Raw genomic sequence first — 72,089 nt, forward strand, 5'->3', positions numbered from 1 at the left:
ATGGGATAGAGAGGGGGTAAAAAGGGAGGGTAGGCATTGCAATATTGATTAAAGAAACAATTACAGCTGTGAGGAGGGTTGATATGTTAGAAGGATCATCATATGGGTTGAATTGAAGAACAAAAAAGGGGTGATCACACTGCTGGGAGTGTACTATAGACCCCCAAACTGTTAGAGGGAGATAGAAGGGCAAATATGTAGGCACATTTCTAAGAAGTGCAAAAACTATAGGGCAGTAATAGTAGGGGATTTCAACTACCCTAATATTAACTGGGATAAAATTAGTGTTGATGGTATAGATGGTGCGGAATTCCTAAAATGCATTCAGGTGAACTTTTTTAACCAATATGTAGCAAGCCCAATGAGGACGGGGGCGTTTCTGGATTTAGTTTTAGGGAATGTCGAAGGGGTATCAATGAGAGAGCATTTTGGTGCTCATGATCGTAAATCAGTTAGATTTAGGGTAGTTATGGAAAAGGACAAAGATAGACCAGGAATAAAAATTCTCAATTGGGGAAATGCCAATTTTGCTAAGCTGAGATGGGAGTTAGCCATAGTGGACTGGAAATGGCTACTTGAAGGCAAATCAGTGTCAGAGCAGTGGGAGGCATTCAAGGAGGAGATCCTGAGATTCAGAGCTAGTATGTTCACTTAAAGAAAAAGTGTGGGACTAACAAATCTATTGCTCCCTGCATGTCAAAGGACATACAGGAAGGATTAAAAAAAAAGGGAGGCTTATGACGAATACCGAGAGCTCAATACTGCAGAATCTGCAGAGGAGTATAGAAAGTGCAATTAAAAAGGAAATTAGAAAAGCAAAGAGACAGCATTAAAATATTTTGGCATGTAAAATCAAGGAAAACCCAAAGATATTTTATAAATACATTGGGCTCAATTTTCCCCAATTATCTACGCCTTATTTTGGCGTGCACCATTTATTTTGGAGTAAATTAAAATCTCCAAGTTTCCCCAAAGTTTCTGTGCTAGCGTAATTCAGTTTCATATGATTTTATTAGGTTATGATTTTTTTGCGTAAATTGATGTCTGCACCAGTTTTTCACTTTTAAGCAAGTTTGTCCAATTTACCTTTTTCCTAGGACAGCGTATGTGACTATTGTGTTCCTAACACTGATGAGACTGCACACAGGGAGGTTAAAGTAACAGTGACCTCAGTCTTTATTAAGACACTCCAGAGTGAGGAACAGGCCTTAGGGGCCGGCTTATATACAGTGCTCCCAAGGGATGCTGGGATCCCTTGGGACGTCAGGGGATGCGCTCCCTGGTGGCGGAATATGGGAGTGCATGCTTTACAGATAAACAACATCACTCCCCCCCCCCCAAAGTCAAAGTGAAAACTATTTACAAGGTGAGGCGGTCGGGAGCCTTTCTTTCCTTGGTGAACTGCCTCAGTACAACTGTCTGTTCTGGTGTGTTGGCTGTGCCCTTGCTGGGCTGGCGTGTTATTGGCCCTGCAAGACTACTGGGTAAGCCTGGCCTTGCTAGACTGTTGGATGTGATGGGTTCAATTTCCTGGTCTGGGGTGGTGTCGTTGATCCTTTGGGTGTGTGTTGTGGGCTCGAAGAAGGTGGTGTCTGCTGTGGGTTGTTCAGGGCAGTCTGTGAACCGCAGCCTCGTTTGGTCCAGGTGTTTTCTGCAAATTTGTCCATTGTCTAGTTTGATTACAAACACCCTACTCCCTTCTTTAGCTATCCCCGTGCCCGCGATCCACTTGGGTCCATGTCCATAGTTTAGCACATACACAGGGTCATTCAGATCAATTTCCCGTGAAATAGTGGCTCGACCATCGTTTACATTTTGTTGCTGCCGCCTGCTCTCTACCTGATCATGCATGTTGGGGTGGACCAGCGAGAGTCTGGTTTCAAGTGTCCTTTTCATGAGTAGCTCAGCCGGGGGCACCCCTGTGAGTGAATGGGGTCTCGTGCGGTAGCTGAGCAGTACTCGGGACAGGTGGGTTTGGAGTGAGCCTTCTGTGACTCGTTTAAGGCTCTGTTTGATGGTTTGTACTGCCCGCTCTGCCTGCCCATTGGAGGCTGGTTTAAACGGGGCCGAGGTGACATGTTTGATCCCATTGCGGGTCATGAATTATTTAAATTCGGCACTGGTAAAACATGGCCCGTTGTCACTGAACAATATGTCAGGCAGGCCGTGGGTGGCAAACATGGCCCTCAGGCTTTCAATGGTGGCGGTGGCGGTGCTTCCCGACATTATTTCACATTCAATCCATTTTGAAAAAGCATCTACCACCACCAGGAACATTTTACCAAGAAACGGGCCGCATAGTCGACATGGATCCTCGACCATGGTCTGGAGGGCCAGGACTACAAACTTAATGGTGCCTCTCTAGGCGCGTTGCTCAACTGAGCACACACGCGGCATTGCCGTACACAGGACTCTAAGTCAGAGTCGATACCGGGCCACCACACGTGGGATCTGGCTATCGCTTTCATCATTACTATACCCGGGTGTGTGCTGTGGAGATCCGAGATGAACGTCTCCCTGCCCTTTTTGGGTAGAACTATGCGGTTACCCCACAACAGGCAGTCTGCCTAAATGGACAGCTCGTCCTTTTGCCACTGGAACGGCTTGATTAGCTCTTGCATTTCAACGGGGCTGCTGGCCCAGCTCGCATGCTGTACACAGTTTTTTACCTCGACAGCAGAGGATCTTGGCTGGTCCAAGTCCTAATCTGGTGGGCCGTGACAGGTGATTTATCATTTTCAAACACTTTCATGACCATCAACAAGTCTGTGGGCTGCGCCACCATCAACAAGTTTGCAAGCTGCACCATTTCCACTTCCGGGGTGGGCAATGGTAGCTGACTGAGAGCATCCGCACAGTTCTCGGTGCCTGGCCTGTGGCGGATGGTATAGTTTTACGCTGATAGCGTGAGTGCCCACCTTTGTATGCGGGCTGAGGCATTAGTATTTATCCCCTTGTTTTCAGCGAACAGGAATGTGAGGGGCTTGTGATCGGTTTCCAACTCAAATTTGAGGCCAAACAGGTACTGATGCATTTTCTTTACCCCAAACACACACGCTAATGCCTCTTTCTCAATTATGCTGTAGGTCTCTCGGCCTTAGACTAGCTCCTGAAGGCATAGGCGACAGGTTGCAACTTCCCCGCAACGTTAGCTTGTTGTAATACACACCCGACTCCGTACAATCATGCATCACATGCTAGCACAAGTCGTTTACATGGGTTATATAATACAAGCAGCTTGTTGGAGCATAAAATGTTTCTGGTTTTCTCAATTCTCACCTTTACGCAATAACACATATAGGGGCTCCAAGAGGATGCTTAATCCCGAGTGAAAGTTACCAAAATAGTTGAGGAGTCCCAGGAACGACTGCAGCTCCATGACATTCTGTGGCCTGGACGCATTCCTGATAGCCTCTGTCTTGGTGTCTGTGGGCCGAATGCCACCCCACGCGATCTTTCTCCAAAAACTCCACTTCTGTTGCCATGAAGACTCATTTCGACCACTTCAGCCGCAGCCTTATGCGATCCAGTTGTTGGAGGACCTCCTCCAGGTTTTGTAGGTGCTCGACGGTGTCCCGACCCGTGACCAATATGTCGTCCTGAAAAACCACCGTGCGTGGTACCGACTTGATTAGGCTCTCCATGTTTTTCTGGAAGATCGCTGCAGCCAACCGAATTCCAAACGGGCATCTGTTGTAGATGAACAGTCCCTTGTGCGTGTTGATGCAAGTGAGGCCCTTTGAAGACTCCTCCAGCTCCTGAGTCATGTAGGCCGAAGTCGAGTTGAGCTTGGTGAACGTCTTGCCTCCTGCCAGCGTCGCAAATAGGTCTGCCTTAGGTAGCGGGTATTGGTCCTGTAGCGAGAAATGATTAATAGTTACTTTATAATCGCCGCAAATCCTGACCGTGCCATCACTTTTGAGTACTGGAACAATTGGGCTGGCCCACTCGCTGAATTCCACTGGGGAGATGATGCCCTCGTGTTGCAGCCTGTCCAGCTCGATTTCCACTCTCTCCCTCATCATGTGAGGTACCGCTCGCGGCTTGTGGTGAATGGGTTGTGCCTCTGGGACCAAGTGGATCCGCACCTTCACCCCAGAAAAGTTTCCAATGCCTGGCTCAAAAAGGGAAGGGAATTTGCTAAGAACCTGGGTACATGAGGCCTCATCGACATGTGAAAGCGCTCGGATGTCATCCCAGTTCCAGCAGATTTTGCCCAGCCAGCTCCTTCCAAGCAGTTTGGGGCCATCGCCCGGGACAATCCAGAGTGGCAGTTCGTGCACCGTGCCCTCGTAGGTGACCTTGACCATGGCGCTGCCCAGGACAGTGATGAGCTCTTTGATGTACGTTCTCAGTTTTGTCTGGATGGGGCTCAGGGCTGGTCTGAGTGCCTTGTTGCACCACAGTCTCTCAAACATCTCTTTACTCATGATGGATTGGCTAGTGCCAGTGTCCAGTTCCATGGCCAAGGGTAAGCCATTCAATTTTACATTTAGCATTATAGGTGGACATTTCGTCTCAAATGTGTGCACCCCGTGTACTTCAGCATCTGCCTCATCTCTCTGAGGCTCGAAATTGCTTTGATCCACCATGGACCGATCTTCCTCTGCCTCGTGGTGGTTTGCAGGTTTTGCAGAGCTTGCAGCTTGTCTGCAAGCTCGTTGGAGATGGCCCATTGTTCCACAGCTCTTGCAAACATACCCTTAGAAGCGGCATGAATAGGCTGAATGGAAGCCTCCACAACTCCAAAAAGGTGTGAATTGCCTTGCATTCATCCTTTGTTGGGGACTCTGAGTCATCTGGGTCACCTGAGGCCTGCTGGCAGTTACAGACTCGTGGTTTCTGCCCTGTATATTTCTGCTCGCAAACACAGTTCCAGTTAATTTATGAACATTGCTAGCACTTGTGTGCTGAGAGATTTGTTTGGTGTTATCACTGGTGGACATAAATGCCTGTGCTATCGCAATGGCCTTACTGAGGGTTGGTGTCTCTACAGTCAAAAGTTTTCGTAGGATGGTCTCGTGGCCAATGCCCAGTACAAAAAAGTCTCTGAGCAGCTGCTCCAGGTAGCCATCAAACTCACATTGTCCTGCATGTCGTGTTAGCTCGGTGACGTAGCTCACCACTTCCTGACCTTCATATCGCTGGCACGTGTAGAACCGATACCTCGCCATCAGCACGCTCTCCCTCGGGTTAAGATGCTCCCGAACCAGTGTACACAGCTCCTCATACGACTTATCTGTGGTTTTCACCAGAGCTAGAAGATTCTTCATGAGGCTGTAGGTTGGTGCCCTGCAGACCGTGAGGAGGATTGCTCTCCTTTTTGCAACGCTTCCTTCTCCGTCCAGCTCATTGGCTACAAAGTACTGGTCTAGCCATTCGACATAGGCTTCCCAGTCCTCGCCCTCTGAGAACTTCTCCAGGATGCCCACAGTTTGCTGCACCTTTGCGTTGGATTCGTATACTCATCGCCAATTATTGTGTTCCTAACACAGATGAGACTGCGCACAGGGAGGTTAAAGTAACAGTGACCTCGGTCTTTATTAAGACACTCGAGTATGGAACAGGCCTTCGGGGCCGGCTTATATACAGTGCTCCCAAGGAATGCTGGGATTCCTTGGGACTTCAGGGGATGCGCTCCCTGGTGGCGGAATATGGGAGTGCATGCTTTACAGATACACAATAGTGATCACTCCCAAAAAACCCTTCTGGGTACTTAAGAAACAGCAGCACACATTAAAAGAATCAGTGCAGAAAGAAGCCACTGTTTTTGGGCGAAGTTTTGGAGGGAGTCCAAGAAGGCAAAGAAAATGTATCATAAATCTTTTTAAAGTCAAAAGGGAGAAAATGGAAGTCGAATGCAATTCTTTAATTTTTGATTTTTTTCAAAGTCCCACGCCACCAACTGAACGTCTCCTCACCAGGCTCGAGGGTCGAAGCAGTGGCCGCCAGAATCACTCCCTCACCCAGACACAGGGGCTCGGAACTCTGTTTCAAAAGAAGCCCAGGGGGGATGGGATGGAGTGGAAGCCGAACTGAATTGCCAGCCATTTATATAAGGGATGAGAACACTTAGGCTATTACAGCAGTTTCAAAAAAAGCTTGGTTGTGGAGCGGTGGGGGCGGGAGTGGGGTGGGTGGGGGGGGTGCAAATCTGCTGACTGATGCTCCGACCCTCAAGCCAAGTGAGGAGTTGTTCAGTCGTGGGATGATACTTTGAAAAACATAAAAAATTAAAGAATTGCATTAGACTTCATTGCCCAAAATGTCTTCATTGAATGCCTAGCTTCCCGTTCTAAGCAAGCCTATTGCGCATGCGCAGACCAGGGTGTGGTCCATACTAGAGCATGCATCTTGGGGAGAGATGAAAGAAGGTGTGAGTGCTTTGTGCTGCTGTTTTGAGCTTCTTGCAAAGCTATAATTAAATTATGGGGGCAATATTGACAGTGCCATACCTCATGCAAGCCTTCTGCATAATGGTGCTGCGGAGGAGAAGAGTGATTAGGCAACACCTGAGGAACTTCAGAGCACATAGGATAATGGGCAGGAGGCCTTACCCACATCAGGTATATCGAGACAGGCATTCATACCTGCACCTGAGTGAGGCAGACTGTGTGAGAAGGATGCGTTTCTGCAAAGAAGTTATATATAAGATCTGTGAGCTAATAAAAGCAGATCTGCAACCTAGAAGTGTCAGGAGGTCTGCTTTTTCTGTTGAAGTGAAGGTTACAGCTGCACTTTCATTTTATGCATCTGGATCATGATGTGTGCATCATTTCTCAACATGCAACACATAACTGCATTCGGCAGGTGACTGATGCACTATATGTCTGGAGGAATGACTATATAAAGTTCCCCATGATCGCTCAGGCAATGCGTGACAGGCTGTGGGCTTCTCCAGGATTGCTGGCTTCCCAAAGTTACAGGGCTGCATTGATTGTTCCCACGTCGCCTTGTGAGCACCTTTCGAGGATTCCGAGATGTACAGAAACAGAAAAGGCTTCCACTCCGTGAATGTGCAGTTTGTCTCTGATGACATGCATCGCATCATGGCAGTTGATGCAAGATAATCTGGGAACACCCATGATGCGTTCATTCTACGCGAGAACACTATATCTACCATGTTTCAAAAGCAGCCAGAAGGGCAGAGCTAGCTGCTGGGGGACAAAGGGTACGGCCTCGCCACCTGGCTCATGACGCCCCACACGTAACCCGGACGGAAGCTGACCGAGAATACAATATGTTGCACATTGCGACGTGCAACGTAATAGAGAGGACCATTGGCATCTTGAAGCAAAGTTTCCGATGCCTGGACCATTCCGAAGGCTATTTGCAATACTCCTCTGAGATTGGCGGTCAGTTCACTGTTGTGTGTGCATGCTACATAACTTAGCCAGCGTGAGGTGAGAGTGGCTGATGTTGAGGAGGAAGATGCAGATGATGATGAGGAGGAGGACGAGGACAAGGACGAGGAAGCCACGCAACTACCTGAACCCGGAGCACAATGGCGGAGGAGGGCGGGCCGTCGTGCCCCTTTAATGATTGCTCGAGCCTTGCGCCAACAGTTCATCCGTGAACGCTTTGCTGCCTGAAGGCTCAGCAGCAACTATTCCACAATGGACCATGTTTACTGTTTGGACTTGTTCTATAGGCCCCAAGTTTCCACATGATTTGCTCCTGATTTTTAGGAGCAACTGGTGTAGAACGGAGTATCTTAGAAATCGGAATTCTCATCATTTAGTTTGCTCCAGTTCTAGTCAGTTAGAACAGTTTCACTTTGGAACAGAATTTTTTTTCAAAAGGGGGCGTATCCGGCCACTTATGCCTGATTTCAAAGTTTCGTGAGTGAAAACTTACTCCAAACTAACTTAGAATGGAGTAAGTGAAGATTTTTGTACGCTGGAAAAAACCTTGTCTACACTTTAGAAAATCAGGCGTAGGTTACAAATCAGGCGTAGGGAATGGTGGGGGGGGTGTTTAAAGGGAAGTTTACAAACATTAAACACTTCAGTTTTACAAATAAAGAGCCATCATCAATAATAAGTGATAAATACATCAATAAATCAACTAATAAATCAATCAAAAAAAATTAATAAGAAATAATTTTTTTTTTTAAATCAATAAATAAAACATTTTCTACTTACCGACTGCAGCACCGGGAGCCCTCCAACAGCGTGCTGGGATGCCCCCTCAGTGTGTCTCTGTCAGTGTCTCTATCTCTCTGTCTGTCTGTGTGTGTCTCATTCTCTGTCTGTCAGTGTCTGTGTTTCTGACAGCGAGGGGAGGGGGAGGAGGGGGGTAGAGGGAGCAGAGGGAGGGAAGGGAGAGAAGGGGGAGGGATGGGGAAGGGGGGAGAAGGGGATAAAGGGGAGAAGGGGGGAAAGGAGATGGGGGGGAGAAGGAGATTGGGTGGGGGGAAGGAGATTGGGTGGGGGGGAAGGAAATTGGGTGGGGGGGAAGGAGATTGGGTGGGGGGGGAAGGAGATTTGGTGGGGGGGAAGGAGATTGGGTGGGGGGGGAAGGAGATTTGGTGGGGGGAGAAGGAGATTGGGTGGGGGGGGAAGGAGATTTGGTGGGGGGAGAAGGAGATTGGGTGGGGGGGAAGGAGATTGGGTGGGGGGGAAAGGAGATTGGGGGGGGAAGGAGATGGGAGGGAAAGAGAAGGGGGAGGGAGGCTGAACTGGCCGGGCCCGAGACTTACAGGTAGGTGGTGTTGGGTCGGGTCTGGGGGGTGGTGGGAGGGAGGTCAGTTCGGTTCAGGTCGGGGGGAGGGAGGGAGGGAGAGGGAGGTCAGGTCGGGGGGAGGGAGGTCAGGTCGGATCCAGTCCGGGGGCGGGGGCGGGGGGTGGGGAGCGGTTGTCGGGTCCGGTCCGGGGGCGGGGGGGGGCGCGGGTGTCGGGTCCGGCCCGGGGGCGGGGGGAACGGGTGTCGGGTCCGGGGCGGGGGGGGGGGGGGGAGCGGGTGTCGGGTCCGGTCCGGAGCGGGGAGGGAGCGGGTGTCGGGTCTGGTCCGGGGGTAGGGAGGAGCGGGTGTCGGGTCTGGTCCGGGGGCAGGGGGGGGGGAAGCGGGTGTCTGGTCCGGTCCGGGGGCGGGGGGGGAGCGGGTCTCGGGTCCTGTCCGGAGGCGGGAAGCGGGAGTCGAGTCGGGTCGGGAGGAAGCAGGAGCTGGCCGTGGGAGGAGCCTTATTCACGCAGCCCCAGTGAGGCCATTTGGCCAGGGCTAGGGGCTGCGTGTTTCAGGCGCCTGGAGCGACTGCACTTGCGCGCCCACTGTAGCGCGCATGTGCAGAGGTCCCGGCACTGTTTTCGCCGCAGGGACCTGGCTCCGCCCCCTACAGCTCCTGCTGCGCTGCGCCGAGGGCCAGAGGACCTGCAGGGAGGTGGAGAATCTGGAGGGTTTTTTTAGGCGCACTTTGTGGCACGAAAAATGGGCGTCCAGGTCGGGACTGCGCCGTTCTAGGCACAGCTCGAAACTTGGGCCCATAATGTTGTGTTGTGTTAATGGAATAAATAATGTAAGTTAGTCTTCTTCAGTTCAAACGTTTGTATTAACAATGGAACTAATAATGGAAATTATTCAGTTATAATTTCAAATATTTTTTTTCAAAAGGTTAACTTAACTTTAATAAAAATATTCTTGTATCAAACTTTAAAGTATTCAATTAAGATCACTTACAAACTTTAACATCACTTACAAAGTTTAAGATCACTTACAAACTTTAACATCACTTACAAAGTTTAAGATCACTTACAAGCTTTTAAACTTGTAAATTTACATCACTTACAAAAAACTTTTATTTTGAGAACAGTTACAACAGTAACAACAATAATAATAACAACAGCAACAACAGCAGCAGCAAAGAAAGGTTGCACCCATCTCTCCTCCATCTTATTCTAAGACTGCCTGCTGCGCTTGGGCTTGTTGACTCCACCCCTGCCCGCAGGCGGTGATGCAGCGTTTCTCAGGTTGGTACCAAGCTTATTCTTTCGAGCATCTCGGGTAATGCACAATTCCCGATGGGGGGCATGTGCAGGTGGTAATGTGGAAGGCCCAGCTTGGGCCTCTTCAGAGGTTGAACTGGGGATTGGAGTGGGAGTGGCAGTTGATTCTGTCAATGGGTACGGGGTCTGGGTGTGTTCCCTTATTGCAGCAGCTAACTCTGACATTCCCTCCCTCATATGTCCCGACAGTGTATCAGCTACCTGCGACATTCCCTCCCTCATGTTCACCGACAGTGTATCAGCTACCAGCTGACATTCCATCCCTAATGTGCCCTGACAGTGTTCACATTTCTCGCAAGAGTATTGTTATTTCTCCCGACAGTCCCGATAATTCATCACCCACCCCACTGATGGTGTCCAGGAGTGATCGCATACGGTCAATGCTCTCCCCACTCATTGCCATCATCTGAACCACATCTATTACATCCTGCACCTCAGGAGAGTGATGTCGAGCTCTCCTTCCCCTCCTCCTCACCCTTGATGTGGCTTGCTGCACCCCACTGGAAGCCGCAGCCTCGGACTGTGTGAAACCATAAAATGTCCCAACACTCGTACTACTCAGGAAAGGGACTGGCAGCTCAATGGGTGGCACCAGCACCTCCTCCTGAGTGAGTACAACAGTGGGGGCTTCATCCTCCCCCTCACCCTCATGCTCTTGGTCTGGAAGGTGGGATTGGAAGATGTTCTCCTCTTCAGGCTCGTCCTCATCTGAATCATCTTCAGCATCGGCTTCAGCCTCATCAGCGTTGGCCTCAAGTTCTGTTAAATATAACAGAACAGACAAATAGTTAGCAGCAGAGGAGGGGGCAGAGTGGCATGAGTAGGCTCACACAGCGCAGGCAGCAGGCTCATTTGAAGGACCACAATGAATGATAGCACATTGCATCAACCGTAGCGTAGCTGACGGAGACATCCCCATGAACCGAAGCATGACTAGCCCGCACAGTAACATTTAGCAAAGCCAGACTGTGGAATTTGCAGGACTTACCCTCTCTCTTGAGTGTGGGCCCAGTTTGTGCAGTGGTGGTTGCTTTTCTCCAGGCAGGACCCAACAAAGCAGCAACCCTGTCTTCCAAGGGTGTCAGTGGGTGCAGATTTGCCGGGCCTCCTTCTGTTCAAGTTCTCTCTCTTTTGTTGTGTGCCACCTTCCTCTGCAAATATCAAAATATAGCTTTTTAGCGAGGGTGTCTTTCTGTTGGGTGGGACATACAGATGGTAACATTTACAATTGCAATTCCAGTGAATAAATGAAAATATTACTTACACTAACTACTTGACCAAGGTCCTGCTATTTCCTTTTGCACTGGCCTCCGGACCTCGGGGTGGTCACCATTGCACAGTAATCTTGTGAAAGTTGGTTCCAGCGTGTTTTCATTTCTTTTGCTGAAACTTTTATTTGACCTCTGCTGGTGTCCAGCTCATGCCATTTGATCTCAATTACAGTAACCAGTGCCTCCACTTCATCCTGTGAGAAATTCTTGGTCCTTGAGCTCCATTGCATATTGCAGCTCCGATTTTAAGTTCTCACACACCACTCAGAATTAAAGTTCTCACACACAACTGGCTCTTTAAAAATGGCCGAATGCAGACCGGGAGGTGTACTGGGCAAGCTTTGTTCTTTTCGCGCATGTGCAGAAGTGGGGGGGGGGTCATTCTTTTTTGGTGCAGACATTAGGCTCCACCCCCTGAAGCTAAAGGACAGGATGCGCGGTGCCAATTTCAAAAATTAGAATGGGGAAACTTTCAACTTTTTTTTTGAGTAGTTGCCGCCAAAAAAATTGGGCATAACTCTTGAAAAAATGGCATTGGGGAAAATTGAGCCCATTAAGAGCAAGATAACTAAAGAAAGAGTAAGACCTATTAGAGAACATAAAGGCAATGTGTGTGTGGAGGTGGAAGACGTGGGTGTGGTTCTAAATGAATACTTTGCGTCTGTTTTCACAAAAGAGAGGGTTGATGCAGACATTGCAATCAAGGAGGAGAAGTGTGAAATATTAGATGAAATAAACATAGTGAGAGTTGATGTATTAAGGGGCTTGGCAGCTTTGAAAGTGGATAAATTCCCAGGCCCAGATGAAATGTATCCCAGGCTGTTAAGAGAGGCAAAAGAGGAAATAGCAGAAGCTCTGACAATCATTTTCCAATCCTCTTTGGCTACAGGTGCAGTGCCAGGGGACTGGAGTACTGTTAATGTTGTACCTTTGTTTAAAAAGGGAGAAAGGGATAGACCGAGTAATTAAAGGCCAGTCAGCCTAATCTTGGTGGTGGAAAATTATTGGAAAAAATTCTGACGGATAGGATAAATCTTAATTTAAAAAAACATGGATTAATCAAGGACAGTCAGCATGGCTTTGTTAAGGGAAGGTCGTGTCTGACTAACTTAATTGAATTCTTTGAGGAGGTAACAAGGAGGGTCGATGAGGGTCGTGCATTTGATGCAGTGTATATGGATTTTAGCAAATATTTGATAATGTCCCACATGGCAGACTGGTCACGAAAGTAAAGGCCCATGGGATCCGGGGCAAAGTGGCAAGTTGGATCCAAAATTGGCTCTGAGGCAGGAAGCAAAGGGTAATGCTTGATGGGCATTTTTGTGACTGAAAGGCTGTTTCCAGTGGGGTTCCGCAGAGCTCAGTATTAGGTCCCTTGCTTTTTGTGGTATATATCAATGATTTAGACTTGAATGTAGGGAGTATGATTAAGAAGTTTGCAGATGAAACTAAAATAGGCTGCATGGTTGATAATGAAGAGGAAAGCTGTAGACTGCAGGAAGATATCAATGAACTGGTCAGATGGGCAGAACAGTGGCAAATGGAATTCAATCTGGAGAAGTGTGAGGTAATGCATTTGGGGAGGGCTAACATAGCAAGAAACCTTGGAGTGAAGCTCCATTGATCCCTGAAGGTAGCAGGCCAGGTAGATAAGGTGTTTAAGAAGGCATACAGAATACTTGCCTTTATTAGCCGAGGCATAGAATATAAGAGCAGGGAGGTTATGCTTGAACTGTATAACACACTAGTAAGGCCACAGCTAGAGTACTGCGTGCAATTCTGGTCTCCGCATTACAGGAAAGGTGAGATTGCACAAGAGAAGGTAAAGAGATTTACTTGAAGAATTGTAGCTATGAGGAAAGGTTGGATAGGCTGGGTTTGTTTTCTTTGGAACAGAGGAGGCTGACAGGAGACCTTATTGAGGTGTATAACATTTTGAGGGGCCTAGACAGAGAGGTCAACAATCAGGGGGTATAGATTTGAAGTAATTGGTAGGAGATTTAGAGGAGATTTTAAGGGAAATTTCTTCGCCCAGAGGGTGGTGGGGGTCTGGAACTCTGCCTGAAAGGGTGGCAAAGGCAGAAACCCGAACCACATTTAAAAAGTGCTTGGATGTGCATTTGAAGTGCTGCAACCTACAGCTGGAAAGTGGGATTAGTGTGAATAGCTCTTGGTTGGCCGGCGCAGACACAATGGGCCAAAATAGCCTGCATCCGTGCTGTAAATTTCTATGGGCCCAAATTCGGTCGAATCCAAGTCCCGCCCAAGTGCCACCCAAAGGACCGCCGATGGCCACCGAGAGACCGGGTGGTACTGTGCCTGTAAGATTAGTCTAAAAGAACAGCTTACACCGTCAATCTGGGCGACAGTGAGCGGGAACTCTCAATCTCTGCGGCAATAGCTCTTGCCGCCCAAGTGCTGCCGAGGATGGAGTCGGGCCCAGGGAGGGTGGAAGACCTGCAAATAAAAATCATAGCAAACAGAAAAAAAACACCAGAACACCTTCAGGGGACCCCATCCAGGTAAGTTGCTGTAAGAAAAATGTTTAAATATGTTCACTAATTTTTGTTCCATTCTTCGTACTTAGCATCGGGGTCAGAACAGCCTCCACGCAGCGGTCCTTCCTCCTACTGGCACCGACTCCCGCCCGTACCAATCTGGCAGCTCGGCGGGTGGGAGGCCACTTATGCTAGTTGGCCACCAGAGGACATCAGCGGATGGTTCCCGGCGATACTCCCCTCCCGACTGCTCCAGCCCAAGTGAAAAGTGGCAAAGAGGGGAATCTAGCAGCAAAACTCGGCAGCAGTTGACGGTAAGGCCACCAATATCGGGGCCTATGATTCTAGGTATGCACAGAGGTACGGCTGGAGTTTAACCAATATTAGACTCAAGCACTGGTAAGGTTCTCACCACCTGTCCAGCTAGAACAACCCTACCCATTAGAAACTTGCCCTGTTGCTGAGTAGGAAGAATCTGAGCATTCTGTGATAGTTGACCACTGCAGGTTCCATTAGTGAGCCAGGTTGACTGATCTATCACCAATGGTGCCTAGAGCACTGTGGGCCTACCTTGATCTGATATGGCATTACTTTGGTAGTGGAGCAGAAATCCTGTTTATGCAATTCCACATCAACTTCTAAAATGTTAATAGGTTTGCCTTTTGCCTTCTTTAGTTCTAGCCATTTCCGAGCTTCCAAGGACCTGCTTAACCATTTGGCAGCATGGAGCCTTTTAAATAGAGAAATTGCACCCATGTTTCACCCTATTCATTAATTTTCCAGGCTCCCCTGCTCTATTTTCTGCCCTTATCTCACCAGCATTATTTAAATTAGCTGAACACACAATTTCGGACTAGGTCAGTCGTTGCCAATTTTGCAGGTACAAGTTGCACTCTGTTGTATTATGCCAGCGGAGTGGGGGGTCAGAAATTTCCAGGCCTCAGGTCTTCCTCTCAGGGCTCTTCCATCCCATTTAAATTTCCTCTATCTCTTCAGATGTTGCAGCAGCTGTAAGAACATAAGAAATAGGAGCAGGAGTAGGCCATACAGCCCCTCGAGCCTGCTCCACCATTTAATACAATCATGGCTGATCCGATCATGGACTCAGCTCCACTTCCCTGCCCGCTCCCCATAATCCCTTATCCCCTTATCATTTAAGAAACTGTCTATTTCTGTCTTAAATTTATTCAATGTCCCAGCTTCCTTAGCTCACGAAGGCAGCGAATTCCACAGATTTACAACCCTCTGAGAGAAGAAATTTCTCCTCATCTCAGTTTTAAATGGGCGACCCCTTATTCTAAGATTATGCCCCCTAGTTCTAGTCTCCCCTATCAGTGGAAACATCCTCACTACATCCGCCTTGTCAAGCCCTTTCATAATCTTATATGTTTCGATAAGATCACCTCCCATTCTTCTGAATTCCCATGAGTAGAGGCTCAACCTACTCAACCTTTCCTCATAAGTCAACCCCTTCATCTCCGTAATCAACCTAGTGAACCTTCTCTGAACTATCTCCAAAGCAAGTATATCCTTTCGTAAATATGGAAACCAAAACTGCACGCAGTATTCCAGGTGTGGCCTCACTAATACCCTGTATAACTGGAGCAAGACTTCCCTGCTTTTATACTCCATCTCCTTTACAATAAAGGCCAAGATTCCATTGGCCTTCCTGATCACTTGCTGTATCTGCATACTATCCTTTGGTGTTTCATGCACAAGTACCCTCAGGTCCTGCCGTACTGCAGCACTTTGCAATCTTTCTCCATTTAATAACTTGCTCTTTGATTTTTTCTGCCAAAGTGCATGACCTCACACTTTCCAACATTATACTTTGTCTACCAAATTTTTGCCCACTCACTTAGCCTATCTATGTCCTTTTGTCGATTTTTGGTGTCCTCTTCACACATTGCTTTTCCTCCCACCTTTTGTCAGCAAATTTGACTACGTTACACTCGGTCCTTTCTTCAAGTCATTAATATAGTTTGTAAATAGTTGGGGTCCCAGCACTAATCCCTGCAGCACCCCACTAGTTACTGATTGCCAACTCCAGAATGAACCATTTATCCCGACTCTCTGTTTTCTGTTAGTTAGCCAATCCTCTATCCATGCTAATATATTACCCCTGACCCCGTGAACTTTTATCTTGTGCAGTAACCTTTTATGTGGCACGTTGTCAAAATGCCTTCTGGAAGTCCAAATACACCACATCCATTGGTTCCCCTTTATCCACTCTGTTCATTACATCCTCAAAGAATTCATGCAAATTTGTCAAACGTGACTTCCCCTTCATAAATCCTGTTGCACAGTCAGAATTTCTCGCATTGGCAGTGGTGGACTCCCCTTTGATGGTGGGGTCCCACTTTTCTGTCCAATGAGCCGCAACCTAGAAAAATGGATTGGGGTTATATTGGGGTCAAAGCAATGGGCAAAAGTTCCTTGGCACCACTATCTTGCCAACAAAAGGGAAATCCAGCCCATGGTCTGCTTTATGTTGTGGCCTTCTTGTTATTGCTCAACTAATTTTATACCTACATGTTAATATTGATCAATTTCCACTCTTTGATCAAGAACTTGACATATAAGAGTTTTGGTATATGTTACAAGTTTAGTTGTATCAGATTAAACATTTCATTTTTCTCAAACGACCAACTCTTAACTCTTCTCCACTCTGAGATTATACGTCCAACAAGGTGCTATAAGCTGAATGATATCATTTTACAAATGCTGCACAAGAGAAGGATTTGGGAGCATTGGTAGTCAGACCATTGAAATCATTGGCGCAGTAAGAGGCTGCAGGGTGAATTGGACAGGTTAGGTGAGTGGGCAAATGCATGACAGATGCAGTATAATGTGGATAAATGTGAGGTTATCCACTTTGGTGGCAAAATCACGAAGGCAGAATATTATCTGAATGGCGGCAGATTAGGAAAAGGGGAGGTGCAATGAGACCTGGGTGTCATGGTACATCAGTCATTGAAAGTTGGCATGCAGGTACAGCAGGTGGTGAAGAAGGCAAATGGCATGTTGGCCTTCATAGCTAGGAGATTTGAATATAGGAGCAGGGAGGTCTTACTGCAGTTATACAGGGCCTTGGTGAGGCCTCACCTGGAATACTGTGTTCAGTTTTGATCTCCTAATCTGAGGAAGGACATTCTTGCTATTGAAGGAGTGCAGCGAAGGTTCACCAGACTGATTCCCGGGATGGCAGGACTGACATATGAGGAGAGACTGGAACGACTGGGCCTGTATTCACTGAAGTTCAGAAGGATGAGAGGGGATCTCATTGAAACATATAGAATTCTGACGAACTGGATAGGTTAGAGGCAGAAAGAATGTTCCTGATGTTGGGGAAGTCCAGAACCTGGGGAGATAGTCTAAGGATAAGGGGTAAACCATTTAGGACTGAGATGAGGAGAAACTTCTTCACTCAGAGAGTTGTTAGCCTGTAGAATTCCCTACCGCAGAGAATTATTGATGCCAGTTCATTTGGATATATTCAAGAGGGAGTTAGATATGGTCCTTACAGCTAAAGGGATCAAGGAGTATGGAGAGAAAGCAGGAAAGGGGTACTGAGGTGAATGATCAGCCATGATCCTATTCAATGGTGGTGCAGGCTTGAAGGGCCGAATGGCCTACTCCTGCACCTATTTTCTATGTTTCTATGTTTCTAAATCAGGCAAATAGGATCTTCGGTTTTGTATGGAATGGAATGGAAATCACAAGGTGTGATACTGAGTCCATAGGTTCATCCCGTCTAGAGGTACTGTTAGCAGTACTGGTCACCGCATTACAAGAAGGACATCACGGTACAGGAAACAATGCAGCAAAGGACAATCTGGCTTACAATTTTTTCAGCCAATATCACCATCAACCGATTAAGTGGTCCACTGGCGGAGCGACGGCTGAAGCTCCGTGGAAATTCCACCCCTGCTGTTTCTCCTGGTTCTTTTGTCAAAATAAAGGCGGGAGATCTAAGAACTGCCGTGGATATTCTACCCCCATGTATCTGGGGGAGGGGCGACGTTTCGGAGGTTTCCAAACACGAGGAGGAAAACTTTGTAATTATTTAAGGAACTTTTTTTGGGGGGGGGGGGCGCGGTGATTGGGGCCAATGGATCGACGCCACGCGAATGAAATAAAATAAAATGTAACAGAATACTCGGCAAGTCTAATGGAACAGCAGCGGAAGTTTGCAAAATCAAAACGTTTCTTCCGATTCTGAAGCGATCTCCCGCCGCATGGGTCACTGCACCACTGAGGTGCGTGCCCTCACCTTCCTGTAACACCTACATGCAGTATTTACAGATACTGTGCACCGGTGCATCACAATAAATCAGAATTGTAATTCAACAACACGTATATCCCGCACGGGCACGATGCGCCGAATGGCTGTATCATTCTATGATTCTATGACCATTGAATGTGCTTCTTTAGAGGGTTGGTTCAAATTCATTCGCATAAAGCCTGCTATGGGACGAATGATAGCGCGATATTGCCGAGTCTAAATTTACCACCTTGTTTCTTATGTGGTGCAAGCGATTGCCGGAGTCAACGAGCTACATAGACTGATTTGATAACTTCCCGAAGCCAGCCTACTATTTTCAGCTGTCCGTGTTCGTAAGGGGAATGAACAAAAAAGTGTAATGCTGCAGAGAGCCATTGAATTTTCCACAGACTGAGTGGTTGACGATCATAGTGAATGTTACTGGTATCGAAGCAAGTTGCCCCTTCGGTTGAGCTGTCTTGTGTTCAGAGACTGCTGAACCTGTCACTCGCTCCCCCTGACACTGCACACAGTCGCAGGGGGAAAGGGAAGACAGGGCGGGGAGGAAAGAAATCAGGAGACAGAACGTAAGAGATTATATAAGGTGTCGCTTAGAACTCGTTACTTGAGAGACTAATCCTCAATTTCAAAGTAATTGCTATATTAATAAACTCGAAGAGTTAGTAAAGAGCACCTTCCAATGCTGGAAGTTTGGTAATGCTGAAAAAACACAGTAGGTCAGTCAGGATCTGAAGGGGAAATTGGGTTGACCATTTAGGTGGGGCCAGCTCTGATAAACGGGTCCATCCTCAAACATCAATCCTTCTCTCTTTGGGCTGCGGTTGTGTATTTTTACCATTCACTGCTTTTGTTGTAGGGAATAGTTTACTCTGGGAGTTAATGCAAGATACGATGATTTAGGAGTGAATTTAGAACAACTGAATCATCCAGACAGGTAAATCGGGAAAGCTGTGAATTGTAATCCCGCCCTTAAAACAAGAGGGACACATTACAAAACACTAGAAAATAGTAAAGTACAAAGAATCCCCGGATATTTGTGAACGCGCAAGTTACCGACAGTGTGTCGGGAAAGTGACACTTTAAGAGTTAAAGCACAATTTTGAAAGGATTGGTTTGCATACTTTTGATAGGATTCAATGGTTGTTCAGATGCTATAATACCACTGCTTTCACTTGCAGATTGACTTCCGAAAATTCTTACTCTATTAATAAGCATGGTTTGTGTGTAAAACTATTAATATTTATCCCCCTGGATTCGTCAATAACGCGGACATTTACCTACAAAGGGAACTCTCACATTATCTGTTCTGACGAAGGGTCATCGACCCGAAACGTTAACTCGGTTTCTCTCCACAGATGCTGCCTAACCCGCTGAGATTTCCAGCATTTTCTGTTTTTAATTTCAGATTCCAGCATCCGCAGTATTTTGCTTTCATCGCACATTATCTGGGCTGACTGGGCCACAAAACATCAGTACAATGCGACTGAAAGAACAATGGCAACTAGGGGAATAGTGCTTGAAAAACAACAACTTAGAAACAAGCAGTGGGGTGAGCAAATAATGAGGAAAGGAAGTGGAGTTCATGAAAAAAACACACACAAGAGAAAGGCGAACAGAGTTTAAAGAGCGAGCAAGGCATTGGGAGATGGGGTAGATGTGAGAAAACTCAGGTGTAAATAAAACAGAAATAAAGCAAAGAATGAAGGGACATTAACAGACCAAGTGATTTTAAAGGTTTGGAAGTCCCACAGGGTGTGATTTATAGTGGCATGGCAGGGCATTCGGCTTTGTTTGGTTTTCGCTGCAGGTGTTGGTAAATTGCAAATCTCTAGCCATAACTTATCGAGGTAAATAAACCGCGAATGACCCAGGATTCGCTAGCAACACAGTCTTTAGAAGGTGGGTGAAGGGGTGGGCTGTGTCACTAGCAATCTGAAAGAGACACACGCTGTTTTTGTACAACAACTCGCCGCTTAATAAGGATCTGTTAACACCATTATACGCAAAGCTGTCAGCGAAAAGGTTGACAGGCGAAGACAGTTGTTTACTATGGATTTAATAAAGGGCATTGAAACAAAAATATACGAAGCACTTGTATGTTTCCATTGAGTCCTTTCACCGCAGTGGAAAATCTCGATCAATTTGCAAAAATTAAAAAAAAATTGTATCTCCTGTGGAAGTATGATGCCAACGTATCCGGTGTTTGGGCGATACAACTCACAATAAATCACTCCAAAATAGAGATGGGTGATAACGTAACCCTTGATTTATACTACACAAAAAATTCACGTAAGCGATCGTCAGCTAGTTTAATTTTGTCAGCTAGCCGCGACTTCGTCATGGTTTCTTATAAATTCCGCTCACAGCTGAAGGGAGGCAGAGATCATCTATTGTAAGTGAAGAGTGGGGGGGAAAGGAAGCTCCTTGTGAATCACTCCGGACGGTGCAGTTTCAGATTAGGAGAGAGAGAAGGAGATTCGTGCGTTATCAGAGTGAGATGGGGGCTGAATTTATTTTATGGAAACACCGTTTGCTTTTTTCTCTGATAGTTTTAAGTATTACAAGTTCTAAGGTCCACTATGGACTCGCAGCTCCTGTTCAAAACCAAGACAATTTGTCCAAGATGTTCCCCAGGGGCAGTCACTGGGCAGTGGGTGAGTATCCGCTTCGTAAGATGTAAATGTCCGCGTGGAAATGTACTCGATTCTAGAAATTAACTCGCCCAGTCAAGAGACAGACAGACATTGAGTTCCCTTATTTGTTGTCTTTTCTTAAACCAGACTGTTTTATATTTCACCAGTCGTTGATTTTAAATCCCTTTCCCCTTGAATGCGGGGCTAGGTAACTGATTATAGGATACCATGTATTTGCTCCTCCCCCCTCTCAGATGTCGCTGGGTCGGACTCGGCACCTACAAAGCTTTGTTGTTGAAAATGTATTTTATTTCAGTACAGGCGGGCGGCGCTTTATTCCGCGTGTGCTCATTTGTTTGTGTGTTGTCTCTAATATGGTACAACTTTGTCCCCCTTTGTATCCTCGTAAGCAATTTTACCGCCTCGTCGATTGTTTGCGGTGCTTTGTAATAAATTTGGAGCCCGATTGACTCACTCGTACAGGAATGTTTAACCGAACGATTCTTATGCACTAATTTTTCAAACAAGCGGAAAGGATTAGGGTGAATATTGAAACTAAGTGATGTCGTTAATGGCAGGTTTAACAGGGCCACAATAAAGGAAACTTGCAAAACGCACCCCAAGGACCTCAGGATTCAGCAGGTCGAACAGTCGTGTGATCTGTCCGGTCTAACCTGTTACACAGCGGGCAATGCTATATTTCACCTCCTTTTCTCACAGCTTGGTCTAATTTGCTATGGAACTGAAGGATTTGTCCTTCCCTTCAGATATAATGATGAAAGCACACAGCAAGAAAAAGAGAGTACAATCCAGAGTAAAATTAAAGCCACAGTTTCCTTTAGATGAACAGCCTCTCGTTACTGTACCCTTCAAATGTCTACACCTCTCTAGAATTCGGCACTTCAGTTGCTGTTAGGATTTTCAACATTCCCTTTTGCCGTTGCTCCCCCCCCCCCCCCACCCCATAGCGCCTTTAATATAGTACAGCATCCCAATGCGCTTTGTCAGACAGTATAATGGTAATTTCAGTGTTTGTGTGAAACGAGAACAAGGGATAGATGAACAAGGGATCTGACGAAAGGTCATCGACCGAAACGTTACCTCTGCTTTCTCTCCACAGATGCTGCCTGACCTGATGAGATTTCCTGCATTTTCTGTTTTTATTCCAGATTCCAGCATCCGCAGTATTTTACTTTTGTCAGTGACCAGAAAACGCATACTAAGTTATTGTATAATTAATTGAAAAGTAGCATACCTTTACCCAAGTAACGTAGGATTTGCTCGTGAGACAACTGAATCCAACCACCGCCCGCATGTCAACACACTCAGCAATAATATTTTAATTAATTATCCGTGTAAAAGTATATAAAAAGCGTTACTTTTTCAATTTCCTGTATTCATGCCAAATTTCCCAACCTTAAATTGCTGTCAACAGAATAGTTCGGACTCTTATAAACGTGCAGTTGATACAATTCTGCTTTATTGGTCACATGAATTACCCATGATATTTTGCACATTATCACATCTGATTTTTACGTAACGCTAAAGAACGCAGCAGTTGCATCCCACTGCTAGTTTGTTTAGTGATCATCTTGCGCCACCTTTTGTTAATGTTTGTAATAACAGATCAATCTGTGAATTACAATGAGAGGGTTACAGGTTCCGTCAACAGCGCCTTTGGGGTCGGGTGCAGTTGTATTAGAAATAAATACTTAAATTTATATAGCGCCTTTCACGACGATCGGACGTCTCAAAGCGCTTTACAGCCAATTAATACTTTTGAAGAGTGGTCACTGTTGTAATGTGGGAAACGCACAGCCAATTTGCACAAAGTAACTCCCAGAAACAGCAAGTGATAATGACCAAATAATCTGTTTTTGTTATGTTGGTTGAGGGATTAATATTCGACTGACTATTTGTACTGTGCTTTCGCCCCTGATCCTCCCGCCCCGTCGAGTCCCCGCCCCCGGGAAAAGGGATGGAGTATAAAAGCAGGGAAGTCTTGCTACAGCTATACAGGATATTGGTGAGGCCACATCTGGAATACTGTGTGCAAATTTGGTTTCCATATTTTCAAAAGGATAAGTTTGCTTTGGAGGCAGTTCAGAGAAGGTTCACTAGGTTGAGTCCGGGGATGAGAGGGTTGACTTATGAGGAAAGGTTGAGTAGGTTGGGCCTCTGTTCATTGTAATTCAGAAGAATGAGAGATGATCTTATCGAAACGTATAAGATTATGAGGGGGCTTGACAAGGTGGATGCAGAGAGGATGTTTCCACTTATAAGGGAGACTAGAACTAGAGTGCATGATCTTAGAATAAGGGGCCGCCCATTTAAAAGTGAGATGAGGAGAAATTTCTTCTCTCAGAGGGTTGTAAATCTGTGGAATTCGCTCCCTCAGAGAGCTGTGGAAGCTGGGACATTGAATAAATTTAAGACAGAAATAGACAGTTTCTTAAACAATAAGGGGATAAGGGGTTATGGGGAGTGGGCAAGGAAGTGGACCTGAGTCCATGATCGGATCAGCCATGATCTTATTAAATGGCGGAGTATGCTCGAGGTGCTATATTGTCTACTCCTGCTCCTATTTCTGATGTTCTTATGTTCTTATGATCCTCCCAACCGGTCGAGTCTCCGCCCCCGATCCTCCCGCAAGAACCGGAAGTGCGGCCCCGAACCTGAATCATTCCAACCAAGTTGCCCGCTGAGCCCCTCACCGAGCAGCCCCGAGCCTGGACATAATACCCCTGTTTCTGGAGATAATTCACATGTGTCTGGAGATAATTCCCCTGTGTCTGGAGATAATTCCCCTGTGTCTGGAGATAATTCCCCAGTTTCTGGAGATAATTCCCCTGTTTCTGGAGCTCTTATTTCCCTGGTGATTTAGTGGCCCTGTCCTGAGCGGCCCCGAGCTCCCCGCTGGGCCACCGAGCCCTGAGCCGGGGGAATGCAGCGAGCAGAGAGAGCGGGCGGGTGACCGGGTGCAGGGGGGGAGAGAGAGAGAGCTTGGTTGGGGGAGTGAAAAGCGAGAGCCTGTTTTTTTTTGGGCGGGGGGGGGGGAAGAGAGAGCCTGTTTGGGGAGCAGGAGAGAGAGAACCTGTTTGGGGGAGGGGAGAGGGAGCCTGTTTTGGGGTGGGGTAGAGAGAGAGTGCCTGTTTGTGGGGAGGGTATGGAGGGCCTGTTTTAGGGGGGGTGGGGAGAGAGAGCCTGTTTGGGGGGGGGAGAGAGAGAGAGAACCTGTTTGGGGGGGGAGTGAGCCAGTTTGCGGGGGGAGAGAGAGCCTGTTGGTGGGGGGGAGAGAGGGAACCTGTTTGGTGGAGGGGAGAAAGAGCCTGTTTGGGGGGGGAGGCAGTGGAGGGGGGTGGAGAGAGAGAGCCTGGTTGGGAGGGGAGGGGCAAGAGAGAGACGGGGTGGGGGGAGCGGAGGGGGGGAGAGGGAACTCAGGGAAGAAAAATCACGTTCTTCCAACCCCCTTTACACCCACACCCGATATCGTGGAGTGGATGAAATCCAGAAGTCACAATACTGACACTTCATACCCCAAAACCCTGTTATTCAATCCACACACAATGCCCCATCTATGGCAGCGGGGGGGGGGGGGGGAGGGGGGGAGTAAGGCCATGCACGCGCTTGGGTAAGGGACTTAGGCTGGGGGAGGGATGTACTTGCATTGGGGGTAATGGACTTCAGCTAGGGGAGGCAGCACTTGCGCTGGGGGTCAAGGGACTTTGGCCGGGGGAGGGATGCACTTGCGCTGGGGTAAGAGACTTCAGCTGGCACTTGGTGGCTTCTGGGGAGATCTATCCTCTGTAGCTTCTGGAAGTCAAAGTGGATTGAGTTACAATTTGCAAAGTCATTGAGAACGTGGGCTGGGCGGTTCCAGTTACACATTCCAGAGAAACCTTAGGATGTGGCTTATCCTTCAAGGGGACCAATCAGAGAGAAGGGGTGGCCATTTTTATAGTACAAATAATAATGTCTATAAATATTGGCCAGGGCACCAGGGATAACTCCCCTGCTCTTCTTCGAAATAGTGCCATGGGATCTTCTACATCTCATCCAAAAGACGGCAACTCCGACAGTGCAGCACTCCCTCAGCATTGCATTGGAGTGTCAACCTAGGTTTATGTGCTCAAGTCCTTTTATTAGGTGCAGCCTCGACCGCAGAAGAGCACCTCCACTGAGCTTATTTTCCTATTTCTCAAAAAAGCTAGTCTGTAGGTTTTCTCAGTGAAATTGTGAATTGTGCCTAATTAGGAGTATTTCTGTGTTATTGCCCATGTCCTAGGATGACTGGATTAAGGCAGCACAAATTTACTGTGCATAAAATTTGGCTTTCCTATACTTTTTGGTGCAGTTCTTAATATTGTATTATTTATACCCTCAACTAATATCACCAAAACAGATTAGTTGGACATTTATCTCTCTGCTATATACAATATGGCTGCCATGTTTATCTACATAACAGCAGTGATTACATTTCAAAAGTAATTCATTGGCTGTGAAATGCTTTGGGAGTACCTGAAGATGTGAAAGGCGCTTTATAAATGCAAGTTCTTTATACAATCCAATTGAGCAGAGGGGGAACCCATTCCAGCCCTCCACAGACACTTTGAACAAAGAGGTGGCAGTACTGTCAACCAATGAACACTTTGTTCCACTGGTACCTCTTCCATATGTTATCTTGATTGATTGATGGAAACTTTACAATGGTATTCAGCACTTGTATTTGGACTGCATTTGTTTGACTCCAACCATGTGGTAGAACTGCTGGACTAATGCCATTCTGTTCCAGATCAAAATAGATACAGCACTGTGTGAGTGCTTGTCAGTACTGAACTTTTGTAATGGCTTTGGAACTCCAAGATAGGCATCAAGGATCACAAAAATTGGTAGTGCAAGTTCACACCTCACTGTAAAGGGCTACCTAACAACTGATCCGCCGCATACATCAACCTTTAATGGGAAACCTAATATTGAGGGTTTCCAGCTGGCTGCTTGTAACTAGAAAAAATGGTAATCTTTCCTCACAGGTAGAAGAATGAGTGAAATATGAATCAGGAATTCTGTGAATTATAAATAAAAAGAGAAAATGCTGGATATCTGCAGCAGGCCATTCTGATGAAGGGTTACACTGATAAAGGGGGAGAAATTCGGCTGCTCAGAGCCCCCTGTTAGCTCCGGAAGGAGAGCTAATGGGGCGATAAGGGGTTCGTGACCGGGCACGGCAAATGCAGCGAAACCCACGAACTTCAGTGTCGGTTTAGCGCTGGCACTAACACTTACCGCCTCGGCATTTAGCGCCTCGCAGATCATGACAATATTAAGTGGGTAGCACCCTGTTACTGCCCCGGATGTGAAATTGCCTCCCGCTCCCTGCTGTATCACTGGGCATGAACAACGGCAGGAAGAGGAGGCATTGTCAACTCGACTGGCTGCTTGGGGATCGCTAATGAAAGAGAATGGTTTTCAGGTAGTCCAACATTTATTATTTGTACTAGTCTGGTGCCTACTCAAAGTTTTTGATGTTTCTTTGCTGCAAACACTTTGTTGCGCAGTCGCGCAGGTCGCCTTGCAATGCAGAACTGCCGACAGGTAGGTTGTGCAACATCATTGGCCCTTCCCTTTAAGTGAGGAAAGCAGCCTCTGATGCCGTGAGCAATGCACTGCAAATTGTTCAGCGTCTGCCGCTACCGCTCCCCTTTTGGACGTTAGCGCCCTAAGAGAAGTGGTTAGCGCTTGATTTAGTGCTCCACTTCCGTCTTGGAGTGCTGAAGCTGAATTTCCCGGAAGGAGAGAAGCATTAGCGCCTTGCGCTACTTTTTCTGCTTTTCAAAAGTTAGCGCCCCAACATTTCCTTTAATGCCGATTGACCCGCTATGCATTCAAAGGCACAAGAATTGAGTTATTTAATGTGTTACATATTGGAGATGTGTTTTACATTGTTCATCTTCAATAAGTTGCCTTTTGGGTGTTTGGGATACTTTCGGTAGCTTTTTCTTAGTGGATCTTTGCTAGGAATTGTGTAATTAAGATCCTAAAATTGTAAAACTGTTGCATTCTGTCCTGCATTTGTATATGATGGAGTGATATATGGTTAGGATTTTAAAAAAATTCTTCCCCCCTTCTTGAACTGCTGCAGGCCATGTGGTGAAGCTACTCCAAAAGTGCTGTAAGGAAGGGAGTTCTTGGATTTTGACCCAGTGATGAGGAAGGAATGGTGATATATTTCCTAGTCAGGATGGTGTGTGACTTGGAGGGGAACTTGGAGGTGGTGGCATTCCCATGCGCCTGTTGTCCTTGTCCTTCTAGGTGGTAGAGGTCACGTGTTTGGGAGGTGTTGTCGACGAAGCCTTGGCAAGTTGCTGCAGTGCATCTTGTTGATGGGACACACTGCAATCACGGTGAAAGTTTATGGTGGTGGGTGAGTTGCCAATCAAGCAGGCTGCTTTGTCCTGGATGGTATCGAAATTCTTGAGTATTGTTGGAGCTGCACTCATCCAGGCGAGTGCTTCATCACACTCCTGACTTGTGCCTTGTAGATGGTGGAAAGGCTTTGGGGAGACAGGAGGTGAGACACTCGTTGCAGAATACCCAGTCTCTGACCTGTTCCTGTTCCTCAGCATTTAGGAAGGATAGACAGAAAGGAAAAGGAGGCAGGGTGGCATTGCTGGTTAAAGAGGAATTTAATGCAATAGTAAGGAGGGACATTAGCCTGGATGATGTGGAATTGGTATGGGTGGAGCTGTGGAATTCCAAAGGACAGAAAACGCTAGTGGGAGTTGTGTACAGACCACCAAACAGTAGTAGTGAGGTTGGGGACAGCATCAAACAAGAAATAAGGTATGTGTGCAATAAAGATACAGCAGTTATCATGGGCGACTTTAATCTACATATTGATTGGGCTAACCAAACTGGTAGCAATGTGGTGGAGGAGGATTTCCTGGAGTGTATTAGGGATGGATTTCTCAACCACTATGTTGAACCAACTAGAGAGCTGGCCATCCTAGACTGGGTGATGTGTAATGAGAAGGTACTAATTAGCAATCTTGTTGTGTGAAGCCCCTTGGGGAAGAGTGACCATAATATGGTAGAATTCTTTATTAAGATGGAGAGTGACACAGTTAATTCATAAACTAGGATCCTGAACTTAAGGAAAGGTAACTTCGACGGTATGAGGCGTGAATTAGCTAGAATAGACTGGCAAAGGATACTTAAAGGGTTGACGGTGGATAAGCAATGGCAAACATTTAAAGATCACATGGATGAACTTCAGCAATTGTACATCCCTGTCTGGAGTAAAAATAAAATGGGGAAGATGGCTCAACCATGGCTAACAAGGGAAATTAAGCATAGTGCTAAAGCCAAGGAAGAGGCATATAATTTGGCTAGAAAAAGCAACAAACCTGAGTTCTGGGAGAAATTCAGAATTCAACAGAGGAAGACTAAGGGTTGAATTAAGAGGGGGGAAATAGAGTACGAGAGGAAGCTTGCAGTGAACAGAAAAACTGACTGCAAAAGCTTCGATAAATATGTGAAGTGAAAAAGATTAGTGAAGACAAACGTAGGTCTCTTGCAGTCAGGATCAGGTGAATTTATAATGGGGAACAAAGAAATGGCAGGCCAATTGAACAAATACTTTGGTTTTGTCTTCACGAAGTACGAGGGGACAGTAGGTCGAGTGAGAAGGAGGAACTGAAGGATATCCTTATTAGGCGGGAAATTGTATTAGGGAAATTGATGGGATTAAAGGCCGATAAATCCCCGGGGCCTGATAGTCTGAATCCCAGAGTACGTAAGGAAGTGGCCCTAGAAATAGTGGATGCATTGGTGATCATTTTCCAACAGTCTATCGACTCTGGATCGGTTCCTATGGACTGGAGGGTAGCTAACGTAAAACCACTTTTTTAAAAAGGAGGGAGAGAGAAAACGGGTAATTATGGACCAGTTAGCCTGACATCAGTAATGGGGAAAATGTTGGAATCAATCATTAAGGATGAAATAGCAGCACATTTGGAAAGCAGTGATAGGATCGGACCAAGTCAGCATGGATTTATGAAAGGGAAATCATGCTTGACGAATCTTCTGGAATTTTTTGAGGATGTAACTAGCAGAGTGGACAAGGGAGAACCAGTGGATGTGGTGTATTTGGACTTTCAAAAGGCTTTTGACAAGGTCCTGCACAAGAGATTGGTTTGCAAAATCAAAGCGCATGGTATTGGGGGGTAATGTATTGACGTGGATAGAGAACTGGTTGGCAGACAGGAAGCAGAGAGTCGGGATAAACGGGTCCTTTTCAGAATGGCAGACAGTGACTAGTGGAGTGCCGCAGGGCTCAGTGCTGGGACTCCAGCTCTTTACAATATACATGAAAGATTTAGATGAATGAATTGAGTGTAATATCTCCAAGTTTGCGGATGACACTAAACTGGGTGGCAGTGTGAGCTGTGAGGAGGACGCTAAGAGGCTGCAGGGTGACTTGGACAGGTTAGGTGAGTGGGCAAATACATGGCAGATGCAGTATAATGTGGATAAATGTGAGATTATCCATTTTGGGGGCAAAAACATGAAGGTAGAATTTTATCTGGATGGCGGCAGATTAGGAAAAGGGGAGGTGCAACGAGACCTGGATGTCATGGTTCATCAGTCATTGAAAGTGGCCATGCAGGTACAGCAGGTGGTGAAGAAGGCAAATGTATGTTGGCATTCATAGCTAGGGGATTTGAGTATAGGAGCAGGGAGGTCTTACTGCAGTTGTACAGGGCCTTAGTGAGGCCTCACCTGGAATATCGTGTACCGTTTTGGTCTCCTAATCTGAGGAAAGGCGTTTTTGTTATTGAGTGAGTGCAGCGAAGGTTCACCAGACTGATTCCAGGGATGGCTGGACTGACATATGAGGAGAGACTGGATCAACTGGGCCTTTATTCACTGGAGTTTAGAAGGATGAGAGGGGATCTCATAGAAACGTATAAGATTCTGATGGGACTGGACAGGTTAGATGCGGGAAGAATGTTCCCGATGTTGGGGAAGTCCAGAACCAGGGGACATAGTCTTAGGATAAGGGGTAGGCCATTTAGGACTGATACGAGGAGAAACTTCTTCATTCAGAGAGTTGTTAACCTATGGAATTCCCTGCGGCAAAGAGTTGTTGATGCCAGTTTGTTGGATATTATGAACATAAGAATTAGGAACAGGAGTAGGCCATCTAGCCCCTTGAGCCTGCTCCACCATTCAACAAGATCATGGCTGATCTGGCCGTGGACTCAGCTCCACGTACCCGCCCGCTCCCCATAACCTTTAATTCCCTTATTGGTTAAAAATCTATCTATCTGTGATTTGAATACATTCAATGAGCCAACCTCAACTGCTTCCTTGGGCAGAGAATTCCACAGATTCACAACCCTCTGGGAGAAGAAATTCCTTCTCAACTCAGTTTTAAATTGGCTCCCCCGTATTTTGAGGCTGTGCCCCCTAGTTCTAGTCTCCCCTACCAGTGGAAACAACCTCTCTGCCTCTATAGAAACATAGAAACATAGAAAATAGGTGCAGGAGTAGGCCATTCGGCCCTTCTAGCCTGCACCGCCATTCAATGAGTTCATGGCTGAACATTCAACTTCAGTACCCCATTCCTGCTTTCTCGCCATACCCCTTGATCCCCCTAGCAGTAAGGATCTCATCTAACTCCTTTTTGAATATATTTAGTGAATTGGCCTCAACAACTTTCTGTGGTAGAGAATTCCACAGGTTCACCACTCTCTGGGTGAAGAAGTTCCTCCGCATCTCGGTCCTAAATGGCTTACCCCTTATCCTTAGACTGTGACCCCTGGTTCTGGACTTCCCCAACATTGGGAACATTCTTCCTGCATCTAACCTGTCTAACCCCGTCAGAATTTTATATGTTTCTATGAGGTCCCCTCTCATTCTTCTGAACTCCAGTGAATACAAGCCCAGTTGATCCAGTCTTTCTTGATAGGTCAGTCCCGCCATCCCGGGAATCAGTCTGGTGAACCTTCGCTGCACTCCCTCAATAGCAAGAATGTCCTTCCTCAGGTTAGGAGACCAAAACTGTACACAATACTCCAGGTGTGGCCTCACCAATGCCCTGTACAACTGTAGCAACACCTCCCTGCCCCTGTACTCAAATCCCCTTGCTATGAAGGCCAACATGCCATTTGCTTTCTTAACCGCCTGCTGCACCTGCATGCCAACCTTCAATGACTGATGTACCATGACACCCAGGTCTCTTTGCACCTCCCCTTTTCCTAATCTGTCACCATTCAGATAATAGTCTGTCTCTCTGTTTTTACCACCAAAGTGGATAACCTCACATTTATCCACATTATACTTCATCTGCCATGCATTTGCCCACTCACCTAACCTATCCAAGTCGCTCTGCAGCCTCACAGCATCCTCCTCGCAGCTCACACTGCCACCCAACTTAGTGTCATCCGCAAATTTGGAGATACTATATTTAATCCCCTCATCTAAATCATTAATGTACAGTGTAAACAGCTGGGGCCCCAGCACAGAACCTTGCGGTACCCCACTAGTCACTGCCTGCCATTCTGAAAAGTACCCATTTACTCCTACTCTTTGCTTCCTGTCTGACAACCAGTTCTCAATCCATGTCAGTACACTACCCCCAATCCCATGTGCTCTAACTTTGCACATCAATCTCTTGTGTGGGACCTTGTCGAACGCCTTCTGAAAGTCCAAATATACCACATCAACTGGTTCTCCCTTATCCACTCTACTGGAAACATCCTCAAAAAATTCCAGAAGATTTGTCAAGCATGATTTCCCTTTCACAAATCCATGCTGACTTGGACCTATCATGTCACCTCTTTCCAAATGCACTGCTATGACATCCTTAATAATTGATTCCATCATTTTACCCACTACCGATGTCAGGCTGACCGGTCTATAATTCCCTGTTTTCTCTCTCCCTCCTTTTTTAAAAAGTGGGGTTACATTGGCTACCCTCCACTCCATAGGAACTGATCCAGAGTCAATGGAATGTTGGAAAATGACTGTCAACGCATCCACTATTTCCAAGGCCACCTCCTTAAGTACTCTGGGATGCAGTCCATCAGGCCCTGGGGATTTATCGGCCTTCAATCCCATCAATTTCCCCAACACAATTTCCCGGCTAATAAGGATTTCCCTCAGTTCCTCCTCACTAGACCCCCCGCCCCCTTTTATAACCGGAAGGTTGTTCGTGTCCTCCTTCGTGAATACCGAACCAAAGTACTTGTTCAATTGGTCCGCCATTTCTTTGTTCCCCGTTATGACTTCCCCTGATTCTGACTGCAGGGGACCTACATTTGTCTTTACTAACCTTTTTCTCTTTACATATCTATAGAAACTTTTGCAATCCGTCTTAATGTTCCCTGCAAGCTTCTTCTCATACTCCATTTTCCCTGCCCTAATCAAACCCTTTGTCCTCCTCTGCTGAGTTCTAAATTTCTCCCAGTCCCCAGGTTCGCTGCTATCTTGTCTATCCCTTTCATTATTTTAAATGTTTCTATAAGATCACCCCTCATCCTTCTGAACTCCAACAAGTAAAGACCAGTCTACTCAATCTATCATCATAAGGTAACCCCCTCATCTCCGGAATCAGCCTAGTGAATCGTCTCTGTACCCCCTCCAAAGCTAGTATATCCTTCCTTAAGTAAGGTGACCAAAACTGCACGCAGTACTCCAGGTTCGGCATCACCAATACCCTGTACAGTTGCAGCATGACCTCCCTGCTTTTATACTCCATCCCTCTCGCAATGAAGGCCAACATTCCATTCACCTTCCTGATTACCTGCTGCACCTGCAAACTAACTTTTTGGGATTCATGCACAAGGACCCCCAGGTCCCTCTGCACCGCAGCATGTTGTAATTTCTCCCCATTCAAATAATATTCCCTTTTACTGTTTTTTTTCCCCAAGGTGGATGACCTCACATTTTCCGACATTGTATTCCATCTGCCAAACCTTAGCCCATTCGCTTAACCTATCTAAATCTCTTTGCAGCCTCTCTGTGTCCTCTACACAACCCGCTTTCCCACTAATCTTTGTGGCATCTGCAAATTTTGTTACACTACACTCTGTCCCCTCTTCCAGGTCATCTATGTATATTGTAAACAGTTGTGGTCCCAGCACCGATCCCTGTGGCACACCACTAACCACCGATTTCCAACCCGAAAAGGACCCATTTATCCCGACTCTCTGCTTTCTGTTAGCCAGCCAATTCTCGATCCATGCTAATACATTTCCTCTGACTCCGCGTACCTTTATCTTCTGCAGTAACCTTTTGTGTGGCACCTTATCGAATGCCTTTTGGAAATCTAAATACACCACATCCATCGGTACACCTCTATCCACCATGCTCGTTATATCCTCAAAGAATTCCAGTAAATTAGTTAAACATGATTTCCCCTTCATGAATCCATGTTGCGTCTGCTTGATTGCACTATTCCTATCTAGATGTCCCGCTATTTCTTCCTTAATGATAGCTTCAAGCATTTTCCCCACTACAGATGTTAAACTAACCGGCCTATAGTTACCTGCCTTTTGTCTGCCCCCTTTTTTAAACAGAGGCGTTATATTAGCTGCTTTCCAATCCGATGGTACCTCCTCAGAGTCCAGAGAATTTTGGTAGATTATAATGAATGCATCTGCTATAACTTTCGCCATCTCTTTTAATACCCTGGGATGCATTTCATCAGGACCAGGGGACTTGTCTACCTTGAGTCCCATTACCTTGTCCAGCACTACCCCCCTAGTGATAGTTATTATCTCAAGGTCCTCCCTTCCCACCTTCCTGTGACTAGCAATTTTTGGCTTGGTTTTTGTGTCTTCCACTGTGAAGACCGAAGCAAAATAATTGTTTAAGCTCTCAGCCATTTCCACATTTCCCATTATTAAATCCCCCTTCTCATCTTCTAAGGGACCAACATTTACTTTAGTCACTCTTTTCCATTTTATATATCGGTAAAAGCTTTTACTAAATATATTCAAGAGGGAGTTAGATATGGCCCTTATGGCTAAGGGGATCAAGGAGTATGGAGAGAAAGCAGGAAAGGGGTACTGAGGGAATGATCAGCCATGATCTTATTGAATGGCAGTGCAGGCTCGAAGGGCTGAATGGCGTACTCCTGCATCTATTTTCTATGTTTCTAGCCACTTTATTTATATGGCTGTTCCAGTTACGTTTCTGGTCAATAGTGACCCCCAGAATGTTGATGGTGGGGTTTTGGTATCCTCTTGGTGGGGCAGGAAAATGGCTGCAAGAGGCCTCAATAGTTGTGATCAACTGAAAAGGCTACCCACCATAAGAAACCTGGCTGCCAGAAATGTATTTTTTGGCACTAAACATGGCTTGAATGAAGATAATTGGAAATTCATTGTGTAATATATTCCCATTATTTGCATCTAATTTTAGTATGCCATCCATATTAGTGCAGACATATTCTATGTCCCCTATCGCTTCTGGTGAAAGATCCTGGAAAGGGTTGCAGAGAACCAGTGAAGCCAGAGTAACTCTAGTAAATTCCTGCCTATAATGCTGATATGTTGCTGTAATTTTAGTGTAAATCTCCTTGTTTTTTTATAGGTCATTTGATGGGGAAAAAAAGCATTGATGATGCCCTTTATGGCTACGCCAACAGTAACAATATGGTATATCCAGTTCTATCTGAAAATGCTAAGCAGCCAGAAGATAACCTGCAATGGGCTGAGATGGCCAAGAATTTCTTAAGTTTGTGGGAAGGAACGACATCCAGAAAGGTTCAGCAAACAAGGGAAGACTTTCCAGTATTTAACAAGAAGCCATGGCAGACAACTGACGACAACTTTAAAGAGGCAAGTGTTCAAAACCCAATTAAAAAAAACCCCAGACATCTCTCCTGATGGATTCGTTGCCAAAGAGAATGGCCCAGAATTTGCAGTCAGCGGCAAGGTGACACCGCTTGCTGCTGACCTTGAAAAAAGCTGCCTACAAAGATCTAGTGATCTCTGTGGTGTAAATGTCAGCTCTCCCAACCTTAGTTTAAATATGGTGCCAAATCAAGCGAATCTCCAGCATCCAGCAACAGTGATGTCAGCAAACAGGCTAAGAAGCCAATCATATCGAGGAATTCTCATAAACAACAAACCAAGAAGTAAAATGCACAGAATATAATTTATTTTTATAAATTTTACAGAGAGCGAAAGAAAGATTGGGACATGCACATAGGATTAAGATAGAAGCTGAAATATAAATAAACTTTAAAAAGAAAAATTATGTTAAAAGCCACATAATTCTTATCATATTAATGGAAAAATTTGACATTCCACAAATATAAAATGAGTTTTGCAGGGCCAGAATGGTTGTTCAGTAGTCAAGACGCTGTTAAAAACCTAGTTACCACCCTTTCCATGAGGCTTAACTTTTTCAGGTGATGGCGAGGTTTAACAGCAATACAGTATTCCAGCGTAATGAGGATGTTTTTGCCAGGAACTGTGATTTGAATTGATTGCGGCTCTGGGTGTTCCACCACGCAACCTGCAGAGAAGCCCGCAACTTCTAGATGTCTGCATTTATCTGCACGTGCGCTGATTCTAGAAGTTGCTGTCACTTTCAGAGGCGTGACGATGGCGACGCTGACAGTTTCATCGTCATTACCACCACAAAATCTGGGCCCTTGCGTGACTGATTCATAAAGACAAGAATGTCCCAAGTTCAATCCCTGGTAGTGGTGAGTTGGGCGATCGCAGCTGTCGATAGTAGGACACAAGAATTGCATTCAGCATTCCTGAACTAGGGTAGGAAAAATCATCCAGGGGTTCTGTTCCTGATTACTGTGCAATGACTCCTGCTGGAAAGGCTATGTCAGGTGAAGAGAGGGCCTGCATGGCTATGATGTTCCTTATGTGGGAATAGCAGACCAACAAGCAATATATCGGGTCAGACATGAAGAATAGCTATTTTGGTTAAGTAGTCAAGAGTGAGCAGTGCCTATAGAAATATATGCTTCCATCAGGAAGGAAGTAGAGAAAACTGAAAGAAGAAAAACATAAATTTGACTTGGATATTGTCAAATATAATTTCAAATATAATGTGCTCTATAGCAATGGCACTTTCAGATTTATAACTATTGTGTTTAACAACAGCACCATTTATATAGTTCTTTTCATGTAAAAAGTCTCAAGATGCTTCACCAAGCCACCAAGCCATGTAAGCAGGTATTAGGACAGGGAAAGAGGTAGGTTTTAAGCAGTATCTTAAAGAAGGAGAGAGAGGAAGAGAGGCGGAAAGATTTAGGGGGGTATTCCAGAGCTTAGGGCCCAGGCAGCTGAAGACATGGCCGCCAATGGTGCAGCGATTAAAATCGGGGATGCACAAGAGGCCAGAATTGGACTCATGCAGAGATCTTGAAGGGTTATAGGGCTACAGGAGGTTAGAGATATGGAGTGGCAAGGACATATCAGATAACAACAACAACTTGTATTTATATAGTGCCTTTAACTTAGTAAAATGTCCCAAGGTGCTTCAAAGGAATATTAAGAGACAAAGCAAAAATTGACACTGAGCCAGATAAGGAGAAATTAGGGCAGGTGACCAAAGCTTGCTCAAAAAGGTATATTTTAAGGAGCGTCTTAAAGGAGGAAAGAGAAGTATAGAGGGGAGAGGTTTAGGCAGGGAATTCCAGAGCTTGGGGCCTAGGCAACAGAAGGCACGGCGACCAATGGTTGAGCGACTATAATCAGGGATGCTCAGAAGGGCAGAATTTGAGGAGCACAGTTTTCTCGGGGGAGTTGTGGGGATGAAAGAGATTACAGAGATAGGGAGGTGTGAGGCCATGTAGGGATTTGAAAAGAAGGATGAGAATTTTGAAATTGAGACATTGCTTAACGAGGAGCCAATATGCGTCAGTGACCACAGGGGTGATGGGTGAGTGGGACTTGGTGCGAGTGAGGACACGGGCAGCCAAATTTTGGATGAACTCAAGTTTACATAGGGTAGTATGTGGGAGGCCAGCCAGGAGTGCATTGGAACAGTCAAGTCTAGAGGCCACAAAGGCATGGATGAGGGTTTCAGCAGCAGATTAACGGAGACGGATGATGTTAGGGAGGTGGAAATAGGCGGTCTTAGTTATGCTACAGTTAAGTGATTGGAAGCTCATTTCAGTGTCAAATATGACACCAAGGTTGCGAATAGTGTGGTTTAGCCTCAGACAGATTTTGGGGAGATGGATGGAGTCAGTGGCTAGGGAACGGAGTTTGTGGCGGGGACCAAAAACAATGGCTTCGGTCTTCCCAATATTTAATTGGAGAAAATCTCTGCTCATCCAGAACTGGATGTCGGACAAGTAGTCTAACAATTTAGAGACCGTGAAGGGTTCAAGAGAAGTGGTGGTGAGGTAGAGCTGGATGTCATCAGCGTACATGTGGAAACTAATGTTGTGTTTTCAGATGATGTCGCCAAGGTGCAACATGTAGATAAAAATAGAGGGGGCCAAGGATAGATCCTTGGGGGATACCAGAAGGTAACGATGCGGAAGCAGGAAGGTAAGCTGTTGCAGGTAATTCTCTGGCTATGATTAGATAGGTAAGAATGGAATCTGGCTTTAGACATGAGTGGCTGCATTTGTTGGTAACTGTCTCTACTCGGAACTCCTACACGGCAAGCGAGCCCCAGGTGGGCAGAGGAAACATTTCAAGGACACCCTCAAAGCCTCCTTGATAAAGTGCAACATCCACATCGACATCTGGGAATACCTGGCCAAAAACTGCCCTAAGTGGAGGAGAAGCATCTCGTCGCTGAGAGCATGCAGAAAACAAGCGCAGGCAGCGGAAGGAGCCTGCGGCAAACCAGGCCCTCCCCCACCCCCACAACCACCCTTTCCTTCAACCACTGTCGGTCCCACCTGTGACAGAGACTGTAATTCCTCTATTGGACTGTACAATCACCTGAGAACTCACTTTGAGAGTGAAAGCAAGTCTTCCTCGATTTCTTAGGACTGCCTATGATGAACGATGATGTATCTGTTGACACACTGGCAATTATTTATCTGTTGACAAACTGGCCAGTATTTATATGGAATAGTCATAAATTGACATTATATTCTATAGCATCCACGGTCTTTTTCAGATGGTGTAGCTTCTGACAATTTCTGAGATGTTAGATTTCTGTTACTCACTCTTAAGGGAGTAGACATTGAATATGGCTGTACCTATCTCTGATCTCTGTCAGGGATTGGTACCATCCTATCCTCTGTCATCAAACTACAGTACGCGGACGACGCTTGCATCTGCGTACATTCAGAGGCTGAACTCCAAGCCATCATCAACATCTTCACCGAGGCGTACGAAAGCATGGGCCTTACACTAAACATCCGTAAGACAAAGATCCTCCACCAACCTGACCCCACCACACAACACTGCCCCCCCGGTCATCAAAATCCATGGGGCGGCCTTGGACAACACGGACCACTTTTTATACCTCGGGAGCCTACTATCAGCAAGGGCAGACATCGCCGACGAGGTCCAACACCGCCTCCAATGTGCCAGCGCAGCCTTTGGTCGCCTGAGGAAGAGAGTGTTCAAAGACCAGGCCCTCAAATCTGGCACCAAGCTTATGGTCTACAGGGCTGTAGTGCTACCCGCACTCCCGTATGGCTCAGAGATGTGGACCATATACAGTAGACACCTCAAATCGCTGGAGAAATACCACCAAGATCCTGAAAATCCCCTAGGAGGATAGACACACCAACATCAGTGTTCTCGATCAGGCCAACATCCCCAGCATCGAAGCACTGACCACACTCGACCAGCTCCATTGGGCAGGTCACATTGTCCGCATGCCCGACACAAGACACCCAAAGCAATTGCTCTACTCGGAACTCCTACTCAGCAAGTATTCCCTAGGTGGGCAGAGGAAACGTTTCAAGGACACCCTCAAAGCCTCCTTGATAAAGTGCAACATTCCCATCGACATCTAGAAATCCCTGGCCAAAGACTGCCCTAAGTGGAAGAAGAGCATCCAGGAGGGTGCTGAGCACCTCGAGTCTCGTCGCCAAGAGTATGCAGAAAACAAGCACAGGCAGCGGAAGGAGCGAGCGGCAAACCAGTCTCCCCACCCGCCCTTTCCTTCAACGACTGACTGTCCCACCTGTGACAGAGACTGTAATTCCCTTATTGGAGTACAGTCACCAGAGAACTCACTTTGAGAGTGGAAATAAGTCTTCCTCGATTTGGAGGGACTGCCTATGACCTATCCCTGAGTATGATTTATTTCAGTTGGACAGTAACACAGATAGTGTTTATTCCAAGCATGGGATGGTAAAGTTTCACAAACAAAATTTAAATTGAACACCGTTTTGGGGCAGATGTATCACTCAAGGACAAAAGATGACCCTTGACAACAGTTTACTGTCCACCATCCTTTGATGATCCAGCTGCTTGTTACATCACATTGCAAATGGTCAAGGGGGTGAACTTCCAGAGCTTCCACAGAGGCTTTCCTGCAACTTTGGCAGAAGAGCTGGGGTTTCTGTGGCTCTTTTGGTAAAGTTACAGCAGAGGAGCAGGAGAACCTCCATGGAAATTCACTCCCCAAACGTGTGTTGTTCTTATAATCAACAACTTCACTGCTACGACTGGTGTTCCATATCCAAGTCAAAGTGATTTAGACCTTGATCAGCCCAAACATATCTAATGGCGTGCAACATCCAAATTAGGCTGTTATTAATTGGAAATGATCTACACCCTGGTTTAGTCAAAGATCTGTTGCAGCATTGCCTAAAAAGTGGGATTGCATTGATACATGGAGAAAGTCAGGCAAAAGGACAGGGAAGCATAACAAAAGACCAAGTTCCAGTATGAAAAGATTCTGCCATTATCTCTCTCAAGATAGAGATCTGTTATCAGCTTAGATATCCATAATTATAAAGATTGTTGGAAGATAGTTAAATCTGACAGCCTAACTTCAGAACAATGTTAAGTTCAGAATAGCTCCATGAGACTGTGTTGTAAGCTCAAACCATTGTGACCTTAGTCTCTTTAATATAACTCCAAAGTGAGGCAGCAGCATGGTAGGCTGCCTTTTATTCCTGCTTGCTCCAGGGTATACAGGTGACCCATAGGTCTCCCACAGGTCTGCTCACCAGTGGCAAGTCTGACACATAGGTTAGGTTCACATACATAACATCACTTCCCCCCAAAGTCTTAAGTACAAGTTGTTTACAGGTTGAGGTGATCTGGTGCTCCGCGTTCCCGGGTCGATTGCCTGAGTTGAAGTCCTGGCATGGGTGAGTTGTCAGTAACATATCCTTACTATACAGTATAAATGCACATGAGGCCCATACTTGAGAGAAGGTCACTCTGTGACCAGTAACCTTTATTAGCCAGCACTGAAGTGATGAAGGGGGTGGAGCTTCCCCTTTTATACCTGAAAGTCCAGGTTAGGAGTGTCTCCCACAAGTTCACTATTTAGTGGTCAATGTTCTCACAGTGTACAACTTATACGTGGGTTACAATGACAGTTGAATACATGACATCACCTCCGCCCCAAAGTCTTATTGGGATCACAGGTTAATTCTTTCTGGTAGTTTATGCTCGCTTGTAGAGCGCCTGAGTTGGGGCTCCGGTTGTTGGGCGCTGGCCTGAGTGTCTGCTGTTTGCGGTGCCTCAGGCCTGTCCGGACTGCCTACAGTGACTGGGCTCTCCTCCGCTTGGTTCCTGTGTTCGGTCACCTGTGGAGGAGTGAACTCTACATCGTGTTCTTCCTCTGCTTCTGCTATGGGGTTGCTGAACCTCCTTTTTGTTTGATCCACGTGTTTGCAGCAGATTTGTCCATTGGTAAGTTTAACTACCAAAACCCTATTCCCCTCTTTGGCAATCACAGTGCCTGCAAGCCATTTAGGCCCTGCAGCGTAGTTGAGGACAAAGACAGGGTCATTGACATCAATACATCGCGCCCTCGCATTCCCGTCATGGTAGTCACATTGTGACTGGCACCTGCTCTCAACAATTTCTTTCATGTTGGGGTGTATAAGGGATAACCGGGTTTTGAGCATCCTTTTCATTAGTAGCTCTGCGGGTGGAACCCCTGTGAGCGAGTGTGGTCGGGATCTATTGGCCAACAGGAGGCGTGATAAGCGGCTTTGTAGGGAACCCCCTTGGATTCTGAGCATCCCCTGTTTGATTATCTGCACTGCTCGTTCCGCCTGGCCATTTGAGGCCGGCTTGAACGGTGCCATTCTGACATGGTTGATACCATTTCCTGCCATGAAGTCCTGGAATTCAATGCTTGTAAAGCACGGGCCATTGTCGCTGATCAAGACGTCCGGTAGACCATGGGTGGCAAACATTGCCCGTAGACTTTCTACCGTGGCAGAGGATGTGCTTGAATTGAGAATGTCACACTCGATCCATTTGGAGTAGGCGTCTACTACAACCAAAAATATTTTTCCCATGAAAGGACCTGCGTAGTCCACATGGATGCGTGACCATGGCTTGGCGGGCCAGGACCAGGGGCTAAGGGGGGCTTCCCTGGGCGCATTGCCCAGCTGGGCACACGTGTTGCACCTGCGAACACAAAGTTCCAGGTCTGCGTCTATCCCTGGCCACCAAACGTCTGACTTGGCAATTGCCTTCATCATGACGATGCCCGGGTGCTCATTGTGGAGTTCTCTGATGAACATCTCTTTGTCCATCTGGGGCATGACTACTCGGTTTCCCCATAGTAGGCAATCGGCCTGAATCGAGAGTTCATCCTTGCGCCTATGAAATGGTTTGAATTCCTCAGGGCATGCCCCGTACGTGCCTGCCCAGTCCACATTCAGGACACATTTCTTGACTAAAGACAGTAGCGGGTCTCTATTTGTCCAGACTTTGATCTGACGGGCTGTCACGGGTGAGCCTTCGCTTTCGAAACCATCAACAGCCATGACCATCTCAGCATCATGCTCGGTTGCCCCCTCGGTGGTGGATAGTGGGAGCCTGCTGAGTGCATCGGTGCAGTTTTCAGTGCCCGGGTTGTGCCAAATTGTGTAGTCATAGGCGGCTAAAGTGAGTGCCCACCTCTGTATGTGGGCCGATGCAGTTGCATTTCTGGCCTTGTTGTCAGCCAAAAGGGACGTTAGGGGTTTGTGATCTGTCTCCAGCTCAAATTTCCTGCCAAACAGGTACTGGTGCATTTTTTTATAGCATATACACATGCAAGCGCATCCTTTTCTACCATCCTGTAACCCCGTTCTGCGTAGGACAGACTTCTGGAGGCATAAGACTTCCGGCTGTAACTGACTCTTGGCATTAATATGCTGCAACACACACACGACTCCATATGACGACGCATTGCACATTAAAACAAGTTTCTTACATGGGTCATATAGCGTTAACAGATTGTTGGAGCAGAACAAATTGCGTGCTCTATTAAAAGCCCTTTCCTGGCTGTCCCCCCAGACCCATTCACAACCTTTGCATAGGAGCACATGTAGCAGCTCTAACAGCGTGCTCAATTTGGGAAGAAAGTTACCAAAATAGTTCAGGAGCCCCAGGAACGAACGCAACTCCGTTGTGTTACGGGGTCTGGGTGCTCTCTGGATCGCTTCTCTTTTGGACGCCATAGGTCTGATCCCGTCTGCTGCTACCCTCATCCCCAGGAATTTTACTTCTGGAGCTAGGAAGACGCACTTCGCCTTTTTCAGTTGCAGACCTACCCGGTCCAGTCTGCGTAGCACCTCCTCCAGGTTGCGGAGGTGTTCTTCAGTATCACAACCCGTGATGAGGGTGTCATCTTGAAAAACCACTGTCCTTGGAATCGACTTGAGGAGGCTTTCCATATTTCGTTGAAAGATCGCGGCGGCCGAGCGAATTTCAAACGGACATCTGCTGTACTCAAACAACCCCTTGTGTGTCGTGATGGTGGTCAGCTTCTTCGACTCACTCGCCAGCTCCTGGGTCATGAAAGCTGAGGTCAGGTCCAATTTTGAAAAAAGTTTGCCACCGGATAGCGTCGCAAAGAGGTCCTCCGCTCTCGGTAGCGGGTACTGGTCTTGGAGTGACACCCGATTGATGGTGGCCTTGTAATCACCACCTGACTGACACATCCGCCTTGAGCTCTGGCACAATCGGGCTCACCCAGTTACTGAATTCGACTGGCGAGATGATGCCTTCCCTCAGCAGGCGGTCCAATTCGCCTTCTATCTTTTCCCGCATCACGTACGGCACCGCTCTGGCCTTGTGGTGTACTGGCCTGGCGTCCGGGTTTATGTGAATCACTACCTTGGTCCCCATGAAAGTGCCAATGCCGGGTTGAAATAGTGCATTAAATTTGTCCAGGACCTGTGAGCATGATATTCGCTCCACAGAAGAAATTGCATTGACATCGCCCCATTTCCAGTTCATGACAGCAAGCCAACTCCTCCCCAGCATTGCGGGACCGTCCCCCGAGACAATCCAGAGTGGCAACCTGTTCTCCGAATCTTTGTGGGTCACAACTACCGTGGTGCTGCCTAGCACCGGAATGATCTCCTTTGTATATGTCCGTAGCTGTGCGTCAATTGGCAATAATTTTGGCCTCCTGGCCTTGGACGCCCACAACTTGTCGAACTGTTTGATACTCATCAGGGACTGGCTGGCCCCTGTGTCTAGCTCCATTGATACTGGGATGCCATTGAGGAGCACTTTCATCATTATCGGTGGTATCCTGGTGTATGAACTGTATATGTGCTCCACATGAACTCGCTGAACTTCAGCTTCCAGCGATTTCCCCCAATGTCCATTTGGCCTCATAGGTCTTACACCGTCCCCGTCCTCCTCGTACATCAACCTGGCTGCAGGCTTCCTGCACATACGCGCCAAGTGACCGCTGACGTTGCAGTTTCTGCAGGTATATTGCTGATACCTGCAAGCTCTGGCTGTGTGTTTGCCTCCACACCTCCAACATGAGCTGTTGTTGGAAACAAAAGGTCCATTCCCAGTCGATCGTCTCTGACTATCTCTGTAACTGTCCTTGAGCACACCATTAATAGGTGTTGATGGTCCCATTACTGGCCGCATTGTCCCTTGCGATGGCATGAATCGCCGTTCAGCTAGCTATTGTCTCTGTTGAATTTCCCCTTTGGGTTCGACTACATGCTCGGGCATGTCCAATTGCCCCTGTCTGCCTGGAGAACTGTGTGCCGCATTAACAATGTTGACTCCCGGTCCATTTGCTGCATTTAAACCAAGATTTTTGTCAAACATCATTCTGGTCTCTTCCTCCCCTGAGATAAATGTCTGGGCCATCAAAGCCGCCGTATCCAGTGTCATGTCTTTGGTCTCAATCAGTTTCCTGAAAACCCCAGCGTGCCCGATGCCCTCAATAAAAAAGTCTCGCAGCATCTCCGCTCTGCATGCATCTGGGAACTTACATAGGCTCGCCAGTCGCCGGAGATCTGCCACGAAGTCTGGAACGCCTTGCCCTTCTCGCCGCCGGTGCGTGTAAAACCGGTGTCTCACCATGTGCATGCTGCTCGCCGGTTTAAAGTGTTCCCCAATCAACTTACTGAGCTCTTCAAAAGTCTTGTCCGCTGGCTTCTCTGCCGCTAGAAGGTCCTTCATCAGGGAGTACGTCCTGGATCCACAAACCGTCAGGAGATGAGCCCTGCGTTTGTCGGCCGAATCCTGTCCCAGCCATTCCTTAGTGACGAAACTTTGCTGTAGTCTCTCAATAAAATCGCCCCAATCATCACCAGCACAATACCTCTCGTCTGTGCTGCTAGTGGCCATGCTCGCCAGTTTCAATCCCAGTTTCTCTTCGCCAATAATATGTCCTTGCTATACAGTACAAATGCACACGAGGCCCATGCTTGAGAGAAGGTCACTCTGTGATCAGTAACCTTTATTAGCCAGCACTGAAGTGATGAAGGTGGGTGGAGCTTTCCCTTTTATACCTGGAAGTCCAGGTTAGGAGTGTCTCGCACTAGTTCACCACCTAGTGGTCAATGTTCTCACGGTGTACAACTTAGGTCAGTTTATACGTGGGTTACAATGACAGTTGAATACATGACAGTCAGATCATTGCTGCACAGCAGCGTGGCTGTTCTGATCGGACTGTCGGACATGGTGGGTTCATCCTCGTGGTTGACAGCGAGGTCAATTGCTGGTTGGGTGTGTGTTGGTGGATCATAGAGGGTAGGGTCTTCTTCAAACTGTTCTTTGTCTTGGTTGTCCGTGATTCGCAGTTTGATCTGATCCAGGTGCTTTTTGCATGTTTTCCCATTCAACAATTTCACAACAAACACTCTATTCCCCTCCTTCGCTAAGACAGTGCCAGCAATCCATTTGGGACCGTGACCGTAATTTAGAACAAACATCGGATCGTTAACTTCAATATCACGCGATGCCACTACGTGATCATGGTACACGTTATGCCTGTGCCGCCAATTTTCTACGTGATCATTGAGATCAGGGTGGACTAAGGAGAGCCTGGTTTTGAGTGCTTTCTTCATTAACAATTCTGCAGGGGGAACCCCGGTGAGTGAGTGGCGGCACGTCCAGTAGCTGAGCAGGACCCTGGATAACTAGGTCTGCAAGGAGCCGTCCGTTACATGTTTCAAGCTTTACTTGATGGTTTGGACTGCCCCTTCCGCTTGGCCTTTGGATGGGGGCTTAAATGGAGCAGACCTGACATGTTTAATGCCATTGCAGGTCATGAACTCGTTGAATTCCGAGCTGGTGAAGCATGGTCCATTGTCACTGACAAGGACGTCGGGCAAACCATGGGTGACGAACATGGCCCAGAGGCTTTCAATGGTGGCAGTGGACGTACATGATGATATTATCATACATTCAATCCATTTTGAGTAAGCGTCCACTGCTACTAGAAACACCTTCACTAGAAAAGGGCCAGCAAAATCTACGTGGACCCTGGACCACGGTTTGGAGGGCCATGACTACAGGCTCAGGGGGGCCTCCCTGGGTGCGTTGCTCAACTGTGATTGGTGTACACATGACTCCAATTCGGAGTCAATGCCGGGCCACCAGACGTGCGACCTGGCGATAGCCTTCATCATGACTATGCCTGGGTGGGTACTGTGTAGGTCGCATATAAACGTCTCCCTGCCTCTTTTGGGCAAGATCACACAATTCCCCCATAGAAGACAATCTGATTGGATGGTCAATTCATCCTTGCGTCGGTGAAATGGCTTGATTTCATCTTGCATTTCCCCGGGAACCGCCGACCAGCTCCCATTGAGGATGCAGCTTTTTACTAGTGATAGCACAGGGTCTTGGCTGGTCCAGGTCCTGATCTGTCAAGCCTTGATGGGTGACCCCTCGCTCTTGAAAGCATCTGTTACCAGAAGCAAGTCTGTGGTTTGTGCCATATCCACCCCGATGGTGGGCAATGGCAGCCGACTGAGAGCATCAGCACAGTTCTCAGTGCCTGGTCTGTGGCGGATTACATAGTCATAAGCAGACAATATTAGTGCCTATCTCTGTATGCGGGGGAAGCATTAGTGTTGATACCTTTGCTTTCTGAGAGCAGTGAGGTAAGCGGTTTGTGGTCAGTTTCAAGCTCGAACCGGAGGCCAAATAGACATTGGTGCATTTTCTTAACCCCGTATACACAAGCCAACGCTTCTTTCTCAACCATACTGTAGGCTCTTTCAGCCTTGGATAAACTCCTGGATGTATATGCAACCAATTGCAGTTTCCCTGACAGATTTACTTGCTGTAACACACAAACGACCCTGTACGACGATGCATCACAAGCTAGTACTAAACGTTTACTTGGGTCATACAATACAAGTAACTTGTGAGAGCATAGCAGATTTATGGCCTTATTAAAGGCTGTCTCTTGAGATTTACCCCAAACACAGTCGTCACCCTTGCGTAGCAATAGATGTAAGGGCTCCAGCAGCGTGCTCAACCCTGGTAGAAAGTTACCAAAATAGTTGAGGAGTCCAAGGAACGAAGGCAGCTCTGTCACATTCTGTGGTCTGGGTGCGTTCTTGATGGCCTCCATCTTGGAGTCCATGGGTCTGATGCCGTCTGCTGCTATCTTCCTCTCCAGAAATTTGACCTCTGGCGCCAGGAAAACACACTTAGAGTGTTTCAGCCTGAGTCCCACTCTGTCCAGTCGCTTTAGAACCTCTTCCAAGTTGTGCAAGTGTTCGGTGGTATTACGACCAGTGATCAATATGTTGTCTTGGAACACCACGGTGCATGGAACCGATTTCAGCAGACTCTCCATGTTCCTCTGGAAGATGGCCGCAGCCGAGTGAATCCCAAAGGGGCATCTGTGATACACGAACAGCCCTTTGTGCGTGCTGATACACATCAACTTCTTTGACGGTTCAGCCAGCTCCTGTGTCATGTAAGTAGAGGTTAGGTCTAGCTTGATGAATGACTTTCCCCCTGCTAGCATTGCGAATAAGTCCTCCGCTTTGGGTAGTAGGTACTGGTCCTGTAACGAGACTCGGTTGTTCGTCACTTTGTAGTCCCTGCAGATTCTGACCGTCCCATTGCTCTTTAGCACTGGCACGATTTGACTGGCCCACTCATTGAACTTGACTGGCGATATGATTCCCTCTCGTTGAAGTCTGTCCAGCTCGATTTCGACTTTCTTTTGCATCATATATGGGACTGCCTAGGCCTTGTAATGAACAGGCCGTGCCCCAGGAACAAGATGGATCTGCACTTTGGTGCCTGTGAAGTTGCCGATGCCTGGCTCAAATAACGCTGGGAATTTGTTGAGCACCTGGACGCACGGGGTGTCATCCACCGAAGACAGTGCTTTGATGTCATCCCAGTTTCACCGGATCTTGCCTAGCCAGCTCCTGCCGAACAGTGTTGGGCCATCGTCTGGTATAATCCATAGTGGTAAGTCATGCACCATTCCGTCATACGATACTTTCACTGCCGCACTGCCGATAACAGGTATGAGTTCTTTGGTGTAAGTGCGCAGCGTAGTGTGAATCGGGCTCAGTTTTGGCCTCTGTGCCTTGTTACTCCACAGTTTCACAAATGCTTTCTGGCTCATAATCGATTGACTTGCCCCCGTGTTAAATTCCATGGAGACTGGAATGCCATTAAGTTTAACTTTTAACATTATCAGAAGGCTTTTGGTAGTGAAGGTGTGTACCCCATAGAAACATAGAAAATAGGTGCAGGAGTAGGCCATTCGGCCCTTCGAGCCTGCACCGCCATTCAATAAGATCATGGCTGATCATTCCCTCAGTACCCCTTTCCTGCTTTCTCTTCATATTCCTTGATCCCCTTAGCCATAAGGGCCATATCTAACTCCCTCTTGAATATATCCATGGCATCAACAACTCTCTGCGGTAGGGAATTCCACAGGTTAACAACTCTCTGAGTGAAGAAGTTTCTCCTCATCTCAGTCCTAAATGGCTTACCCCTTATCCTAAGACTATGTCCCCCTGGTTTTGGACGTCCCCAACATCGGGAACATTCTTCCCGCATCTAACCTGTCCAATCCCGTCAGAATCTTATAAGTTTCTATGAGATCCCCTCTCATCCTTCTAAACTCTAGTGAATAAAGGCCCAGTTGATCAGTCTCTCCTCATATGACAGTACAGACATCCCTGGAATTAGTCTGGTGAACCTTCGCTGCACTCCCTCAATAGCAAGAATGTCCATCCTCAGATTAGGAGACCAAAACTGAACACAATATTCCAGGTGAGGCCTCACTAAGGGCCTGTACAACTGCAGTAAGACCTCCCTGCTCCTATACTTAAATCCCCGAGCTATGAAGGCCAACATACCATTTGCCTTCTTCACCGGCTGTTGTACCTGCATGCCAACTTTCAATGACTGATGAACCATGACACCCAGGTCACCCCTTTTCCTAATCTGCCACCATTCAGATAATATTCTGCCTCTGTGTTTTTGCCACCAAAATGGATAACCTCACATTTATCCACATTATACTGCCATGCATTTGCCCACTCACCTAACCTGTCCAAGTCACCATGCAGCCTCTTAGCGTCCCCCTCACAGCTCACACCGCCGCCCAGTTTAGTGTCATCTGCAAACTTGGAGATATTACACTCAATTCCTTCATCCAAATCGTTAATGTATATTGTAAAGAGCTGGAGTCCCAGCACTGAGCCCTGCGGCACTCCACTAGTCACTGCCTGCCATTCTGAAAAGGACCCATTTATCCCGACTCTCTGCTTCCTGTCTGCCAACCAGTTCTCTATCCACGTCAGTACATTACCTCCAAAACCATGCGCTTTGACTTTGCACAACAATCGCTTGTGTGGGACCTTGTCAAAAGCCTTTTGAAAGTCCAAATACACCACATCCACTGGTTCTCCCTTGTCCACTCTGCTAGTTACATCCTCAAAAAATTCCAGAAGATTCGTCAAGCATGATTTCCCTTTCATAAATCCATGCTGACTTGGTCCGATCCTGTCACTGCTTTCCAAATGCGCTGCTATTTCATCCTTAATGATTGATTCCAACATTTTCCCCATTACTGATGTCAGGCTAACTGGTCTATAATTACCCGTTTTCTCTCTCCCTTCTTTTTAAAAAAGTGGTTTTACGTTAGCTACCCTCCAGTCCATAGGAACCGATCCAGAGTCGATAGACTGTTGGAAAATGATCACCAATGCATCCACTATTTCTAGGGCCACTTCCTTAAGTACTCTGGGATGCAGACTATCAGGCCCCGGGGATTTATGAGCCTTCAATCCCATCAATTACTCTAACACAATTTCCCGCCTATTAAGGATATCCCTCCGTTCCTCCTTCTCACTAGACCCACTGTCCCCTAGTATATTCGGAAGGTTATTCATGTCTTCCTTCGTGAAGACAGAACCGAAGTATTTGTTCAACTTGTCTTCCATTTCTTTGTTCCCCATTATAAATTCACCTGAATCCAACTGCAAGGGACCTACGTTTGTCTTCGCTAATCTTTTTCTCTTCACATATTTATAGAAGTTTTTGCAGTCAGTTTTTATGTTCCCTGCAAGCATCCTTTCGTACTCTATTTTCCCCCTTTTAATTAAATCCTCAGGCCTCCTCTGTTGAACTCTAAAGTTCTCCCAGTCCCCAGGTTTGTACTTTTTCTAGCCAATTTATATGCCTTTTCCTTGGTTTTAACACTATCCTTAATTTCTCTTGTTAGCCACAGTTGAGCCACCTTCCCCGTTTTATTTTTACTCCAGACATGAATGTACAATTGCTGAAGTTCATCCATGTGATCTTTAAATGTTTGCCATTGCTTATCCATCGTCAACCCTTTAAGTATCCTTTGCCAGTCTATTCTAGCTAATTCGCGCCACATACTGTCGAAGTTACCTTTCCTTAGGTTGAGGACCCTATTTTCCGAATTAACTGTGTCACTCTCCATCTTAATAAAGAATTCTACCATATTATGGTCACTCTTCCCCAAGGGGCCTCGCACAACAAGATTGCTAAGTAGTCCCTCCTCATTACACATCACCCAGTCTAGGATGGCCAGCTCTCTCGTTGGTTCGACATGGTGGTTGAGAAATCCATCCCTAATACACTCCAGGAAATCCTCCTCCACCGCATTACTACCAGTGTGGTTAGCCCAATCAATATGTAGATAAAGTCGCCCATGATAATTGCTGTACCTTTATTGCACGCATCCCTTATTTCTTGTTTGATGCTGTTCCCAACCTCACTACTACTGTTTGGTGGTCTGTACACAACTCCCACTAGCGGTTTCTGCCCTTTGGTATTCCACAGCTCCACCCATACTGATTCCACATCATCCAGGCTAATGTCCCTCCTTACTATTGCATTAAATTCTTCTTTAACCAGCAACGCCACCCCACCTCCTTTTCCTCTCTGCCTATCCTTCCTCAATGTTGAATACCCCTGGATGCTGAGTTCCCAGCCTTGGTCACCCTGGAGCCATGTCTCCGTGATGCCAATTACATCATATCCGTTAACTGCTGTCTGCGCAGTTAATTTGTCCACCTTATTTTGAATACTCCTCGCATTGAGGCACAGAGCCTTCAGGCTTGTCTTTTTAACACATTTTGCCCCTTTAGAATTTTGCTGTAATATGGCCATTTTTGTTTTTTGCCTTCGGTTTCTCTGCCCTCCACTTTTACTATTCTCCTTTCTATCTTTTGCTTCTGCCTCCATTTTATTTCCCTCTGTCTCCCTGCATGGGTTCCCATCCCCCTGCCATAGTAGTTTAACCCCTTCCCAACAGCACTAGCAAACACTCCCCCTCGGACATTGGTTCCGGTCCTGCTCAGGTGCAGACCGTCCAGTTTGTACTGGTCCCACCTCCCCCAGAACCGGTTCCAATGTCCCAGAAATTTGAAACCCTCCCTTTTGCACCACTCCTCAAGCCACATCTTCATCTGAGCTATCCTGCGATTCCTACTCTGACTAGCATGTGGCACTGGTAGCAATCCTGAGATTACTACTTTTGAGGTCCTTCTTTGTAATTTAGCTCCTAGCTCCCTAAATTTGTCTCGTAGGACCTCATCCCGTTTTTTCCTATATCATTGGTACCTATGTGCACCATGACAACTGGCTGTTCACCATCCCTTTTCAGACTGTCCTGCACTCACTCTGAGACATCCTTGACCCTTGCACCAGGGAGGCAACATACCATCCTGGAGTCTCGGTTACGGCCGCAGAAATGCCTATCTATTCTCCTTACAATCGAATCCCCTATCACTGTAGCTCTCCCATTCTTTTTCCTTCCCTCCTGTGCAGCAGAGTCACCCACAGTGCCATGAACATGGCTGCTGCTGCCCTCCCCTGATGAGTCATCCCCTCAACAGTACCCAAAGTGGTGTATCTGTTTTGCAGGGGGATGACCGCAGCAAACACCTGCACTACCTTCCTTCCACTGCTCTTCCTATTGGTCACCCATTTACTATGTGGCTGTGTACCCTTTACCTGTGGTGAGACCAACTCGCTAAACATGCTATTCACGTCATTCTCAGCATCGTGCATGCTCCAGAGTGAATCCACCCACAGCTCCAGTGCCACAATGCGGTCAGTCAGGTGGTGCAGGCGGATACGCTTCCCGCACATGTAGTCGTCAGGGACATCGGAAGCATCCCTGACTTCCCACATAGTACAGGAGGAGCATAACATATGTCCGAGCTCTCCTGCCATGTCTTAACCCTTACATTAATTTAATTTGGCAACAACAATGCTAAACGTTACTTACTGATATAGAAAATGAAGAAGAAAGACTAGTTACCAATCACCAGCCAATCACTTACCCCCTTGGCTGTGACGTCACCTTTCGATTTCTTTCTACTTCTTTTTTGCCTCCCCGCTGCAGCTGCACCGGCTGCACCTCTTGTAGGCCTCACCAACGTCCCACTCTGCCTCCTCGACGCTGCTGCTGCTCCCTGCAACTGCTGGGCCTCTTGTAGGCCTCACCAATGTCCCACTCTGCCTCCTCGACACTGCCGCTGCTCCCTGCAACTGCTGGGCCTCTTGTAGGCCTCACCAATGTCCCACTCTGCCTCCTCGACACTTCCTCTTCATCCATAGGTTGAGTTGCCTCTCCTTCTCGTTCAGCGTGATCCACGCTGGATCGGTCGTCCTCTGCTGACTCTGCCATGTGGTGAGTCAGAGGTCGCTTGCACATTCGCTGGAGGTGCCCCATTGTTCCACAGCCCTTGCACACATAGTGCTTGAATCGACATTGATGAGCTCTATGACTGCCCCCGCTGCGCCAACATGGTATTAATGGATTTGCATTCGCACTCCACAGCGGCCTCTGAGTCACTCTAGGCCTGGCCTCTGCGGCTGTGTGGGCCCGACTATGTACAGTTCTGTCTACTGAAAGCATTATTTTATGCACAGTATTTGCCGGTGAGTTTCGATTCTGTGAAGATATCTGTTTCGTGTTGTCGCTCATGGATGTGAAGGCCTGGGCTATCGGATAGCCTTGCTCAGATCTAAGGATTCGGCAGACAGTAGTTTGCGGAGGGTGGCCTCGTGGCCAATTCCGAGCATGACAAGTCCCGCAACAATTCTCCCAAAGATCCTGCAAATTTGCACTGTCCCGCAAGGCGTCTTAGGTCAGCGACAAAGCTCGCCACGTTCTGGCCCTCGGAGCGATGGTGCATGTAAAAGCGATACCTGCCCATTAAGATGTTCTCCTTTGGCTGGAGGTGTTCCCGAGCCAGCGCACACTGCTCTGTGTAAGTCTTGTCTGTTGGTTTGTCTGGGACCAGTAGATTTTTGAGGAGGCCATATACCGATGACCCACATGTGGTGAGAAGAATCGGTCTGTGCTTGGTCTCCGTCTCAGCCGTGTCCAGCTCGTTTGCCACGAAGTACTGGTCAAGACGCTTAATGAAGGCTTCCCAATCATCACCCTCAACAAATCTCTGAAGAATACCAACGGCAGCCATTTCCGCGTGAAAGTTCGTGATCTGTAACTCTCGCCAGTTGTTGAATTCAGAATAACTCCACGAGACTGTTGTAAGCTCAAACCATTGTGACCTTGGTCTCTTTAATATAACTCCAAAGTGAGGCAGCAGCGTGGTGGGCTGCCTTTTCTACCTGCTTGCTCCAGGGTACACAGGTGACCCATAGGTCTCTCACAAGTATGCTCCCTAGTGGCAAGTCTGACACATAGGTTAGGTTCACATACATAACAGGACTAATATCACATGCATTTGTGGTCAATTGAAGTTGCTAACACTATATTTACTGAAAAGCCAGAAATCTAACCTGCAATATCAAATTCTCCATCGAAGTGCATAAAATAATCCAAAAATAATGATTTTAAAAATAAATCATTCTCAGGATGTAGGTGTCACTGGCAAGGCTGGTATTTATTGCCCATCCTAATTATCCTGATGTTTGATACAATTGGGTGCTAGGCCAACATACTAAGCTTAAATAAAGGAGACTATGAAGGTATGAGGGCAGAGTTGGGTAAAGTGGACTGGGAAAATAGATTAAAGAGTAGGACGGTTGATGAACAGTGGTGTACATTTAAGGAGATATTTCACAATTCTCAAGAAAAATATATTCCAGTGAGGAGGAAAGGGTGTAAGAGAAAAGATAGCCATCCGTGGCTAACTAAAGAAATAAAGGACGGTATCCAACTAAAAACAAGGGCATACAAAGTGGCCAAAACTAATGGGAGGACAGAAGATTTGGAAGCTTTTAAAGCCAGCAATGAATGACTAAAAAAATGATTAAGAAAGGGAAGATAGACTATGAAAGTAAACTAGCACAAAATATAAAAACAGATAGCAAGAGTTTCGATAGCTATATAAAAAGGAAAAGAGTGGCTAAAGTAAATGTTGGTTCCTTAGAGGACGAGACCAGGGAACTAGTAATGGGGAACATGGAGATGGCAGAAACTCTGAACAAATATTTTGTATCAGTCTTTACGGTAGAGGACACTAACAATATTGCAACAGTGGATAGTCAAGGGGCTATAGGTGGGAGGAACTTAACACAATCACAATCACTAAGGAGGTGGTACTCAGTAAGATAATGGCACTAAAGGCAGATAAATCCCCTGGACCTGATGGCTTGCATCCTCGGGTCTTAAGAGAAGTAGCGGCAGGGATAGTGGATGCATTGGCTGTAATTTACCAAAATTCCCTGGATTCTGTGGAGGTCCCAGCAGATTGGAAAACTGCAAATGTAACGCCCCTATTTAAAAAAGGAGGCAGACAAAAAACAGGTAACTATAGACCAGTTAGCCTTGCATCCGTGGTTGGGAAAATGTTGGCGTCCGTTATTAAAGAAGCAGTAGCAGGACATTTGGATAAGCAAAATTCGGTCAGGCAGAGTCAACATGGATTTATGAAGGGGAAGTCATGTTTGACAAATTTTCTGGAATTCTTTGAGGATGTAACAAACAGGGTGGATAAAGGGGAACCAGTGGATGTGGTGTATTTGGACTTCCAGAAGGCATTTGACAAGGTGCAACATAAAAGGTTACTGCACAAGATAAAAGTTCACGGGGTTAGGAGTAATATATTAGCATGGATAGAGGATTGGTTAGAGAATAGAGAGTAAATGGGATAAATGGTTCATTCTCTGGTTGGCAACCAGTAACTAGTGGGGTGCCGCAGGGATCAGAGCTGGGACCCCATCTATTTAAAACCTATATTAATGACTTGGAAGAAGGGACTGAGTGTAACATAGCCAAGTTTGCTGACAATACAAAGATGGGAGGAAAAGCAATGTGTGAGGAGGACACAAAAAATCTGCAAAAGGACATAGACAGGCTAAGTGAGTGGGAAAACATTTAGCAGATGGAGTATGATGTTTGAAAGTGTAAGGTCATGCACTTTGGCAGAAAAAAATCAAAGAGCAAGTTATTATTTAAATGGAGAAAGATTGCAAAGTGCTGCAGTACAGAGGGACCTGGGGGTACTTGTGCATAAAACACAAAAGGATAGTTTGCAGGTACAGCAAATGATCAAGAAGGCCAATGGTCTCTTGGCCTTTATTGCAAAGGGGATCGAGTATAAAAGCAGGGAAGTCTTGCTACAGCTATATAAGGTATTGGTGAGGCCACACCTGGAATACTGCGTGCAGTTTTGGTTTCCATATTTACGAAAGGATATACTTGCTTTGGAGGCAGTTCAGAGAGGTTCATTCAGTTGATTCCGGGAATGAGGGGGTTGACTTATGAGGAAAGGTTGAGGAGGTTGGGCCTCTAGTCATTGGAGTTCAGAAGAATGAGAGGCGATTTATCGAAACATATAAGATTATGAGGGGGCTTGACAAGGTGGATGCAGAGAGGATGTTTCCACTGTTGGGGGAGACTAGAACTAGAGGGCATGATCATAGAATAAGTGGCCCCCCATTTAAAACAGAGATGAGGAGAAATTTCTTCTCTCAGAGGATTGTACATCTGTGGAATTCGCTGCCTCATAGAGCTGTGGAAGCTGGGACATTGAATAAGTTTAAGACAGAAATAGACAGTTTCTTAAATGATAAGAGGATAAGCGGTTATGGGGAGCGGGCGGGGAAGTGGAACTGAGTCCATGATCATATCAGCCATGATCTTATTGAATGGCGGAGAACGCTCAATGGGCATATGGCCTACTCCTGTTCCTATTTCTTATGTTCTCATGTTCTTATGTTCTTTAGAGGGCAGTTAAGAGTCAACCATATTGATGTGGGACTGGAGTCACATATAGGCCTGACTGGCTAAGGACAGCAGGTTTCCTTCCCTCAATGCCTAGCTCAAAGTCAGATCAGTAACTTTAACATTTCAGTGGTGCCTCCTGATCTTGTTGGTAAGCTGGGTTCTTGGAGAATATCATGTGGCAGTTGAATCATCTGCAGACTTCCTTAATGAATCATGACAAATAAATGTCAGTCATGTCACAGCATCTAAACAGTTGATATAATCAAAAATGCTCTTTTTGCTTATAATTCCAGTGCCAACAGAATAGTTAACTCTATTGAAAAGCAATGAAAGAGAATTAGCTAGTGGACAGTAAAAGATGTGCAATCTTTAGCACAATGAAGAACAAGTTAAGTGAGTGGGCAAATGCATGGCAGATGCAGTATACTGTAGATAAATGTGAGGTTGTCCACTTTGGTGGCAAAAACAGGAAGGTAGAATATTATCTGAATGATGACAGATTAGGAAAAGGGGAGGTGCAATGAGACCTGGGTGTCATGGTACATCAGTCATTGAAAGTTGGCATGCAGGTATAGCAGGCGGTGAAGAAGGCAAATGGCATTTTGGCCTTCATAGCGAGAGGATATACGTATAGGAGCAGGGATGTCTTACTGCAGTTGTACAGGGCCTTGGTGAGGCCACACCTTGAATATTGTGTGCCATTTTGGTCTCCTCATCTGAGGAAGGACTTTCTTGCTATTGAGGGAGTGCAGCGAAGGTTCACCAGACTGATTCCTGGGATGGCAGGACTGACATATGAGAAAGGACTGGATTGACTAGGCTTATATTCACTGGAATTTAGAAGAATGAGAGGGGATCTCATAGAAACATATAAAATTCTGACGGGATTGGGCAGGTTAGATGCAGGAAGAATGATCCCGATGTTGGGGAAGTCCAGAACCAGGGGTCACAGTCTAAGGATAAGGGGTAAGCCATTTAGGACCGAGATGAGGAGAAACTTCTTCACTCAGAAAATTGTGAACCTGTGGAATTCTTTACCACGGAAAGTTGTTGAGGCCACTTTGTTAAATATATTCAAAAGGGAGTTAGATGTGGCCCTTACGGCGAAAGGGATCAAGAGGTTTGGAGAGAAAGCAGGAATGGGGTACTGTAGTTGCATGATGAGCCATAATCATATTGAATGGTGGTGCAGGCTTGAAGGGCCGAATGGCCTGCATCTATTTTCTATGTTTCTATGTAAGTCACTAACTCTTTTGGGAAGATTGACCATGATGTTAGCCATCCACCTCTACTTGATAAGAATACCTAGCTATCTTTAGTTACAAACATTCAGTTCTTTGGCTTGGTATTCACATGTAAGCTACACTGGGGGAACAAGCGGGACAGGTAACTGAATAGCTGGTTGGGTGTGAATCCTCAAGAAAGCTTGGCCTGTTTGTCCTGTTTGGTTAATTAAGTGTCCTGCAAACCTATATCCAACTAGTTGGCCTAATTCAATGAAAACCTAACACTCACTTCTGGACTCAATACAGTCCAAGGCAAAGAGATAAGTAGATTGCATAAGGTTGATGTATTCCATCACCTCTAGCCTTGAAGAGATGTGGTTGATCTGTCAGTCCTCTACAACACCAATACTACAGCAGAATATCTAAAGTTGCTCGTGAATAAGGCAGAAATACAAAAACAGCAGCCACTGCACTGTAACATTCTATTTCACTCAAAAAAAAGATTAGCATAGAATAACAGCCAGAAAATTTTATACACTTCTTCTTATTCCTGTGGAACTATCTTCCAGACTAGAGTTCCATCCCGAGGGGTGTATGTTCAAAAGCAGAGTTAAAGAGTTGTTGAACTTGGTTTGTGGTATCGTCCAGCTATGAGGAATAGCAATCAGTATCATTTTTCAATATCTTAGCAACTAGCAGGGTCAAATTTGTGTGGTCTTCCTTTAAAAAGTTGTCCTCAGTTGTACTATATTGTTATTGCCAACGAATATATTATATAATAAAAACGTAAATAACGTATGAAAAAGGACAGGAAAAAAACAGTTGGTCCATTGAGCCTGCTGCACCCCAGCCTGGTGCAATTTACATATATCATCATGCCCATCTTCAATTACCCCCCTCCCACCTACCCCGCTTGCCATGCAATATCCTGGGAGAGGTGAAAAATTAGAGAGAAAAAACTTGGTGGCACTGTGATAAGCGTTCCAATGTAATTAAGCATTATGTTTGGGAACTAAAATTATAAGCCAATGTAACTCTATATTTTATGTATTTTGAGAGCACATATGATTACAAAAAATGCTTTAGCCCATCTGCCATTGGCTCTGGCCATTGGTTGGTACTGTGGAATGAACTGTGATCTGTTCCTTTGTGCTGGGGTGATATGTTTCTGTACTTTGCGATAAGTAAAGGGCAAGTTATTTCTCAGCATTTCTTTACATTTTTAAATACTTTTTCTCTCCTTCCTACCTGGACAGCTGCTCCTGCCTCAGTCTTCCCTCTTTGACATACATTATTCCTCCCTTGTCAGGTTCACATTCCACCACCTTGCCCCCACTCTGTGCTTAAAGGCACCTGTCCCATTCCAGCTCTTGTCTAGTGACATCGCTATCTGTGGAACAGGTTTGAGAATTGGCCATGCTCATCCACAGCCCCCTCGCAAACTGTTCCTAGCTGTGGCTGTGCTGTCGTGGTGTGAAAGTCGTTTGGCTAATGGCAATGGTAGGCAGCTAACAGAAGGTTATCCTCTTAACTAAAGCAAACTACTGCAGATGCTGGAAAGTATTTTATTGAATTATTTTTTATACATATTTTGTGAATCCATTGTGCAGCTTGGTTGCACAGTAGTTGTGGGAGAGGTACGTCAGTACATTTGGATTCTTGGCATCTTTGGGGATTGAAGCCATTCACTTTGATTGTCTGAATGCTTCTAATTTCAAGCTGTCTTGCCTTTTGAGGGCTACTTCATTTTTTGTAATATTTTAAATTCTCCTCTTCCGTTAATTATTCTATTCTTGTCATTGTAATTTGACTATTTTATAGTCGGGGATTCCTGTTAGAAAATTGCTTCTCTGCTGTATTGGGTGAACTGTGTAAATTTTCAGTTTTGCCAAGAGGTGGAGCGCTTCACCATTGGGAAGAGTCTGAGCCTTTCTCTATCTTGTCCTCTTGCCAGAGATCTGCAAAGAGGCATTGTTACAGGGGACTACAGAAGAGTCAATCATTTTCTCTTTTTGCCTTCTTTTTGTGAGATTAGTAACTGAATAATAAGAATAAAATAACCTGGTTGCTTTTAAACAGTTCTCAATTGATTAATTGATTAAAATTACCAGTCTTTTGCTGTTTCTTTTTTGACAGATGGTGGATTATCTTCTGCAATTTATGAGCCTGAAGGATGAAACCTCAAGTTGAATACACGATGAAAATCCTGCCAGAAATAAATTTAAAGAGACTTTTATGTTTTTTTCTCCAAGTGTTTAGCTGTACCAAATACCAGACAAAATTGCTTTTGTTTTAAAATAAACTGAATGTTCTTGTACCTCTGAACATTAACTAAATGATTTTCACACAGCAGATTATGTTTTGATGTTTTTAATGTAAATAAGCATTGTTAGGGAAGGTCTTCCAATATAAAGATCATAATTTTACTATTTTGGTGTTTTATAATCATTCACCTTTTGGTTTGCAGCTACATTGTGAATTCTAAAAAATAAAATCTTTACCCATATCATATTAGTTTCTAGAGTCACAGTAATTAAAGTCCATTTAGAAATGGATGATGAGCAACATTATCTGTTACAATCAGTTGAATTCACATATGCACACTCTGAATGTAAACGACACCTAACCTTCCAGCAATGATTCTTCCAGGCGCATTGGGAAGTAGGGAAGTTATACTAAACCTGTATTGAACCTTGGTTAGACCACACTTAGAGTACTGCGTACAGCTCTGGTCACCATATTATAAAAATTATATAGAGGCACTGGAGAGGGTGCAGAGAAGATTTACAAAGATGATACCAGAAATGCGAGGGTATACATGTCAGGAAAGGATGAACAGGCTGGGTCTTTTTTCCTTTGACAGAAGAGGGCTGAGGGGTGACCTAATTTAAAATTATGAAAGGTTTTGATAGAGTGGATACAGAGAGAATGTTTCCACTTGTGGGGAAGAGCATAACTAGAGGCCATCAATATAAGATAGTCACCAAGAAACCCAATAGGGAATTCAGGAGAAACTTCTTTACCCAATGAGTGGTTGAAGCGAATAGTATAGGTGCATTTAAGGGGAGGCTAGACAAACATATGAGTGAGATGGGAATAGAGGGTTATGCTGATAGATTTATATGAGAAAAGACAGGAGGAGGCTCGAGTGGAGCATACATGCCAGCATGGACTGGTTGGGCCGAATGGCCTATTTCTGTGCCATATATCCTATGTAATCCTATGCATTGTAGATGATTACGGGACACTTCATTTTATTCAAAAGGAGGAATAATGGACTACCTATTTCTCGAGAATTGATTGCCCTCTCTCTGCCATGGGCAAAGCATATAGATGAAATCTAAATGAATCCAGAGCTGTTAATATTAACTAAAACTTAGCTTTGAGAATTTCACTCGCAAGCAGTACACTTGAGGCATTGATTCATGTCAATGAGCATAAATGTGGTCGCAGGGGACAGAATAACGGTTCTAATAGTGCCATCTTAGATAAGTGGTAGCACACTTACCCGATAGTCAGAAAGTTATAGAGTCAAGCTTCACTCCAGGTCTTGAGCACATGATCTGGGCTGAAACTTCAGTGTAATATAAAGGAAGTGTTGCATTGTTGAAGATGTTGTTAAACCAAGGTCTTGCCTCCCTGTTTAGGTAGATGATAAACATCTAAAGGAATTTTTTGAAGAAGAGCAGAGAATTCTCCTGGTGAACTAGTCAACATTTCTCGCTCAGCAAACACGACCACTAACAGATTAAATAGTAATTCATCTCATTTCTCTTTGTGGGATACTGCTGTGGGCAAAATGATTGCAGTGTTTGCCTCCATAATAACAGTGACCAAGCTTCATTGCCAGCACTCTGGTATGTTTCAGAGAGACATGAATTTCTGAGGCGTGGTGGTGGGGTGGGGGGGGGGGGGGGGTGGGGGTAGAGGGGATGGAGGGGTCCTGCTCGTCCGCAGATGATAGGGTAAACTCCCATGGAAATTCAAGCCGATATAAAGCTAAAATAAACAAAGTTCCATTTACGCCAGTGTTGTGTCCCTCAGCCGGACTTGAGCCCACCAATCGTGTCTGGTGCTGATCCTGCCTTGACTTGTGGGGTCTATTCATTTAAATATTAATTTGTGGTTCAGTAGTGTAACTCTTCTGTAAAACCTGAGTTGTGCGCTGGTGGTAGTTGGAGGTTAATAATGCATCGTTTGAGAAGACAAGCATGGCTGGCGATTGCAGCAACAAGCTGAGGGTTCAGGAGGAAAGAAGGACCATGTTTGGAATAGTGAATTGACTGTCAGGTGGATGTAGTGATTGGCTCATGTGTGATTTTGTGCATTTTTAAAGCATGTCTTTAAGTGGAGAACTTAATAGAGGCACCCAAAGAAGGGAGTGCGTCATTGCAAGGAGGCAGAAAAGTAGAATATACAATTTGAATAAGACCAACTTACAAACAACTCCTTCCTCCACTTTAACAAGTGGTTATATCTCTTACATCAGCTTTCCATTATCACCTGAAAGACACCCCTCAATTGCTAGCCTTCAAATAATTTACTTATTTCAGAAAAAACTTGTGCAGAATGCCTGTGAAAGGCAGGGGATCTGAGAGGGCAGTCCAAATATCAGAGCTCATCTCACACAAGGAGCATGTCACGGAGCTTCTGGAGAGAGCGGTGGGACAGTGTAGGCTAGTGCGTGCATACTACACAGTTAATGTGGCATTCTTGTAGCACACACCCAGTCTTGCACACCCTTTGTTCCAACATAGTCATGCTCACCCATTCTTAGCTTATTCTCTCTTTTCCTGGAATCCATCACAGTAATGGGAGGAGGATGGGGGCGGGGGGATGGGGGGGTGGTGGGTAGCAGATGATGATGGAACAGAGGGTGAACTTCCTTCCTTGTGGATTATGATGATAAAAAAGATGATGTGGAGAAAGAGAATGTTGAGAATGAACAGGAATCCTAGGAGCAAGATCTTGTGCCATGTTTGTCTGCCACAACCCATTCCTTGTTAGCCCCTGCATCATGTGCTTTTTTACTGACATACACCAGCTCAGATACTTACACCTCGGGGAAATTTATCAGTGAAAATGTGGCACTGGGTTATCTCACAGTACATGAAGGTGCTGCAGGAGTGGTGAATGGGTAAGGACGTGCCACCTTCCCAGCAGAGGGCAAGGGAAAGGTTCCTCTTAGGGGTTTAGTGCCATGGGACCAGAGCTTACAGGTACACGCCTGTAAAGCAGGATGCTGGAGGATCACATTGCAATGACATGCAGCCTCTAGGGACAGTTTCCAAAGATGCACGGTAACTGACTCTGGACTCTGGAATCATCACAGCCCTCATTTGTGGGAATGTCAGCAAAGTTGTTTCTTCATTGGAGACATTAATATTACACTGTCAGAGAGCATGAGTAAGAAACAAAAGTTGATTCAGGTTTGGTAGCTAAAACTTTATCATACAGATTTGTTGATTTGATTTTATTGTTCTTGTGTTCTTATAAAAAAATTTGTAGCAATAGGTATTATATTTTGACCGGTCATATCCCACCTGTCATAGTTCTTCCTTTATTTGGATGGGTGGAACAGTCTAGGTTGCCAGTGCTCTTTCATGAATACTGTCTTTGTGTGCAGTGCTCGATTGAGTTTTATGAAAATAGCTGAAGCCCATCGAATGAGAATAGGTGAGTTCAATTGAAAACAGAGGGTGTGAATGAATCTTGCAAACTGTCCAGTTGGTTGGGAGTCTTCAGTCCAATGTATTATAAAGTAAAGCTAACTGGTCATGCCTCAGTTATTGTCTATCAGGTACTTTTTCCTCTTCTGAAGGAAGTGACTTTTCCAAAGGCATTGGCAACCCTTCCATAGCTTCTTTATGTGTGAGTTTAGACAGTGAGTGTTGGCAGACCAGTCAACTGTGGAAAGCGTTAGAGATCCCCAACCACGTCTGTACATGATTATTGTCCAGCAGGCTCCTCTGGATAACAGACATCCACTTTCCATAGTTTTGGGGTACTGAGACCAACTTTAGCATCCCCACTGACCCCATGTTGAGATAACCTAACAAAGCACAGATTAGGGATCAAAACTCAGACTTCTTGGTGTGCACTATTCAGCACCAGCAAACAGTGCATTCATTCATGGAGCCACCAAAGAGCTCTAAAGTAACTTTTATCTCTTCAAGATACAAATACTCAAGCACTTAACTATCAAGGATTTCTTTAGAATTTTAGGGCTTTTGTTCCCTGTCACAATGAGCGACAGCCATGCCACTCCTCACTCCATTTCAAAACAAATAGGAGTATTGAGGACAAATGTGTTTCTTTCACTTTATAAATACGAGTTTACTATAAATGAGTGCGGATTTGAATACAAAACGACTGCAGGCAGAACAGTTCACAAAGGTTTCACTTGGACTGTCTGAATTCCTAAATAGCTGCTGTAGCAACTTACCCATTTAAAGCCTGGCCACTTACAGCAAAACATAATTAATAGAGTGAATTCAAAGCCAAGCTCGCTGAATTATGTTTTTCTGAATGGAGGGCTTCAGTTGCAACAAAGAATATTTTATAAAGCTGAATGTCAATAAATTACACAATCAAATAATCTATTTATCTTCCTCTGCTTCAAGGATTCTGGTAATTTAATTCATTTCTGCCGGCATTTAATATGAAACAATTAACTGCCGGATATTGAATTACAGTGTCGCTCCTAACAGATTATTAACTCTGACTGATTTTTGCACAATTAACAAGCTAATATAACCTAATGAGGCTTAGCAATCAGTTAATGAATGAAACCAATAGCTTCATTAAGAGTTAACACTTAAGTTTTTTCTTACTCGCCAATGTTTCTTCTCTCTTTTCCTGCTTTTGCTGGGATATGGTTTCAAGGAGGCTGGCAACTCTCTTGTGCCACACCCGAGTGATCATTCTTCAGGTCTGCGCCTAGACAGTGAATGTTGGTTGGCTATCATATCATGGAATGCATCACACCAATGTCAGATCCTCTCCTCACCTGACAATCATACACATGCACTTTCCAGCACAGGGCAATAAGGAACGGGAATCATGGCTGACGTTACCCTCAGCCTAGGAGGCATTGAGACCTCTTGAATGATTCAGAACTTTAGCCTTTACTACCTTACACAGAAGGCCATTTCATGTATTAACAATTCTTTGAGTGGCAAAGAAATTCCTGGCATTGGCTGTAAAGCATTTTGGGATGTCGTGAAAGGCGCTACATAAATGCAAGTTCTTCTTTCTTTATTGGTCCTGAACTTGCATTTTACTAGTTTGCACCTAGGTCATCTTGTCCCACAGTCATGGCTTAACTTGAAATAGTGCTCTGAATCATTCCATGTTAGTATTTTATATCATCTTTAAGGTTCCCTCTCATTCATTTACTTTCAAGGCTGAAGAGTCCGAGTGGTTTTAACCTTCTAGGCATTCTCCATGCCTTTCTCTGCACTGCCTCCAGCTTTTGGATGTTTCAATTTATGCCTGGGTGACCAAAACTGAACACAATGCTCAAGGCGTGGCCTACCGAGAGCACCATACAGCTTCAGCAAAAGACATTAAGCACATATTAATTTATGCTGAGTATTAAGTTGTACTATATAATTTTGGATGTATATCTAAATACTATGTGGAGATTACATGTTGAATCACAACTGATTTGTGATATGGGTAGACATATTTTAATCAAAAAGGTAAACTATGTGAGGAGGCGGAAGACGTGGGTATGATTCTTCTTGAATACTTCGCATCTGTCTTCACGAAAGAGAGGGACGATACAGACATTGTAGTTAAGGAGGAGGAGTGTGAAATATTAGATGAGATAAACATAGTGAGAGAGGAAGAATTAAGTGATTTAGCATCTTTTAAAGTAGATAAATCATCAGGCCTAGATGAAATGTATCCCAGGCTGTGAAGAGAAGCAAGGGAGGAAATCATTTCCTAATCCTCTCTGGCTACAGGTGTGATGCTGGAGGAGTGGAGGACTGCTAACATTGTACCATTGTTTAAAAAGGGAGAAAGGGACAGACTGAGTAATTACAGGCCAGTCAGTCTAACCTCGGTGGTGGGCAAATTATTGGAAAAAATTCTGAAGGACAGTATTAATCATCATTTAGAAAGGCACGGATTAATCAAGGACAGTCAGCGTGGATTATCAGTACTAGGTTCCTTGCTTTTTGCGGTATATATCAATGATTTAGATTTCAATGTAGGAGCATAATCAAGAAGTTTGCAGATGATACAAAAATTGGCCATGTGGTTGGTAATGAGGAAGAAAGTTGTCATCATCATTGGCAGTCCCTCGGTACCAAGGAAGACTTGCTTCCACTCTTAACATGAGTTCTTAGGTGGCTGTACAGTCCAATATGAGAACCACAGTCTCTGTCACAGGTGTGGCAGATAGTCGTTGAGGGAAGGGGTGGGTGGGATTGGTTTGCTGCATGCTCTTTCTGCTGTCTGCGCTTGATTTCTGCACGCTTGACGTGCTGAGCGCCCTTCCTCCATTTAGGGTGGTCTTTGGCCAGGGTCTCCCAGGTGTCAGTGGGGATGTTGCACTTTATTAGGGAGGCTTTAAGGGTGTCCTTGTAATGTTTCCACTGCCCACCTTTGACTCGTTTGCCGTGAAGGAGTTCCGAGTAGAGAGCTTGCTTTGGGAGTCTCGTGTCTGGCATGCGAACTACGTGGTCTGCCCAACGGAGCTGATCAAGTGTGGTCAGTGCTTCGATGCTGGGGATTTTGGCCTGGTCGAGGACTGAAGTTGTAGACTGCAGGAAGATATCAATGGACTGGTCGGGTGGCAAGAAAAGTGGAAAAATGAATTCAATGTGGAAAATGCATTTGGGGAGGGCTAATAAGGCAAGGGAATACACAATAAATGGTAGGATACTGAGAAGTGTAGAGGAACTGAGGGACCATGGAGTGCACATCCACAAATCCCTGAAGATAGTAGGACAGGTAGATAAGATGGTTAAGAAGGCATTCCTTTCCTTTATTAACTGAGGTATAGAATATAAGCGCAGAGAGGTTATGCTTGAACTATATAAACATTAGTTAGACCACAACTAGAGTACTGCATACAGTTCTGGTCATAACATTATAGGAAAGATGTGATTGCATTAGAGAGGGTGCAGAGGAGATTTACGAGAATGTTGCCAGGACTGGAGGATTTTAGCTATGAGAAAAGATGGGATAGGCTGTGGTTGTTTTCTTTGGAACAGAAGAGGTTGAGGGGAGACTTAATTGAAGTGTATAAAATTATGAGGGGCCTAGATAGAGTGGATAGGAAGGACCTATTTCCCTTAGCAGGGAAGTCAATAACCAAGGGACATAGAATTAAAGTCATTTGTAGAAGGATTAGAGGGGAGTTGAGAAGAACGTTTTTCACCCAGAGGGTGGTGGCGATCTTTTTTTTAAATTCAATTTCTGGGATGTGGGCATCACTGGCAAGGGCACCTTTTATTGCCCATCTCTAATTGCCTTTGAAGAGGAGCTGCGAGTTCTCAATGTCCTAGCTAACATTCTTCTGCAGTGTTGTCAGAGATACTGGACTGGAATTTGCAATAGCTTACCACCCGGTTTCTGGGCAGTATTGGTCATTGTAAGCGAAAAATTCATTACCTGATTTATGCCGGCGGTTTCGAGGGACTGCTGGGGAACGGACCACCAGTGTGCACTGTGCTGAGATTGCCCTGGCGCGATTTTTGGGTCAGCGGTGATCCATAGCTGAGTATTTTTAAAAACGGCCACAAGGCTCAGCAGAGCTGGGCGGTAGAAAAAGGTTAGTCATTGTTTTTTTTACTAATTATTTTAAAAATCTGTTGTGGTTATTTAATTTAAAAGTGTCTTGGGAATGTTTTTTGATTTTTTAGGTGATGTTTTTTGAAAAATTATTTTTTATTGTTTATCTGCTGTTAGGCCCAACCCACAGCCTCGGGGTAAATTTTTATTGATTTTTTAATTTATCGCCCATTTTGCTTAGGAACTGCCCAAACGACCCGAAATTGCACTTTTTTGCCCAGAATAGGGGTGCAAGACCCATGTTTTTCACTCGGTGGATTTTTTTATTTTTTGGGGGGAAGTTTTCGCCGGCGATAATCTTCCCAGTCTTAGCAGTCTTTTGGGCGGCAATCGGGCACTGGTGGGCTGATAGGAAATTCTAGCCCAGTACTATATTTTAGATTATTTGAAGAGGAACAGCGAGTTCTCAATGTCCTAGTTAACATTCTTGCCTCAGCCACCATCAACCACAGATTAAGCTTTTTAAAAAATTAATATATATAATGTGGGCGTTGCTGGCAAGGCCGGCATTTATTGCCCATCCCTAACTGCCCTTGAGAAGTTAGTGATGAGCTGCCTTCTTGAACCACTGCAGTCCTTGTGGTGAAGGTACACCCACAGTGCTGTTAGGGATGGAGTCCTAGGATTTTGACCCAGCGACGATGAAGGAACAATGATATATTTCCAAGTCAGGATGGTGTGTAACTTGCAGGGGAACTTGCATACACCTGCTGCCCTTGTCCTTGCGGGTTTGAGAGACGCTGCTGAAGAAGCCTTGGTGAGTTGCTGCAGTGCAGTTTGTAGATGGTACACACTGCAGCCACGGTGCGTCGGTGGTGGAGGGAGTGAATATTTAAGGTGGTGGATGGGGTGCCAATCAAGCGGGCTGCTTTGTCTTGGATGGTGTCACGCTTCTTGAATGTTGTTGGAGCTGTACTCATCCAGGCAAGTGGAAAGTATTCCATCACATTCCTGACCTGTGCCTTGTAGATGGTGGAAAGGCTTTGGGGAGTCAGTAAGTGAGACACTCTCTGCAGAATACCTAGCCCCTGATCTGCTCTTGTAGCCACATTATTTATGTGGTGGTCCAGTTAAGTTTCTGGTCAATGGTGCCCCCTAGGATTTTGATGGTGGGGGATTTGGCAATAGTAATGCCATTGAATGTCAAGATGCGGTGGTTGGACTCTCGCTTGTTAGAGATAGTCATTGCCTGGTACTTGTGTGGCACGAATGTTACTTGTCATTTATCAGCCCAAACCTGAATATCATCCAAATCTTGCTACATTCCGGCATGGACTGCTTCATTATCTGAGGAGTTGCAAGTGGAACTGAACACTATGTAATCATCAGCGAACATCCCCACTTCTGACTTTATGATGGAAGGAAGATCATTGATGAAGCAGGTGAAGATGGTTGTGTCTAGGAAACTGCCCTGAGGAACTCCTGCAGCGATGTCCTGGGGCTGAAATGATTGATCTCTGGAACTCACTATCTGAAAGGGTGGTAGAGGCAGAAGCCCTCATTGTATTTAAAATGTACTTAGGTTTGCACTTGAAGTGCCGTAACCTATGAGGCTACGGACCAAGAGCTAGAAAGTGGTTTTAGGCTGGTTAGCTCTATTTCAGCTGGCATTGACACAATGGGCTGAATGACGTCTTTCTGTGCTGTAAATTTCCATGATTCTATGATTCACTATAGAAAACCAACAAATTGGTTACTAAAAGCTCAAAATCAAATAGGCAGGAAGAACTTGCATTCCTGAATACTTTGGGTAAATGTGATTCGCACTCAATGATGTGGAATGGAATAGAACTCTGACCAAAACTATGAGCGAACAGGATTTGGGTATTAGAACTTACTGTCAATGAGGATTAAAGAGATGCTGGCCTGCATTCTCCTCTGATTTACTGCCTCTTTTGGGACTGATTTGGCACAACTGAGTAAACAGAGTAAAGCATGTTCTTAAGGGATTCCGCATCAAATCTGTCACAAAAAATCCTGAACCTGCATTTCCCTCTTAAAAAACCCTTCTGTTTAAGGCCCACCAGAAACTCATTCCTCTGCATTTAAATGGGGTCATGAGGGCAAGGCTAATGCCCCATTCCCCTACATTTCTGACTCAAACCTGCTCCACATAATTACCACCATGATATTAATGACAGTAGGTACTGCCGATAGGTATCCCTGTGGTGGATATCACATTGAGGAGGTCATGTTGTGTGTTGCTATTGAGCTTGGTGCTTCCTTGCCTGCATAGTGATCTTTTTAGTACTTTGGGGGCTGAATCGGGATTTTTTTCTTCTAATTTTACTCAGCTCTGCTCAAAGTATTACTTTGTACTCTCAACATGGATTTCTTAATGGGAATACCTTAATGTTGATGTTATGAAAATGAGAAGGATAAAGAGATGGAAGGGGTTAAGTTGGAGTCATGAATCACCAAAGGTATCTCTTCCCTACATGTAGACACTCATTCACCAGGGTCTACAGACCAAGAAGATCTTACTTCGTAACATCATAACATTAGAAGGGTGCACAAGAAGAAGAAGTGGAACATGAGAGGAGCAGCTAGCTGTCAACACAGGAGAGCACAACTGATAGTCCAGAACTTTCAACAATTCAAAGTTTACTTGTTGAAGTCACATCACACCTATTTGTTCTTCCCCACTCCTTCACAAAGTCCGTCACTTTCCAAGACTTCGGACAATCTCCTGCATAAGACAGAAGTTGTAGAATTCACAGAAATGAACACATTTCTTTAGATTATAAAAAAAACATTCACCATTAAAATCAAATTGGTTTATCTACAATTACCTCTTAGCACCATTACTACCCTTTGTGCCAGCTAACTTATTCTCGTTCCTAACCTACTACTCCTACAAAGTGCTCTCTAAGTGAGATAAGAAAAAGAAAGCCTTGTATTTAAGTACTTGTTTTCACGACCTCAGGATATCCCAAAGCATTTTACAGCCAATAAAATACGTTTGAATTATAGTCACTGTTGTAATGCAGGAAATGCAGCAGCCAAATTGCACACAGCAAGGTTCCACAAACAGCAATGTGATAATGACTAGATCATCTGTTTTTAGGTGTTGGTTGCAGGATAAATATTGGCCAAGACACCAGGGGGAGCTCCCCTCCTCTTCTTTGAACTAATGCCATGGGATCTTTCACATCCACCTGAGAGGGCAGACGGGCCCTCGATTTAATGTCTCATCTGAAAATGTAGTGCTACCTCAGCACTGTACTGGAGTATCAACCTAGATTATGTGCTCAGGTCCCTGAAATGGGACTTGAACCCACAACCTTCAGACTTGGTGGCAAGACTGCTACCACTGAGCCATGTCTGACACGATGACTGAGATGGTTTCCCTGGGATCTTAGAGACCTCAGGTGACTCTCATCTCAGGTGGTTGCAGTAGCAAGGAGTGCTGGGCCCACATCTGAAGCTCCTGGATGTAAAGCTGTTGGAGAGGGTATTAAGAAAGCAGGTTCATTTCCAGTCAGTGACATCTGTGTCCTTGTAGCCCAATGGTGCTGGACAGAATTTCTGAGATACTACTGGTCGGTGTCATCACAAACCAATAGTCCCAATCAGGTCTTGGAAGCCCTGGAAAAGTTTCTTATTCAAAGCATCAATTACAGCAATTCTGGCTGCCACTCCAGAGCCACCAATATCCTTAGAAGCTGTTGCTGGCGTTTTGATGCTGCAGCAATCTGTTTGGCTATCGCAATGATGAGGATCTTCTGCAGGTTGTGAGAAACTTCCTGCAATGTGTTGCAGATGTGGGTAATAAATTCCCTTCACTTATTCATATTCTCAAATCTTTGAAGGTAGCAGGACAAGTTGAGAAGCCAATTAAGAAAGCATATGGGATACTTGGCTTTATAAATAGGGGTGTTGAATACAAAAATGAGGAAGTCATGCTAACTGTTATGTATGTAACTATGTAATACTTGCCACCAGAGGGCGCAACTGTTGGAGTCCTAATGGTCACCTGCACACACGTGCAGGGCCAGTATAAAAGGTTGACTGCCATGTTGTTTAGGCATTCTGGAGTTGTAATACAGAAGACTAAGGTCACACTAACTTTAGCTCACAGTACTCAGCCTCATGGAGTTCTTGTATACCTAACAATTGGTGACGAGTAACAGAATACGAACCTTCACGCAACCATAGCTGTTGTTGGAATATTAGAGAGATTCGTAGAGGGTGATGATTGGGAAGCCTTTGTCGAGCATCTCGACCAGTACTTCATGGCCAACGAGCTGGAAGGAGACACTAACGCGGCCAAGCGCAGGGCAGTTCTCCTCACTGTCTGTGGGCCTAAAACATACAACCTCATCAAGAATTTGTCACACTGACAAAACCAACGGAGAAGGAATATACAGAGTTATGCCGCTGGTTCGGGACCACCTCAAGCCAAAGGAAAGTATACTCATGGCCAGGTATCGTTTTTACACGCACCATCGCCATGGGGGCCAGGACGTGGCGGATTATGTCGCCGGCCTGAGAAGCCTCGTGGGAACTTGCGATGTTGGAGCTACATTGGGGCAAATGCTGTGGGACTTTTTCATGCTGGGCATCAGTCATGAGGCTGCCGAAACCCTAGACCTGAGCAGGGCCATCGCGATCGCCCCACATGCATGCCCACGGACGATAACACCAAACAGATATCTTCTCAACATCGAAGCTCACCGGCAAGTACTGTGCATAAAATGACGTCGCTAGCAGACCGAACTGCATATGGCAGGGCCTATACATCTGTGGCTGCAAGATCTGTGATGACTCAGAGTCCGCCATCGGGAGTGAATGTGAATCCATTAGCACCTTGTTGGTGCTGCGGGGGTAATCATCGGGCCCATCAATGTCGGTTCAAGCAGTACGTGTGCAAAGGCTGCGCAAAAATGGGGTACCTCCAGCGAATGTGCAAACATGCTGTGACATACCACATGGCAGAGGATGATCCATCCAGCGTGGATCACACAGCACAGGAAACTCAACCTGAGGAAGAAGTGTATAGGGTATATACCCTCACCACCAAGAGCCCTCCTATAACGCTGAAAGTCAAATTAAACCGAGTCCCAGTATCCATGAAGTTGGACACGAGTGCGAGTCAGTCAATAATGAGCCAGAAGGTTTTCGAGAAACTGTGGGGCAATAAGGTACAAAGGCCAAACTGAGCCCGATTAATGCAAAGCTGCGTACCTACACCAAAGAGCTCATACCAGTCATTGGAAGTGTGGCAGTAAAGTTATCGTATGATGGAGCTGTGCATGACCTATTATTGAGGATTGTTCCAGGCAATGGCTCAACGCTGTTCAG

The 72,089-nt window shown here is 45.7% G+C and overlaps 1 protein-coding gene across 1 annotated transcript; it reads left to right on the forward strand.

The window, feature by feature from the left end:
• The first annotated feature begins 20,472 nt into the window (after positions 1-20,472).
• On the forward strand, positions 20,473-59,277 carry grp (gastrin-releasing peptide). Its single transcript, XM_070862296.1, has 3 exons — positions 20,473-20,709; positions 34,288-34,535; positions 59,115-59,277. Exons 1-3 carry the CDS (start codon positions 20,553-20,555, stop codon positions 59,166-59,168), a joined length of 459 nt encoding a protein of 152 aa, XP_070718397.1. The 5' UTR covers positions 20,473-20,552; the 3' UTR covers positions 59,169-59,277.
• Positions 59,278-72,089: the final 12,812 nt, after the last annotated feature.

Source organism: Pristiophorus japonicus, chromosome 2 (genome assembly GCF_044704955.1).
Source record: "Pristiophorus japonicus isolate sPriJap1 chromosome 2, sPriJap1.hap1, whole genome shotgun sequence".
In the NCBI taxonomy this organism is placed as follows: Eukaryota; Metazoa; Chordata; class Chondrichthyes; family Pristiophoridae; genus Pristiophorus; species Pristiophorus japonicus.

What these genes read in the sequence shown, in the direction of transcription:
- grp (XM_070862296.1), top strand. Translation starts at nt 20,553, where the DNA reads ATGGGGGCTGAATTTATTTTATGGAAACACCGTTTGCTTTTTTCTCTG. An exon ending in GGGCAGTCACTGGGCAGTGG is followed by an intron (nt 20,710 to 34,287) that starts GTGAGTATCCGC and finishes GTTTTTTTATAG; the next exon opens with GTCATTTGATGGGGAAAAAA. An exon ending in CTGACGACAACTTTAAAGAG is followed by an intron (nt 34,536 to 59,114) that starts GCAAGTGTTCAA and finishes CTTTTTTGACAG; the next exon opens with ATGGTGGATTATCTTCTGCA.